The following is a 55393-nucleotide window of genomic DNA, read 5'->3' on the forward strand; positions in this document are numbered from 1 at the left end:
GCATTCCATTTATCGTTATCTGATTGCTGGATCTTATTACAATCAACGTTGGTCATATTACTAGCTGGCCAGTTATGGTTATTCGATCGCTAACCGGAAATGGAAATGATAAGAGCCTTATCACAGAAGCATGGTTTATTCTTTATCGACTGAGAGAAACTTTTTTATATTTTCCTTTGTTTTTTCGTGTTTTGTGTTTCTCTTTCGTGTTATTTCTCCCCGCGTTGTTCTCTTTTTGCTTTCTTTTTAATTTTTTTCTCATTAGCTGTCGGTAACTTGGTTTTTCTTTATCGACTGAAAGAAACTTTTTTTAATTTTCTGTTGTTTTTTTTTCGTGTTATTTCTCTTAGCGTTACTCTCTTTTTGCTTTATTTTTAATTTTTTTCTCGTTACCAGTCGGTTACATTGATTTTTTGTTATCGACTGGGAGATTTCTTTATTTTTATTTTGCAGGAATACTTTGTTTTACAAAACATTATTGCGTATAAATGTTTGTGTATCTTACCCAATTATTAATAATAATTTCAAATATCCCGCCAAAAAGTAATTTAACGTGACGCTATAGTTGCCGTACGATGGAGACACTATTCATGGGCACATTTTTTCCTAGTAAGTTTCCAATATTGATTCTTCATAATTATTTCCCATTTATGAACGATGTGTGAAAGTGACAAATTTAGATATATACATGTACGTTAAATGATTTGGTACGAACAATAAGAAAAAAATGTTGATGCAATTGTCGCAAAGCTCCTTGACAATAGTCGCTTTTACTATAAAGTAATTATTCTAACGGTAATAGTTTCGCAAGTACAAGAATCTCCCACATAACCTATTAATGATTCTTTGTACATTAAATCATTTAAATCATAGTAACAAAGCAACAAGAAGAAAATGTTGATGACATTTAAAACTTTGAATAAATATCCTTTTCTCTCTTTGCATTATTAGACTTGTTTTGTAATATCTTTTTCAGTGTGGTACGAACAAAAATTTTGCACAATGTGCTGTAAGTTTAAAAAACTCTTTCATTTGGATTATTTATTTGCAGTATTACTTGAGTCTGGCCTTTGATATCAAATGCATATCCCCATAGAATCTCACATTTCCTAGAAAAATTGGCGTTTGGAAATTTTTTGTAGTATCACGAAGAACTCAACCTTCAAGGAATAAAAAAAAATTAATAATTTACTTTTACAGTCCACAAAAACTTATAAGAACAAAGACACTAAATAATGCTTGCATTAGAAAAACATGGAGGTATGTGTGATTGTCAAGCATCTAGAAATGCATTTGAGTATGCAGCATCATCATGGTTTGGATACTGTTGTACAAATTCTGGGTTATATTTTTTTGAAGACCAAATTACACAGGAGGAGGTAAAAAGTTGTATATATATCTATCTAACAAAGTTTACATGCACCTTATTTATAACAAAAACTAATAACTTTTATAAATGGTAGTAACTGTGGGTAAATTCTTTTCAATGATATACTTTAGAAAATTTATTACGAGAATTTCTTACTCAAAAATAAATATGATGTTGACAATTACAAGCTATATGTGAAAATTTTTAGATGAATGCTGCAAGACAGAGATTTGAATTGGAGTCTTTACTTACAAGACCAGAAATGGAGCTGATACTTAAGGATATGATTCATGTGGTAAGTAAAAAAAATATGCTTTATTAATAAGATGTATTAAATACTGAGTATGTTTTATTAATTTAATAATGTTTTAAATACTGTTAGTTATGTCAACTGTGTATTTAAAACTTTGAATAATTATCCTTTTCTCTTTATCTTCGATAAAAATAACAGGATAAGCGTCAACAGGATAGGAACCACTAACAGTATCAAGAAGATGCCTGCGAGAATGCCCGCGAGAATGGCGAAGGATTATCAGCATAGAGAGAAGAGCTGCAAGGGTAGCAGAGTGGTGCGATGTGTTTATACTGACGCCGAGATAAGCGTGGAGCGAAATGCTACAGCGAGCCATTCTTCTCAATATGTTTGTTTTTATTTGCAACGATAACAAACTCGCCTAAAGCAAACAAATTAACCAACAAAATGTTCGAACAAAAAATTGTACTAAAGGCAAATTTATTAAATAAACCAAAATTGTGAAAAAGGAACTCCTGGCTCTTTTTTTACATTATTTCAGTAAATATTTCAAATAAAATTTTATTCGAAGAATTTATTCGAAATGTTATTCGAATAATGCCCAAATGTGTGTTCGAATAAAATCGTTATTCGTAAATATCGAATAATTTATTCGAAATTTTATTCGAAGTTTTATTGGAAGATTTATTAGAAGAATTTATTCGAAGTTTTATTCGCCTAACTCTGGCCTAAGAGACTTGAAATAAAATACATATTGCTATAGATAAATTAATCTTAATCATTTCTAATATCGTATCTCATAGTTCATTAAAAAAAGCAATGTCTTTTTCGAATTTTCTTATATTAAGTGTTTATTTTATAATAGGTACAATTAGTTCTTGTTACATTTTATGCATAAAAGATTTGAATGTAATGATTCAATAAATTACTTCCTTAGTGATATCTCTTCATTTTTGTATTTGATAAATTGAGAAAAAAAATGGTCAAATTTAGAATTATTAGAAGTAATAATTCCATAACCATAAGTTTCACGGGTACTCAAAATTTGCAAATTCGTTGCCTGCACAGAGTTAAGCACACATACGTAACATGAAAAATTCAAGTTCTTTCAATGAGATGTATATTATATGATGGTTAAGTTATGAAATTTGTTTTTCAATGTAATCAAATTTTTGTTGTTATCACATACATAATAATATCTGAGAAATAATTAGATTTTTTTTTTTCTAACTTTTTCATTTATCAATTATGGAAGGACAAATTCCAATATTTTATGAGTGACAAAAATACACTTGTATATTTATACATTTTTATATAGTTTATGCAACATTCCAGCAGTTTATTAATGAAAATAAATAATCAATTATGCAATTTTGCAAAAAATATGGCATTATGGACACCAATAGATGGCATCGACTTTGGGAAGAAACGATGATTAAATACAGGAGTAAAACGAAGAAAGTATGAACGGGAATATTTAAGAATTGTCAAGTTTCAGGTAACGGTCTTCAAAAATTACCACGCTAACAAGAGATTTATATGAAATCTAAAAATAGTAACTGAAAATAGTCGTAAGATCTGAATCTAAATAAATCTTCTATGTTTAGTGTCAATAATTAAAATTTATGTTCAACTTGTACAGAATGATCCAAATTTCAAAAGAAACACAAAGACAAGTTGCTCAGTGAGGAAAAGAAAAGAAATGACAAATAACGTTAGACGACTTTGTCAGCAAAAAAACTAAAAATTTCAGAAAAGCCTCAATTTTCGACAGCGAAAAATGAATTTTTTCTTTGTGTATGTACATATTTTTTTCTTTTATTTTCTTTGTACGTATATGTAATATATATGTTTTATAAATGAATATAAAGGTATGTAAAACTTAAAATTAAAATAAATCTTTATTTTCAGTCAAAATTTTCTTCTAGTTTCCCTAAGATGGCCTTCCAATGCTGTTTTGTTTTATGCTTTGTATTCTATCAACGTGTATTGACCATTTAATCGAGATTAAAATATTAAAATATATTTTTGCTAATATCATGAAAACTAAAGCTTGTTGGCTAAAGCCTAAAAAAAGGTTGTTGACCTTGACAAAATATTTCAAGATTATTGAAATAAATTTTTCATCCTCATCGTCTGAAACCATATACTTATATTATTGTATCTCTACCAACTTTTTTTTGTTTTTTGTCTTTATAACACTAAAAATAATTTAAACATTTAACTGAAATGGAACACCCTGTATGTTCTTGACAAAAGTATATGATTGAAGAAATATACAATAATTGAATTGATTATGATGTTAAAATGTACTAATAATAATGGAAATATACCACTTTTTTAGTTAAAATACTTCTTTTAGTATTAAAATACTAAAATAGTTTTATACTAAATAAATTATATATATATATTTGTTATATAATTATCATAATATAATTGTTATATATATTGTTATAATATTACACTAAATAAATAGTACTACTATAAAATAATTGCATTTTAACAATATTTCATGTATGAAGCTTGAATTAATGTGTTCTTACCGCTGTTTACAATTGCAACATCTACAATTCTGTTGGCGAGCATGATTACTCCATTGGCGACGTAACTCACAAAAATTATTGAGCCATTTACAACTTGGTTTAGGTGGTGTAAAGCAATTCCATTCCATTTCTTCAGCACATTGACAAGGTTCTAAGCATGTGCTTATTGAAACATTATTAACTGATTGGAGGGTATTACAACCCATAGGAATGAAACATGCTTCGTTATTTCGACACAAACCAAAGTGACAATCAAATATGCACCCTCTTTTCATGTGAATATTATCATGATTCGCTACATTAAAATTAATTTACTATAAATTTCATCTGTATCAGCTTCGTAACAGAAAATAAAATTATTTTGTTTATTTGATATCATTTTTCTATTGATACTGTTTTTAATTACTGTTAAAATAACATTATATTATTTTCAAATCTAATGTAATAAAAATAAGACGTTTACTATCTGAGTAAATACAAATAATTAATTTAATAAAGAAAATACGAGAACCTCGATTATCGACACTAATTGTAAGACAAATTTGGTATTTGGGTAATAAAACAACAAATTTTTCTATATTAAATTTCATATATTTTAGACTTACAATTAGATTATATATTTTATTTAAATCATATATAGCTCATATATTTTAGACTTAAAATGTTAAAGATTCCATAACTTTGTTAATTATTTAAATTTGCCTTTTGTGCTTCACATCACCTGATCTTTTTCAAAAACTGAGTGAATACACCAGAGTAAGAAAACACATCATTGTTATATAGATAATGTTCAATTAATTGTTCTTCATTTTTTGCACTATTAATTATTGATTTCCTAATGTTTTATTTTTGAACTCCATTTATTGCATACTTGGTACTCTTAAGCTCTTTCATATTTTCTATTATTTTTATATTTCACGTTATTTCATATTTTAATTTAATCAATGGCACTATCTGTTTCATACTAACAACAGTAAAATATTATAAAGACATCTTGTTCTGATAGTTATCTTCAGTGGTTTTCATAGAAGAAAGTGAATACTATATGAATAATATGTGCAAAAGGTAGAAGAAATATTGCTCAGATAATATATATAATCGAGGTTCTATTGTACTAGTGAATTAAGGAAGTTAGCATTAAGGAAATATTACAAATTAATATTTCCAATTTCTTTCTCAAACCAAATAACTTTATAATCGTTTTATAAATTTACGTGCACATATACAATGTAGCTCACTTAAATGAGAACGCTTAAAGTATTAAGGAGAATATAATTTGACATTAGTTTGTTTATAAGTGGAAAAAGTATTAAAGTCAACTTTGTTTTTATAAATGGCATTGCATAATTTTTAATACGCACAAGTAAAACTTTGTACATAAAAAAAACTTATTAACCAATCTACATCAAAACATCATTAATTTAGCAGATATATATTTCAGTTTTAATTTTATAAAGTCTTTTGTATGAAAGATGAAGAAAGGCATAAGTGGTATTTTAGCGTTTACTTTATTCTTGTTTTTTATACAATAAGTTTTACAAAATTAAAACTAAAATGCTAAACTAATTCATTTTTCAACATAAATTTTGAATATCTTTTTTTAGGAAATGCCAAAATGGATCTCGTATGATATATATTAAATATTACGTAATTCCATTTAAAAAAACAAAGTTGATCTTTGTATGTATTCTACACATCTATCTACAAAAAACTATTAACATTTGATTATGTTTAGATTCTCTACGTTGATCAATTCTAATCAACCATTGTAATCAACTTACCATTAGCAATTAAAATATTTAGATATTTCCATTACGTATAATTAATTTTACATACTTGAAATATTACTTAGGAGGCAATAATAATGAATATTTATTACTTATAAACTAACCATAGTTGCTATTGTCGACGCATAATTCTTCCTTTTTATTACAACATAACATATTTGTTCCTGAAATTAGTGGAGAAAACTTAATTTCTTGCTAATAATTGTGATGCTATTTAATCCAAAACATAATTTTAAATTGTTGTTGCACAAATTTAGACTACATTTTCACAACTTATTTAATTTTATAGGAATAAAGATCTTCTATTGTCTTATTAAATGTTTTTCATATAACTATTTTTATTATGAATTTGCTTACAATCATAATGATATTCAATTTATATTATTAAACTATATATAATTTATATGAGAAAAAACACATTAAAAAGTAAAATTTATTTTTAATTTTTTTTATAGTTGGATTTTTAATCTCAAAGAGAAAAGATTATGTTGCTAATTTATAACTCCAATACCAATAATTGATATAAATCAATTATTTGCTGTTAAAAGTGAAAATAGAGTAATAATATCATAAAAGTGTATATGAATAATAATTTTACACGTAATAATGATAATTTTTCATTGAATTGTAATCAATTACTAAACATTATTAAAATTAAATAGCCATATCAAATATTTTTATATTATATGTCTTATATTATGCCTCCCTTATATTTTTCCTCCTGAAATATGTATTAAATGTTAAATATGTATTAACACAAATACGTGTCAATAATGAATTTGGAATTATCAAATAACTAAAGCAATAATCCTAATATCGGTAAAAGTTTAATTAATTTATTAATTAATTCAATTTTTTCAAAAAAGTAAATCTTTAAGATCGGTATTAATAATAACTATTATTATACATATATAGAATAGTCAAACGTTTAATATTTTAGACAATACACACATGAGATTTTATGTGTATTTATTATGTGGTTTGCATATTTTTTATTACGATTTAATTAACTATAATTTTTATTTTTTAATTTTTAACTTCAGTTCTGCCTAAATTTAGGTTGGTTTTTAATTTTTATATTTTAATTTTTTAAGATTGCTTTGAAGACACGAAATTATTTTAATTGTATATTATATATTTATTTACATTTACAACCTATATATTTATTATTATATATTAATTATATTATTTATTTATTTATTTACATATTATTTATATATACAATTTAGTTATATTATAGTAATACTAAGTTACTAAATACTTACATTTCAACAATAAAAATTACTATCTTCAAACTAGAAATTTATTTCATATGTTAATAACTGTATTAAATATTTAATATTGTTTTAATATTGATGCCTATATTTCTACAAATGTACGAATTTTTTAATTATATTAAAATTCACGTTTCTTTGATAGGAAAAATATATTTAATATATTTACATACAATATTACGAAAAATCAGCTGTATCATTAATTTTATGATTGTATTTTAAACTATTGTTTACTTTGTATCCGATACATTTTATATTTTGGCATTTATTTTCACATAATGTAAAAATAATATTACAATATATAATTGTACATTCTATAGTCACTTGCTCAATTGCCTGTACAAATACAAATACGTTCATACTATGTGCAATGTCTATGTATAACTGCATCAGTGCACGCGATAGTCAAACCGGGAGAAATATATATATTGTATGATCACGTGTGACATAATTTTTTTTCATGTAAGTACAAAATTTTAAATGTTTACAGTTCGTAGTTTTTTACAATATGTGATACTAAAGAAATAAAACAAGTATTGTACATACGTGAAAATCTGATTGGTAGACCACGTTGTGTAGAGACACGTTGCAGAACATGTTATTAAGAATGACATTTATAAAACAACTTTGTAGATGATATTACATTTTGTACTGATGAATGAAAAATATATCAGCAATAATTCGGCAAAATTTTGCATTGGTAATTAATAATTTCTCAATAAGTGGGAGGCGTGGCATTTTACGTATCTCCTTATGCTTTTACTCGCGTCTGATACACGTGCGCTCATGATGTGTATGTTTGTGTCTCGTGTGTCGTGTATACGTACGCGCGTGGAGAAGCGTGGTCCGAACCTACAAAGAAATTTGTAACATAATTAAAACAATGATTGTGTAGCATCGGAGACATTACAAATTAAATTTTCATCAAGACATAATACTAGATTAGACAAATAAATTACAGTTTTATAGTATATTTTTAGTGCACGTACTTTAATTATTCGCTTGGAATTCTGTATTATTTCATTTGACAGTTTGATGTCTGCCGAATATTAATGTTTTTTAATTTCGAAGGTAACTAATTGCAAATTTCATATTATCTGTTTTTAATTCTAACCATTGATAATTATCGGTATTTATTTTATAATAAATAGTAACGTTATTGTATACATTGACCATAATACGAGTACAGTAAAATTCGAATCACACTTTGTTCGAATATAACCTCAAATAAACGCGTGGTTGTTTAGACAATGAATGAAATATCTTGTTTACTGTATTTTTTAATATTTTAATATTAATTACAGATTGGTGTTGTACGATAATTTTTTAATGTACTGTTGAAAATTGTGTCATGGAGACTGAATTTTTAAATTTTTATGATGAAGAACAATTTTCTGACTTTCCATTGTCTTCAGAACAGGTAAAATTTAATAACGTGTAACGAACACGTCAAATTTTTATTGAATAATGAATACTGACATAATTTGTTATTTAAGTTTTAAAAAGAAAGAATTATATTTAAGTTTTAAAAAGAAAGAATTATACAGATTTTATATCATAAGAAATATCCATAAAGTATTAATAAATGATAAGTTATGCATATATTACCTGTGTATAAAAGTTAATATATATATTTTATTTTAATTAATTTTTTTTTGTTATATTATATTGGTACATATCGGATAAATTTTGAAAATGATATGTATGAATATCTGATATAGTTAATTTTTAGGTTATAGTTTATATATGAAATTTTGTAATTTTGCAATAATAAAAGTAATACAAGTCTAAATATTAGCTATATAAAATTTCTTAAGCAATTTTATAAATAATTTTTTTTATTTACAATTCTTGTACTTTGATTGTAATTAAACATATTCAAGATTATTTTATTTATTTTTTGTCTTGTTATAATTTCATTCTTTACATATTAAATACAAACAGTGTAGAAATTATAAAATTGACATAAACAAAGTAATAGATTAATTGGATAATATGATAAAAATTTATTCTTTAACGATTTTAAAGGATACAACAATTTTAAATGTATTAAAAGTATTAAAGTACTATATATAAAAAAATAAGTACCAATGTACTGAACTATAGTAGTACTATATATAAAATGAAAACATATTGTCATATTTTAGCAAACCTTTAGGGAAAGTCCTCAAGATTTATTAATGCGTATAGTTGAAAATGATTTCGATTACATGGAAACCCATTTCGATATTGCAAATTCTGATATTTTATGGAACAGAGAACATGAGTAAGTATAATATTTTTATGATAAATATTACAAAATTAAAATTTGATCAATGAATTATGTAATTTCAGACACAATGAGGATGAGGATGAAGTGTCAGTTTCAACAATTGACAGTTTTAAAGAAGATTTTGCAAAAGTTCTTACAGACTGGCAAGAACACATTGGTTACTTGCAGGTTTTGCTAATACTATAGTTAATAAATTTACTATTTTTAATGAATGAAATTTTTATTCATAGTTCTTTCAGGCTTCAGATACGGATGAATACATGGATATCATAGGATTAAGCATGAATGGTACAGATAAAAGAAATTTTTATACTGCAGAAAGTATAGTTCAAGATGAACAAACAATGCATACTGTAGAATCTAATTTCCTTATAATGGAACAAGAAAATATAGGGAAAGAATATTCTCATAGCAATCAGAGTATATTAGATGTAGAAAACACCAATAAAGGCATAGATTAATTTAACGTAATATGTTTTTTACATAATTAGCGACTATTTTTATCATAACATAAAGTTATATTTTATAGAGTATACGACAGAAGATAATTCACATCGTAAAAATGATAACTTTGTGGGAGGTGATAGTATGAAAATGGAAATAAAAAAAAAATCACCATTGATGAAAACCAAACATTCAAGAAACCAAAGTAAATTGAAAAAAGACACAGTTACTAATATGAGTGAAAAGTTGATAGTAAAGCCGAAAAAGAAAAAAAAAAAGAAATATGTACAGCATAATAAGGATATACAAAATAATAATCAAGATAATAATAAACATACAAATCTACCAGGTATATTGAAACAGAAATTTGAATACGAATATTTATTTAAAATAATTATTTATAAATGATTTTTTTTTACTATAGTTCTAGAAGCTGGAGATGTTAAGAGTTTACTTGAGCAGTTTGAAGCTTCTGAAGATGCTTTAGTTTCAACTTGTCCATCTACCGAAATGAATGTAGAATCTGAGCTGAAGTCATCTGTAAAATCTAATGAAACTCAACAGTGCATAGAACAGTCTCAAATTTCAAATTTGCATAAAAATATTAGAGATGGTCTACCCAAAGAAGTTGTTGAAAAGATAAAGGTAACTATGATTAATGAGACAAAATTATACAATTGCAATGGAAAAATTGTCATTTCTTTTTTGCTGTTAACTTTATAAAATTTAGCTGTATAAAGAAAAGTTGTACGATAATCTATTTATAATCATTTCACCATCTTAAAGGATAAAATCTCATTTCACTTTCTTAAATTAATTTTCCTAAATACTATTTTTACGAAAAGTATAGCTGGAAGTTTTTAATCTCTAAAATAGTGATTTATTAATTGTGGAATAAAAATATTTAATCTCGTCTGATTTTTCCAATTTTTGAAAAGAAAATCTGTGTTGAAAATCAAACTGTCACACTTTTGCAATGATCTCTTAGAAATTTATGTTTCTTCGCCATTTTGTTACATCCATATAATTGGATACCTTTTAAAAGAATTTTTTATAAAGAAAGCTTTGATCTTCAAATGCATAATTTTAATCGTAAGCAGAATTTTTTATGAACTATATAAAATTATTTGACTTTATAAAATTTTGGTAAAGGAAAGCTCCATTTCAATCTTTCAGTTTCATTTCGTTTAGCGTACAATTTTTTCTAAAATCAAATTGAAAAGATTTTAAAGAAAAATTTTTTCTAAAAATCAAATTGAAAGAGACTTTACTCTTCAAAGTAACTATAGATGGATTATTGTGTGACTTTTTTTTATACAAGCTATAGAAATCGACCAAAATTTTGTGATATTTGTTTTTGTCACTGAATACATCAAAATCAACATTTGAAATGTAAATAAGGATAAAAGTTACTACATTGTATTATATTATATTAGACATCTGCACGTAAAAAGGTGATTTCAATAATACCAGCAATGCCTAGTAATCAAAATAATGGTGGTAGTAATGGAACACATATGCAAGATGCTGCTACATCACTCTTTCGAAACAAACTTTTAAAAACAGTTAAGTATAGTTCATTCACCTTTATCTCTTTGGTATATGATGCATATAACGAAATACATTTAAATCATTAACTTTTTTAAAATAATAAATAATCAGTATTCCAGTAAAAATATTATGTTGAAACATAAATTAGAGATTTAAAAAGCCCTTAGTGTTGGATTTTGTATAATTGGACTATTTCTTTTTTTTCTTTCTTTTTACAGTTGTAAACAATTTTTTACTTGTTATTATTACTGTTATCATGACAAAAATTTTCTCTGTCATACTTATTATTATTGTTATTATTACTGTCATCAGTATCATTATTACTATTATAGAATAATCATGATATTTAAATAAGTATAAGTAACGTAATGCTTATTTTATTACGTTAGGTCACAAACAATACTAAAAATAAGATCATTGATAGTGGACTGGTTCAACTGGATCATGATTATTGTAGTATTAATTCCTCCATTAGTGGTTTAAAGAGTAATAGTGAGTATGAAAGACTAGTTGATTCTGAGAAAGTGACTTTTATTAAGAATGACAATGTACGTTTATTATGTTATTATACAGCGTGTGAAGAACAATCTTCATCTCCGTCAAATTTAAATAAGAGTTTTATGAAAAAGGAAGATTATTTAACTGATAGTAATTCAAAAAAAGAGAGTGATCTGGAATCTGGTGATGTTAATGAGAACAATGAAAAACAACCAGAAATTACAATAGTTAGTGATATTCAAAATAATAAATCTATGATGCAACTACAAAATGAAACAAAGATTTGCAGAAAAGAAGTAGCAACAAGCGAGGAAAATTGTCAACGTAGTAATATTTCAAACGATATTTCCAACTGTACTTCTACAAGTAATTTAAAGTCACAGATGAAAATACATTCAGCTCTAGCAGCTAATATTTTGCGAATACGACAAGGTATTGTGAATAAACAAGATTCGAAATCTATAAAAGTAGGAACTCAAAGAATAAAACAAATGGTTTCTGTATTAAAAAAACCTCCTAATGTACAAGCATCCGTCGTGAAGACTATTCTTGATGAAAATATAGTAGCTACTACTAGTAATGGTTCACATGATGAAGTAAAGAATACTACTGTTCAAGAGAGTGAAAAAGCATCTACACAGGAGGAAGAAAAAAAGCCTCCCCGAAAGAAATTAAATTTGGCAGAATATAGAAGTCGAATGGAACAAAATCGTAGTGATAATAGTAGAACAAATTCACCATTGCAACCTATGACACTAGTATATGTTCATCATGCTTTCACTACAACTGAACCTATCCAGGACGATCCTAAAAATTTGATTTGGTCAGAGAGAGAAATTGTCTCAGTTTTAAAACCAAAACTAGATACAGATGAAAAGAAAGTTCCAAAGCCAGTTACTTGTGATATAGCAATTCAAACGTATGAAACAGTATTTGAATTTCCTACAAAATCTTTAATTGATGTTGATGAGAGATTCAAGCAACAAAGGTAAAAATATAAAAGTGTAAGCTAGTAAAAATTGCTATCCGAAATAACTCTATTAATTTTATATGTTTTATATGTTCTATATAACTTATTGAATGAATGCAATATAATTGTTTTATATTTCAAATTTTTTGGAATATCGGAAAAATCTCAAATGTTTCTAAATTTAGTTAATAAATAAGGAGCCATTTCACATGACACTTTTCATTAATTAATTCTGCATATTATATTATACAGAATATTATATTATAGTACAGATATTTATACTATAGATATATTATATTATTATATATAGTCTTACAGTTATATTTGGTTTATAAATAAGTAAAATTTTATTGATTTCCTTTTATTATTATTTATCTTTTTATATTTGTTTTATGCAAAGTCGCTTTTTATTTACAATAAAAAAAAATATTTAAAACTACAAATATTTTGAATTTCTTATCTTCATAGTTTAATTAGAGATTTCATTGTTTGAAATATTGTTTAATACCTCAAACATGTTTGAAATCAGTTTAATATTTCCTGCTATTGTTCATATGATGTATAATACAAAAGTTAAAGTGGAAAATGGAAAATGTATATTATTGTTGATATTATTGAAACATATATATAATAAAAAGTAAATAAATAGATATCTCTATTTTCAGATTGAACTGAAAGAACGTGTTCAAATATAAACATTTTATGAATTTAATTAATTAAATTAAATTTTCAAAGAACTCGTTTAAAAAATTAAAAATTAAAATTAAATAAACATTTATTACAGTTAATTCAAATTAGATAAATATTTACGATGAGAGTATAATTGTACTCTTATTTATACATATTTCATAAAAATTTGTAATTTTCAGAGATAATAATGCACGAGATAAAAATCAACAGTCTTGTAGAAAGCACGGAATTGGTTCCAATTCAAACCGATCTAAATCAAGAAGTAAAAGTAAAAGCAAGAGTAGAAGCAGAAGCAGAAGCAGAAGTAGAAACAGAAGCAGAAGCAGAAGCAAAAGCAGAAGCAAAAGCAGAAGCAGAAGCAGAAGCAGAAGCAGTAGTAACCGCAGTAGATCTCGTAAACGCAATAATACACGTCAGCGAAGAATAAGTCATCGACGTAGCTCCGTTAGCTCAAGTAGTAGTTGGTCATCACGTTCGCATTCGCATTCGCGTTCACGTTCACGTTCACGTTTCCGTTCCTGTTCCCGTTCGCATTCGCGATCACATTTTCGTTATCGCTCACGTTCAAGAACAAGATCTTCTTTCAGTTCGGAATCAAGATATTCACGATCGCGTTCCAGATCGTCTAGATCAAGATCACCATCATCTTCTCGTTATTCCAGTTGTTCCAGGTACATAGTTATGAAATTGATTTTTTAATTATTTATTTAAAATCATTTAATGAAATTCCAATAAAAGTGAGTAGATCTGGAAAAATTGTGAGAAATATTTACAGGTCTTCGTCTCGTTCAAATTTCGGAAGAAATAAATGGTCGAAAAGAAGAAAATCAAATAGAAGACATTATACAAGTTATGATAGGCACAAACAGCATTCTACGACAAGGTATCATAGCTACAGAGACTGGAAAAGGTAAGTAACTGATAACTATAGTTACTATAAAAGATCATTAAATTTTTATTTGTAAATTTGAAATTGAAATTTTGAAGTTGCTGTAGCAATTTTTTTATGTGAAATTTTGTTACAATAATTCTACATGTCACAGTTAATTATTAAATAGCCAGTCGAGATGAAATTTGGTAGGTATCACGATCTGAAATATGAAGTTTCAACTTTGTTAATTTACATGATTAAATTCCTTTATATTCGTATCCTTACCGTAATGATGAATATAATGGGAGAATAAAATGGCAGTCTTGCATTATAAAAGATATTTGAAGTTATTTACATTTACGGTGTGATTATATTTGTGCGACGTTTGTACACTTATTTATCTTCAAATTGTTTCATACTTACGTTATCTTTTTGTACGAATCATTATAGAATTCTTTTTCACATTGACATTGTCAAATAAAATTTAAAACTCCCTTTTTACAAGCATTAACAGATTTTTCAGATGGCAAATAATTCAGTTTATGACCGTAAATATGCTTAAATACTTAGCTTTTATTTGTGTTTTCTTTCATAATTTTAATTAACCATATAGTATATTTTTATTCATGTTATCTCAGATGTCATTTTGAAAATGAACAAGAATATTGAATTTGTTATTATTTTATTCTAAATTGTACGTTTTTAAAAATTAAAACATTTATATGTTACATTGCTGAAAAATATATTTAAAATGATGTTAAATAACTATTTAGAAAAGGCTGAGTGAATTTATTAGAAACTATAATTATTTAGAAAGAACATAAAATAGATCATATAAATAATATACATTTTGTCTGTGTATGTTTTCCGTTTTGTAACTTTTACTTGAAATTTTTAACTTTAACATTATAACACTATATATATGTATGTATTTCTACATATAATGAACTATTTTCAAAATTATACAACAAGATTCACTCAATTTGAAATAGGTATATTATCGTTTATAATTCATAACTTTTTTTAACAGTTCGAGTCTTGTATGAAAATGATTTATCAAATTACAATCTTTCGGTATTAATTTATTTATTGACTATTTAGGTCACCATCAACTTCATACCGACGATCCTATGACAATTGGTATGATCGAGAAAAACAAAAACAAGTAGAGGAGCGGAGAGTAATTTATGTTGGACGCTTGGACGAAGGAATCACTAAAGCTGATTTACGTAGAAGATTTGAAACCTTTGGCCCTGTAGTAGATATTAGTATACATTTTCGCGAACACGGGTAACTTTTTTTCATATGTCAAAGTTTTCGTCATATTCATTAAAATGTAACAAATTTACATTACACTTTACATTTCAGCGACAATTATGGTTTTGTAACCTTTGCTTACAAAAATGACGCCTATGAAGCTGTAGAACATGGTAATGACGACCCCGCTTTACCTAGGTACGATTTATGTTTTGGAGGTCGTCGTGCTTTTTGCAAAGTGAAATATGCCGATCTTGGTAAGAAAAAATTACACATTATATAAATATACATATAAAACAACAATTTCTTTCGAGAAATCATAACAATCTCTTCCATTTTAATTAATTAATTTCAAGTATACAACAATACTTGAAAAAAAAATATTTAATATGTATTGTATATACCTCGATTCAATGAAAATTGAAGTTTATGGTTGAAAAATTTACATAGACATTATACTTCATAAAATTAACACATTGACAACTGCACTCGGTGTGCCCAACGCGCTTCTACGCCCGCACATTTTGGAGCGCTGTGATGCTATCTAGTGAAACATTCTCCTCTTTTGTGCAATAGTATTTGACAAATATAGAATATAAAATCAACATATTATTAGTTTCTCGAGTTATCGATATGCAGGTTTAACAAAATATTAAAACGAAATATCTCGTAACCAGGCCTCAAAGCGTGATTTGCTATGTAGATATCTCATGATCCATACGCAATGTGTTAATATAGCTAATGTCAATTTAAAAAAATTGATATAATTATGAATAATATAATATATTTTAATGCAATATTTCTTTAATATAGATGGTATGGCAAGCAGTTCATTTAACAATGGATACATGTTGCAAGGTGGCGAAGATAACACATTTGATCTTTTATTAAAAGAAGCGAAAGCAAAATTACGCAAGAGGAATGTTTGACATAGGTACTATTTGTTAGTTATAAATATAATTTAAAAAATTAGCGCAGAAATGTCGTCATTGATGATATTTAAAGCAAAAACAAGTGGAGAAATCTATACTGATATTTTCCACTAACAGAAATTTAGTAAAAATTATATAATTGTTATAGAATATAAACTGTTACAATATGACATTTGTAATAGAAGTAACAGTTAACAAGTATATCTTTTTGAACTAATATTATAATTGAAAATATCAGTACCATATATATGTGTAAAATATTTCTTTAATCTATTTTGATATTTTCAGTAATAATGAAAGTATTAAATCTTTTCTATATGCTTAATTAAAACTATGTGACTTCTATAAATTTATTTTACTCGTGCTTTTTATAAATAATTTATTAAAACTAATACAAAAATTATTAATTACAAGATCTCCAGTATAGGAGCATTTAAGTTAAACAACAACAATAATTGTAATTTAAGTAATTTTAACCATTAGTTTAAAGTTATTTTTTACATAAAAAAAAAAAACATACATTCATTGTCTTCAAAAATGAATTACGGAAATGTAAGAATATTCTTATTATACCAACTATACAAACTATTTGTATGTTTGCATAGAAAAATGTAGTTACAAAAAATAACCAAGTCTGATAATATTTACTCTACTTTTTAATAGCTATAATTTTTTGGAATGATTAAGATGCGTTCAATGTTATATTTGTAATATGGAATATGTGGATATTTAAATTTGTTTTGCACCTTTTCTTACCTACGATGTAACATTTCCGTATATTTTCGAATTATTAAATGTATTATCACTTTTTACCTTTAAATGTTATAAATTTGCAATAAACTTTTATTGTATGAAAAGTTTTTATTTTCAAGTACAAAGTAATAGAAAATTCGAAAAATAACATTATTTTGTCGCCTATGACATTATTATTTTTGAAAACATTTCTTTCTTTGATAATTTTTCACTGCTACAATATAAAATTTTTAATAATATAATGTAAATCCTGAATACAATTTACACGTTAATTGCAAATGGATATTTAACACGTTTTGAAGGTAAGAAATTAACATACGAATTTTCAAGCAGATATACTTGATTTTAAATGCAAAATGAAAATTTCAAGGAGTAAATATTGTGTTTCATAAATGTAACAATTGTACTAAAAACCAGTTCTTGTTTAAATATGTGACAGCGAATTGAAAATTCATAGAAATAAAATTGAATGTTTATAGTTCCTATTTTGTGAAGAAATATGAAAATATTTATCTTCAGTTTTAAGAAATATAATTTTGTTCATAATAAACTGTCGATCTTTATACATTGCAGTAATTTTTATTTAATGCAGGTATACATTACCTTGGTTAAACATTGACGGTTTTTAAATGGAATCGTAGCGTTAGTTTACGAGATATTGAATAACGAACGTAACATTGAAATGATAAATATTTCCTAAACATTTTTTAATGCGAATAATTTAATACTTTTCTATGTGGATCAGGAGTTGCATTGATAAAGACATTAAAAAATATAATTCCATTTTTAAAAAATTGTAATTGATCTCTACATATCTGTAAAAAAAGCTAATGTTCTCTTCGATACCACCCAATTTTTGTTTGAAACATTTTCTCGTACATTATACAGTGATTGTCAAACAATTTGAAATTATAGAGATGTTTTGCACGAGATGTTTCATTCTATTTAAACTAATAACATCTTATCTACTCAATAATAGTTGTATTAAAAACCAATTCTTGTTTAATTGTTAATAACACGCTATTTCTATTTTATTGTGAAATGTATAAATATTGTAAATAATAGCAATATAATCGTATATAATTGATTTGAATCGATCATAATATTTTTTGCATTTTTCATAAAGATGTGCGAGTACTCGAAAATAAGAATACAAAAATTTTCTTCGGATAGTCATAATTTCAAGATCAATCAAAGCAATTTTTTAGTTTGGGAGCATTTTCATATGTTGTTTGCGTAATCAGATGTAAGAACCTCTATTAATAAAAGGAAACATTACAATATACCAAAATTGTTTCATTTTAAATTAAAATGAAGGAAACATAAATTTATGAATGACGAAGTTCCATTAACTTTTTTGGGAAAAACGTGTGGAAAAATTATGAGAAAAACTGCAGTAGTCAAAAATCAAAAGAAAGCCGTATATTAATTCAAACAGAAGAATATATTTTACATGAAAATTTAACATTTACGACAGTGATAAAGAAGTAGGGATTTGGTTACTTCGTCTGTGGTAGAAGAACAAATATGCCAGAAACAGAAAAGAAATTAAAAGAAGGAGACGAAAGGAAAATGAATGCAAAGACAATTCTACGAGAGAGGGGGGAGAGAGAGAGAATATACAGAATGGTGGGAAGGGAGTGCGAGATAAAAAAAAAGGATAAGAAATATCTGTGAAAAGTGGAAACAAAGAAAGATGACCAGAGAAGAGTATTTGGAAAGAGAGAACTGAAAAATTTTCATCGATTTTATCCAAGTTTCCATAGCATATAACAGTTCTTGTAGTTGTTGTAATTATTACATACTAAAATATAGAGAAAGTTGCCAAAATACAACAAAATAACGAAATATCAATGTGAATTATTATGTGAAAAAATTGAATTGAAACGTTTGGTATTTTAGTTGTTTAATTTTACACAATGACCGAATTGTTTTTCACAAAGTGAGAATTAGATAATCTTCCATTTCTCTTTATTATTTAAACCATCATATGTAAGAAATACAAAATTTTTACATTTTTGTAATCTAGAAATTATACTCTAGCATAGCATGATACATCCTTTTTTTATCAATTGTATTTATTTATTTAAAATACAAAATACACCACTCAAATCTATTCCAGTGTCCAAATATGTTTGTGACAAACTGTATATCGTCAATGACCAATCTCACATGTTAAATCGCTTAAATAAAATAAAAAGTTTGTTCGTGCGTACAATAATGTGCATTGAAAAGTCAAAAGCATCAACACGACGTAATGATAATTATTATTACAAGTAAGACAAAGCTGTTCAATCAAGATTATAAAAGACAACGAGGAGCCATTGTGACCTTACAATTAATAAAGTGTCGAGTCGTTCAAATAAAGTTGTACAATACTCTTGATTTTATGGTTCTGCAAAGTCGATGAGTGATAAACAAATGACTGTCTTATTAAAAGATGCCAAATTATACAACACATACAATGAAATGAAAACGTTTATATCTTGTTCTCTGTTTAAATTTAATTTCATAAGAAATTCTTCAAACGTCGAAGAATAAGGTCAACATTTTAAAAACAAGTAACAATTCTTCGAACTTTGAAATATTTTTTCAACTACAAATTAAAACTTAAGACTGTCCATTAATTTGCCTTGAACTTAAAACAATTCTAAACAATTGTTTAATCGGTAACTCTTTCCTCTCTTGTAATATTTGAAAACGACAACAAATTTATGCTTCGAACGTACACGCGTACACGTACGTGTTTGTGCATATTCTATTCTTGATCCTAGAGCAAAGTATTTTATATATAACTTTTCATACTTGATTATATACTGCTAATAAATTGAAACTAAAATATAACAATTCTTTTAAATACGTAAGCTTTTCCCTAAGATTAATTTATTTTCTCAAAAATATAGTAACGACCGTATCCCAATACAACGTATTGCCTCAAATCTATATACAACATTTAAACCTTTGATGGGAGTTTAAAAAAAAAAAAAAGGGTATTTATAGAGCACTAGCATGTTTGGCTGTTTGATTTTTATTTATAAAGTTACGTAAAATAGTTGATGTATACGCAGAAACTGCATTTGGATGTGAGGGCCACTTTGAACAATTTGTAATACGCGGAAAGAACTATTCGAAAGAATCTGGTTTGATGAACAATAGAATTTTTAGTTAGTTTATAGCGAAAAGAGGGACTAAAGCGTCCATTGTGATATAAAATCTCGTAAAATTACATAAACAGTAACCGTGCGTGGTGACAGTCATATGTTTGTTAACTAGAAATCCTACAGAGTCACAAAATCAACAGTATTAGATATATATAACTTTGCTTAACAGACAACAAATAGTTGATATCTCCCAACTCTTATAAAACATCCTCCGATGTTGAATCTTTTTCATCATGTAATATGTACGTATTATATATATATATATATATATATATATATATATATCTGATCTGTAGCTGAATACTCAATTATCATTTTGGCACTAGTCTTTCGGGACACTCGGAAATAAGTACAAGCGACATTACACGCTGCGCTCGCTCGACTGTTTCACATTTAAATGGTGCATTTCGAAACACTGTATTGTAAAATTATAATCCATTGCGTCAATGGATTATAAAAATAATCTTTTCAATTGTAAAAGAATGAATAAAGTTTCAGTGTTTTCAATTTGTTGCGAGAAATTTGAATTTTTTAATGTGTAATGTCCAATATAAATTTTTGTGCCTATCGTAATGAAACGTTAAGCGTGGTGAAAAGATTAATTATAATTGCCCAAAATGTTTATACCAGAGATCAAAAGATCTACATAGTCGGTTAGATATTTTTCAGTCGCTAACTACTTAGCAAAATCTGCGTCATGGTTTCGCCATGGTGATCACCATCGTAACCACTACGCTTATGGGCGGCATTTCTGAATTTTGAATACACGCGTCTTTCATCGTAACGCGACTTACGTCTTTCTGTACACCGTAATATGCTTCCTCTGTTCTTTTTATTTAAAATAAAACATTTCTTTGCCCCTGCATTTTTTCTGCGGCATGATGAGTTTTCATTTGCCATCGACCGGTGAAATCTTTCGGTCTCTAGCACGATTAAAACAATTTATTCTATACTGTCAACAATAGCAGTATCGTCAAGAGTATGCAGCCAGTTAAAAATCATCATGTTTCTCTCATATTTCGATAATTGATTTCCGCGTTCTCTCTCAACATCTTTGATGGTTAAAGCATGATTTCGCTCCTTTTGTCCCAATAGTGCGGGTCCTCCGGCAGTGGCTGTTGCTCCGGGGACCAGCAATGTAGTTCCAGAAGCACTTTGCGCTGCACTCGCTACCATCTCCAATTGATCTAAATTGAATTCGCTTTGTGAAAGTCGTTCCAAAGCGCGATATGTCGTTAATAATCTACAAATTGTGAAAATTAAACGTTAATATTCAACCAACTGTAATTGTCTATGTATTGTATCATGCTTTCTAATTGTTACAATTGCTAAACGAAAAACGTAAAAATGGACACTTTTATTTTTTATGTTTTAATGCTGGCGTATTGATAAAAAAAAAGATGAAAAAAGATCGAGAATATTAGAATATTTGATGTCATTCTCACTTTAAATAATAATAAGATTATATTTCTTTGTGTAAAATGTATAAAAAATATACGGCAATGATTGAGATTCGTAAGAGCTATTAAAAAATTAATCTTAACCTTCAACCCTAACGTTAAAAAGAAATTGTGTTGCAATTTATCCATCTATCTTGGAAAATGATGTTACAATGTTACAGTTGTTTTACTAATTATATTTAAAAGGATATGTGTGGAAAACCACAAGGGAATTACACAGCTCTCAGCCTGTGAGATTTATGCAGCAATACTAAGTGATTAAAGAATTAAAAAAAGAATATAGATGAGAAGGGATTACTGAACGAGATCTTCAGGCCGATCTTACGAAAAATAGGTGGACGTTGGATAATGTGTATATTTCAGGCAAATTGTTTTGCATTCTTCGTTGACTTGAAGGCCACTTTCGACGAAATGGACAAAGAAGTTGTAGAAACATAAGAGAAAGTACAGAACGTGGTAAGACTGCAAGAAGAGTTTACTGAGGAGTTTTAGACAAATTTTCCATCTGAATCCATTCTTCATCTCCATATCGAATTTGAAAAATACAAGTAAGGAGAACACAAGGTGGAGAAAAAAAGAATAGGTAAGAAGAAATTTGGATTATGGTTGTCTTTAGATTGCGCTCGTATCAGAGGGAAAAAAGGAAATGGGAGAAATGGGAAAGAGTTTAAAAAAAAATATCTAAATAGAAAAGGGACGACGCTGAATACAGAAAAATCGGAAACGCTGATTTTTGGAGGAGACAAGGGCACGAGTAAAAAGTCTAACTAAAGATAGAAGCAAGAATGGAGAAATGAAACAGTTGAAGAGTTTGTGTATTTAAGGATGAGATTCCAAAGAAATGAAAGTTGAAAGGCGTATGTATAAGGAAAAGGGTCAGAAAAGCAAACATATCGATAAAAGAGGCATGGAGAATAAAAGAAAGAATGTTTAGAGACAACTCGAAAAAAGAATGATCCTGTATACATTATGTTGCATGAGGTAGAGTAGTTTGGGTAGACAGGGTTTTCAATCCATAAGTTATCGTTCTAATGCAAGTTCTACTATATTCAATTAGTAAATAAAATCGGTCTTATCATTCGATAAACGTAATGTAACATAACAACGATTGATCAAACTGTTATTCACGTTTAGAGAATAATTAAATATTAAAATGTCAAAATGTTGCAGTCAGATAACAGTGAAAAGGCATGGAAACGTTCTCGCAACGATTCGTACAAGAAATTATCTCTCAGTAGCTAGAATATATAATAGTAATGAATCACAAAAGTGTACTATGCTTAAAAGGAGTTCTAAATTGTCGTAATATTCAACGATTGAATCGATACTTTGGTAATCGTAAGAACGTAACTCCTTGCTGATAAAGAAAGATAAACTATATGTATGTAATATAATTTTGCAAGAGAATGGTTAAATTGCAATATATTCAGGGGGAGCGGAAAGTAATCCATTATTTTTATGCTTAAACTTTGGGCCGGCAGCCTACGCTGGTACGTTGTAATGTAAGGACCACTTTTTGGTATTTGTTCTAATTAAGGGTTCATTAACTTTGTTTTTCTGGACATAACTGGAAAGCCCGTTGTTGACGAAGAGCATATCAGGCATTGCGTGCTGCTTTTTTTTCGATGCGGGAATGAATGCTACTAAAGCAACGAAGAGAATCATTGATATTTACGGCAGTGTCTTAACCGTAAACAGATTTCAACGGTGGTTTAGAAAAATCTGGCGACAGGAACTCCAAGATCCGGAAGATCGTCGAATTTTGATGACGACATTTTGGTCTCGCTGGTCGAAAGTGATCCAAGGTTAACGATTGACGATTGAAATATCAGAAAAGCTCTGTTCTCCTCGGTCAACAGTGCAAGAATATTTAAAACTCATTGGCAAAACAAACAGAATGGGAATTTTGACACCACATGAATTGTCAGCCGGATATAATAAGGAGCAGAGGATAACGATTTGCAATTCTTTGCTGACAAGGTACAGAAATGACCCGTTTTTACACCGTGTTGTAATGGGGGGCGAAAAATGGATCGTCTACGATAACAGAAAGCGAAAACGGCAATGGCTTTCTCCCAGCCAAGCTCCTATTCCATCTGTCAAGCCAGGACTGACATTAAAATGGTTTTACTGTGCGTTTGGTGGAACATCTCTGGTGTTATTTATTATGAGCTATTAAAACCAGGTGAAACTATCACAGCTAATGTTTATTTCCAACAATTGGAAAGATTGAAGGGAAAACTTAAGGAAAAACGACCAGCTATAGTCAATCGAAAGCAAATAATCCTTCACGATAACGCAAAACTCCATAGCAGCATCGATCACCCGTGAAAAAATTCGTAAGTTAAACTGGGAAGTTCTCAGTCATTCCCCTTATTCTCCTGATTTAGCACCTATCGATTACTACTTTTTTAGATCTCTGGAACATAACATTCGTGACAAAAAATTTCAAAATTGAACCAAAGTGCAACACCACATCAAAGATTATTTTAATTCAAAACCCGTAAATTTTTTTAAAAGTAGATTTGAAAAATGGGTTAATAGATGGGAAACAGTCCTGAGAGAAGAAGGAAATTATATTTTGAATTAATATTTAAAAATTTATATGAAATAATAAAAGAAATTTTGTTAAGATCAAATATAATGGATTACTTTAATGTGATTTCGTTGGTGCATCTTAATCTTGCATCTAATAGATAGGCTTTCATTTTTTTTAATAAATAAATCTCCACAGAAAATTGTTGAGATTTACAGTTTTACGTTTACTTTTTCTTACTCTTATTTTATACTTGTGAAGAAGAAACATATGAAATTGACTAGAAATGAATAAATTTTCAAACTAACCTTCGTCGTATGTAATTTTGGCGAACTTTCTTGTTCACAGACCTAACAAAGTCAGCTCCTGTAAAAGGTATAGGTGGATGTGGCGTAGTTGGCGGTTGTTGAGTAGACTGAGAAGCAGACGTTTGTTGTTGGTATTGTTCCTGCATAGCTCCGCCATGAGGACTAGGAAGCTGCGACGTGTTCGCAACTGGTTCGCCGACAGCAACCCACGTACTGCAGGATCTTGAAGCATGATCAAGACGCGCATGTTCCAAAAGTAAAGTATTCCTTTGGGCAGTGTTGAGGGCCAAAGTAGACACAGCTGATCGTAACCCGCTCGGACCCAATATATCTGGGCTTGGCAGTTGAGATACGTCGCTAGTGCTAAAACTTTTGCGAAGACCAAGTGCCGAAGAAAGTACCCCGCAACTACGAATTAATTCGTTTTCCTCCTCAAACCAAAGAATTTCTGGTATATCTGCTGGCCTAAAGAAATGAAAAAAAATATCAGTTGCTTAAATATACATTCTGGATTAAGCTTTTTTTCAAATTGCTACGTTTTATCTCGATTAATCGGATAGTAATAGTAATAATAATAATAATAATAATAATAATAATAATAATAATAATAATAATAATAATAATAATAATATGCAATTTCTTTTCTTTCGAGATCCAAGTGTTTTAAGCTATTTTCACAAGAGTAGATATATAGTCATCCGCGAAAATCTTCATACATGTATTCATATTTGAAAAGATTTTTATTTTTATTAAAACAAAAGTTTACATGTTTAGTATCAAAAAGACTCATTGCGTTTTATTTCAAACGGTTTGTACAATATATAATGTAATATATATAAATATACATACACGACATTATACAGGATGGTTATATTTAGTTTTACGAAAAAACTTTATACTTTAACTACAAAACAAAGTTACGCTATTTCAATGGACGCGAGGCGACACGAGATTCGCCTGTCAGGAACATAGTGCTTGCATCTCACTTTGAGCTGTAGCAACTTCCGTCGCATCACAAGGGCTGAGTTTCCAATGAAAACGAGACATCCTCGTTACGAGCCGTTCTCATCTTTCTGTCATATTCCACACACTGTCTTGCGTTAAGTGAGCCTCTTTCCATAATTACAGTGTCTGCGGTTCATGTCGTCTTGCAGTATCCTCACAGCGTATTGTCGTCAGTTATGCAGTCTGCAACACCAGGCACTGTCATTGAGTTTTGGCATTTGTCTTAACTCCTCGAAAGGACTTCTCCGTCCACAGATCGCGCAGGTGTTTTGTGACTTTGCGCAATTGAAACACGCTGCTCGTGAAACGCACTTTGCGAATCTTTCCGCATCTTTGTCCTTGATGGTTCGGAAGTGGCCATCGGCGAATACTGATCGCGTCAATATCGGTCCCTTTATTAGAGTTGCCGAGGGTATCGACTCTATCCCTCTCACGAGTATTTATAATTTATTTACGTTGCGGTATCGATTCGCGTTCCAATTATCCACTCGATCGCTTGATCTTCAATCAGTTTCCAACGATCATGTCTTCCAGATATTCGAAAATCTTTAATCTTGCCCGTAGCTTTGTCAGCGTTTCGAAACAGAAATCGCTCATGCTTTGACTTGGTTTGGCGTTCCCGAAGAGGCTTAGCCAAAGTTCCAGAATAGGAGTAGCTTCTTGAATTGACGGATAAACTCCACGTGAGCTCGCATCGCTGTTCGTTTTCATTAGCGAGCACGTTCCCACATATTGTCGCATAATGTTACGCAGAATATCATTTGTCCGTGTCTAATGTCGACCCATGTACATCCAGCACCTGTCCGTTCAATATCCACGTTGTCGTACTTTCTCGTTTCAGCTGTTTCATAGTTTCGTGAAGACTCCCTGATGCCGAACTACCCCTAGAGCGTAATCGACTCTTACAATGATCGTTCGAATGCCTTTTAACATATAACATACATTCCGATCTCGCGGTCGGTTTTGCGAATCGTCATGCCGACCGAATGCATTCCGATTTGCACGAATTGTCTCGTGAATCGCCCCGCTGCTCGCTCGAACGACTCGTGTGGCTAAATATGTGCTGTTTCGCAAAAGTCTCGAGCCCAAAAATTATACACCGCACTAACAAACATACAAATACAAAATATCGAGTAAAAAAGTCAAAAGTTACGTAAGTAGATGCTAACACGCTAGACACTGCGCACGGCGTAATTTTACTTCTAACTTGATACGAAATAAATATTTGATAAAATAAAAGAGCGTTCTCTCTTAGGAATAGATTCTTTTAGCTCTAAGACGCTTTATTTCGGTTGTTCGGTGTCTTCTTCACAAAAGCTCCGAAATTAGTATCGAAGTAATCCTCGAATCTTGCAACCGTTTGCCAGGGCATTAAAAATACATGTTAAAATTCTGGTCCAAATCCTTCTCGAGTGGCCTAGTTGTGACATCTTACCACGTGTGGTGTAAATTATTTTTTTGCAGATCGAGTGACGAGTGAAATTTCACATGTGCTATTTTTTTTAATAATATTTCTCTTGTTCTTACGTATTATACTATTAGACTTTGGGATCTGTTCAATCTACAGGCTTTTCTCTGCTCCCGTTATTGAATTATTATGGTCTCAAAGATTTAGTATTTTCTCAAGTGCCAGAGTATAACGACGTTGAGTTCTAATGTACTACAGGCTCAACCTCTAAGTTCATGTTGTGTTATACTATACACCCTATCTATCATACTATATTTATATTACCAATTTGACACTAATACAGTGGTGTTAAAAGGTGTAGAATATAATTACGTAAGAAACTTGTCAAATTATTTTACATACAAAATTTATAAAGAATAATGAAACGAATTAAACATAGTTACATATTATATATATATTTTGCCTAACGAAAGAATAAACTTGGAAAGTCACGCAATAATTGTCTGAAAGTCGTGAAAAACATCTAACATTTCTGTTTTTATTCTAAAATCATATAATCTAATGTAATAATTAAAAAATTTGTAATTTTCACAACCGGATATTGCAGTACAATCATTTAAAGGTCCTTTTGGAAAAGATATTTCAATGTTTCGTAAACGCTGCAGAAATTAAATGATATCACGTATATCGACGTGTACCGTGCAACAACTTGTTTATTAAAATTAATTTACAGAAGGTAAAGGTATATAAATAATTTTGGATTTTCTCTGATAGTCAAATCTGGTAAGACTCAAAATCTCAAATTACATATGTGACAAACTATTCGAGACAATTTAAGATATTACAACTTAAAATCTGGAAATTAATAATTGTCGTGAGTAAATCATTTGGTATTTTTATAATAGTGTAGTTGGTGAAATACAACAGTTAAGCAATAAGCAAATAAAATAAATTTTCAGAATGCAAATATAATGTTTTAAACAAAAATTTTTTGTATAAAAAAAAATATAAACTTGTTGAAATATTCTCTGTTAAAAATTACGTTAAAATTTTTAGATGGGTATTTTCATTATTTAGTCCACATTTTTGTAATGTTAAAATGTTAGTAACGTTTATTATTCATTGCTTCTCGAAAATCAAGTTTCAAATGAAAAAATTTTATCTTTTCTTTTTCGCGTGTAGAATTATCCCTTAATTGGTTGTTCACGATTTGCGGGATACTGTGTATTATTTATATAATTAACTATCATGATTAACTATCATGAAACTTATAAAGTATGTAACATGTTAATCGAATTACTGTACCAGCTACCAGACCACACACTATTGAAAATTCCAAAAATAACTAGGCAAGAATCAGAACCAGTGCCCCGAAAGGCTATAGAAAATTGATAAAAGGATTAAGTGCGAAGAACGCTATTATTATACCTCTTAAGGAGGAAACAATAAAAGATATAGAATAGTGAATAGTTACAAAAGAATTTCATGCCAAACGTATAATTTATAATTTAGAGAAAAAATATTAAATTTAATGAAAAGCAAAATTTCTATTCTTCTTTCATACTTTTGTCTTAAATTTTCCAATGAAGAAAATTTGTATTTTCTTTAGTATTGCATTCTCGATCAATTCAATTGACTTTTAGCCTGAAAACCGAACGTAAAAACGTATTAAAAATAACTACATCGTTTCTACAATGTGTTTACAAGTTACAAATTAAGATTAATTACAAAATAACGAGTTATTTTCGATAACTCATTTTGTACGTGACAATGATGGACTATTATTACTGATTGGACTATTATTACTAAAACTACTAAATCTAAAAAGAATTGAAGTAATACAATCCAAACTGCTGAGAATAATACATTACAATATGTTAATACACAATAGTAAATACTTTAGATAGCAGGTGCTTTCAAATAAAGTCCTAAACGTGCCAACAAAAGTAGTTTCAAAAGTATCAAAGATACTGGAAGAGAATAATCAACAAAATTTGATGATACATATTATGATACACTATAAAAAAAATTGTATAAATGAAATTATATTCACTCAGACAACCATTTAGAGTTCGACAAGAATACGCATTAATGCATAAGAAGAAAGAATGAGCGTAATGATCAAGTAAAATAAACTAATAGTTATAAAATTTAAGTATTCTTACAGATTACACTGGTGGACATTTTACAAAATTACTGGTACAAAGATTTTCATTATATTTGTTGTAAACAATACTACATACAAATCAAAGTTATGTAATCTTGACGTTTCCATAAATTAAACGAATATTTCAACAAATTTTTAATCTAAACAAAAATAATATTATATAATATTATAATCAGTAAAACTAATATATAATTCAAGAGAATTTTAAAAAACGATTGATTCAGATCAGGTTTACATAACTATGCAAATTTATTTGGAATAATGGACACGCACTATTCGTTGTAATTAATGTACACTAATTACAAAAAGTATTTGCACATCATTATATTTATTATAGCAATTTTGTTAATGGCATTTATCAAAATTTATCAATTGGGACTACGTACAATTACGTAAGATAGAAAAGATACTATAAAAATGACAAACGACAAAAAGAAAACTTCGTTGCAAATCGCAACGCCAAAATTTTCAATTCGCCATTAGTGAGTTTGTAGTGAACAATTGAAAAAGCTAGCAGATTAATGTTAAAATTAGCAGAAATTGTGCAAAATGCCACATTTTCTTAGGTTCTAATTCAAGGTTTGGATTAGGTTCTTAATTAACCGGATGAATATTTATTCCAAAAGGACACGATTTACATCCGGAAAGCTCAATTTCGAGGTATATGGCATAACGATTAATAAAAGTAAGTGTTAGCAAGAATGTTCGTATCTTTCGTTCGAGTCATTTTTCCAAAGGGACCCCAAGTCGATACTTTCGGTAGGCTCGTATAATGGTCCGTATAATGAAATAAGACAAACCTGTTAGTTTGAACCTGACGAGAGTCAGGTTTCGGCGACGGGCCACGACCAGCAAGGTGTATATCGGTATAAGATTTAAAATTAGCGAGTCTGTTAACCCCTCGCAGTTCACTTGCTATAGAAGAGACACTAAACAGAGAGAGATCGGTTGTAACGCTCTCGTGGCTCGGCGATCGTAACATTCGTGATGTCACTTGAAGCGCTGGACACTGGACTGTATCTGTTAAGCTATTACAGCATTGTATAGAAGCGGCCGGTGGTAGCGGTGATGCCGGTTTTGCTTTGCTTTCCGACATTTTCGTATCCTTTTATATTTTTTTCAACTGTTTGAGCTTTTTTCATAAAATATGAAAAACTGTATATTACTGTATTTGTTATTTATCGTCATATTTAATTCAACGTGACAATTCCTCATAATTGATCGCTATTTTTTCTTTTTTCTCTTTTTTTCTTTTTCTTTTTGTTAATCTCGATCAGTTAATCTCGATCCAATTCAATAAAATCCTTTGTCGAAGGAAATCAAAGCTCTTAAAATTTCGTCGACAAGTATACATATGTACATATATCTCCATTGCTCAAGAGATACACTATTTCTACAAAATTTGACATTGAGTCTACAATTTTCAAGAGTTTATTGGTATAATTTTTTTGCGCGAAATTATCGCAATAATATTGTATCGTATACACGATACAAGCGAGTTAATTTCAGATTCTTTCAAATTATTAGATTTGAGTAGCAATCAAATCATTGGAAATTTGATCAAAACTTGCTTGCAGCTCGTGGGCTTAACTCGCAGAAACTCAATAAACGAGTAGACAAGTACCTCTTATTGCAAGTACATCAATCATCACTTGTTTTACACAAGACGATAGACACCCGCTTTTGCACGTATTTGTTTTTATTATTTTACATTTCTATTTCTGAATAATGCTGAATAATTTTCTCGTAATTCAAATTCATTAGTGCACGGGGATAATCAATTAGTCGGATCATTTATTACCTTCGATAAATTTAATAAAGATAATTTATTACCTTTCAATTGTCAATCAACTCATTAGAATATTGTGATATTCCCATGATTTATGCCATATTGTTTTATCGTGAATCAAAAATTCTGAAAAAGAAAATATACACATTACTGCTACATAATTATATTCTCCTTAACATATAATTATTGTTGATATAATTATTAATGAAGAGCGTAACTGAGTCAATAACGGTGAAAAATTTTCGATACTTCGAAAACTGTTATAATTTTCTAAAAAAAAAAAAAAAAAAATTATGCAACGACCCAGTTGGTTTTATTTTAAAGTTTTCACAGTCTCGAGTTCGATTTTGTCGGAAATGGTTTTGCATCATGTAACGAATGAGAGAGCGAGGATACTTTTTTCTTGAAAATTATAAAAAGTCATTTGAATTGAAATTTCATAAGTCAAAATTTGAATTAAATAATGATATTTTAGGACGTTCTGAATTTTTGTCATTCAATCCTAATATTCAAAGTTCAACAAAATTCTGAAAAAAAAAAAAAAAAATCGTATAGCAAATTCTAAAGGTTCGTTGGAAAAGAAAATTCATCAAAATGATGGTGGATCTGGTTATGAAAAAAGTTTGTTAATGTTTGAATTTTTCGAGAAAAAAGTAGCCTCAATTTCCCACTAGCTATATCATGAAAAATGATATTCGGAAGAAACAAACTCATAACTGTCAAATAGAGAATAACGCTTTAAGATAATTCCAAGTGGATCGTTACATAATTTGTTTTTACAAAGTTATATCAGTTTAAATTATCGACAATTTTCCATCATCATTGCCATTTCAATTATGCTCTTTACTGTACATTATACTTTATATATATAATACTATGTAGTGATAGTAGTAACCATGTAGTACATATTGTATTGTATTGAATTATATTGTGGGATTGGGAATTCTGGGAAAGGGCCCAGAACTTTCTCCAGTGCCCAACAACCTTTGCCTGAGTGTCATCTGTGTAGCAGAAGAACATGGAGAAAATTAGACCTGGGACCTGGGACCTGGGAATGTTTAGTTAGAATGTAGACCCCTTCCAGGTCTAGCACTACCTAGAAATATTAAGGGTATGGTTGTTTTTGTGTGCATGCATGTTCGAGCCTTTAGTAAGTGAGAATCGGTGAGTGAGTAGCGAGTATATAAAGAGAACATAGCGAGTTCAGCGTGTAAACGTGGCGAGAATATAGTGTTAATCTTAATCTTCCAAATCACCGTAAATAAATTCTTATTTTCATCTTTAATTAAACAATCTTTTATGCCAAAATTCCTACAACATTGTATGTATATCTAATTACCATTTAGAAAAGAACTTGTTCATTAAAATTATCACAAAGAATGATTACAAGTTAATAAGATTGATACATATTACGTAATTATATTGACAATAATAATCATAACATTGAATCAACATTGAATATGATATTTGAAAGAAGAAATTTTTGACTAATTTCCAAATAACGTAGATACAACTTTTGACATTGTATAATAATTCTTTCGAAATCGAGGACTAATTAAAATAATTACTGGTTAAAATAATCATCATATTATTTATACGACTATATTTCAAGTTCATGTTATACGTTACAGTAATAGATTCAAAAGTTTTATTAACTCGAAAGGGTGTGACGCGTGCTTCTTTTTAATACTTCTTTGCAAACTTTTTACAAAAATGCAATAAATGAAATTAACATAAGCTTTGTTGTTACATATTTATTTGTTTTTTGACGAATGACCGCAAATGATTTTTTGCTGAGAAATAATTGGAATTGGCTGACACGGTACACGTAAATTTCTGCGAAAAAAAAGTATATTGATATGGTTCGAGCCGCTCTATTTATCAGAAACAAAAAAGTCCTATTGATTTCTAATTAATGTAAATGTGACCACGGCGGGTAAAAAGAACGGACTTTTGAAAAAAAAGAAAAACATTGAAAATTGAAAATTGAAAAAAGTGGCGGCATCTTGAGTATAAAATTCCAATTTTTCCGAATTTTCTTCTGTCCTTGAAATGTAAAAATTAAAGATATATCTTGGCATGATTGTGGTATCGGAAAACATGGTTTCAAGAAAAATGCGTTTGAAATTATACGTTTTGTACAAGGATGATCTTCCTATCCACGTTTCTAAAGTGTCGTACTTTTGAAAAATGAAAAATTGGTTTCGCCCGTTACGCCAATTAAATATCCATTTAATTATCATACAAAAATGTAGATAAATTATTTTATTGTATCATTATTACTTTTTTTTGCGAGAGCATAAAATAGAATACTAATATACTGCAGTATATTTAACATAAATATAATAAAACAAAGTAATTGATATTTGATAAATAATAGTTTTACTCGGTAGTAATTTTTTAAATCACAGTTTTCTCTCTTTTCTGTTTTCAATGTAATTTCATCCAAATTTTCTAATCTATCCCTATCGAGTCCAAGTTTTTAAAAATAGCTTAAAAAACCAAAGTTTTTAGTAATACAAGATTGACTGACTGATTGATTGATTGATTGACATAGTGAACCTTAAAATTACTTTCCTACAGACTATAGGAAATAGGAAGTGTGTATATGATCTGTCACGTTCTTGTAATTTTCAGTTTTCGATTAACAGATGACAAATTGTACGATAACGATTTGTCATTACTTTTATAATGCAAACTTCACACTTGTATTTATCCTTCGATAATATAAAAGTGTCCGTTTAAAGGAGTTTTGTAGTTACCTTGCTTGTCTAAATATTGTTTTGACTATTGTCAACATTTTCACTATTTGGTATTTTTAAATACCTTCTCGCTCTTCACCGTTTGTTCTTCCAATCGAATTCTTTAAAACAGAGATCAACACTGAGAATCACACGAACATGGATGAACATTCACAAGATGAAAATTCACAATTGTAGAAACAGGTTCGAAAGTAGAGAGGATCGAACGATGATTGCTTCTCCTGGGCTATGGTCGGTGGTCAAGTCCCCGTCGCTCACTGCACAGGCGTCGATCGATACAAACAAGAAAAGCCACCCTTGCAACTTGCGAATCCTACGCCAGGGATACAGGACACACAACATTTTATGCTGTGTTCTTAACACCAGTATATACCTTTTCGTACAAACCGGATTTTGGATTTTCGATTTTGAAAAGACTGATTCCTCGGTAACTGCATTTTCCCACCTTCGCTAAAATTAACATAGCAACTGAACTCGCGTCGAAGCAGGATTGATTTTTGTTAAAAAAGATATGCGTCATCACAATATCATGTAAGTAGAATAGTAATTTTCTCGGTATTTCACGGAAAAATAAATACAATTAACCAAAACGATGATATTTGTCACAAAAATGTGACAATCGTAACTCTAGCAATTATCGTTTGAAATTTTTGAACACATTAGATAGAAAAACGTAAACTCGGTTTTCTTTTACAGTTGTTGTAAATGCAATTGACTTTTTGTACCCCTACAATCTCGCATATCTCATCCGTGTACATTTTTTTCTATTTTTTTACTAAATTGTTCTTCTTTTTAGACGGTAGATAGAGACGAGTGTGTGTCCAGTTTGTTGCTGCTTATGTTACCATTGTTATACAAATATGTTAACGATTGTGACTATAATACAATTACGTGGTGTTACGACTAACCGTTATGCAACAGTTATACCACTTTTTTTTAAATAAAAATATGATAATTTTGATAGTCATTTCATCAACAAAATTGAATTTTTTTTGCTTGCAATTTGAGAATTGAGCAACGACGTTGAGTTTGCCATACGACAATGACACATACGACATACATATATGAATACACCACGATTTCGTGTCATATTTTGTCATACCGATTCAAGTAGGTTTTACATCGCAGCGCTACTAGCGATAGAAATTAACATTAAAAAATATAGAGAGTGTTGCCACATTTGCATCGAGAATTGTTTATTGAACTGAACCTGGTGATACTTCGTCCGACGACTTCAAACAGATGGAAATTGGGACGAAAAATTTATTACACATTTGATTATTTATATTTACTTAAAATTTAATTTATTTATATTTATTTAAAATTATACTAGTAAAAATTGATTAAAATATGATTTTTTTATAAATAATTTGATAGACGTTTTTTTATTTACAAATGTATAAATTCACAGTCTGAATGAATTACCTTTATCCCGCAAAATCGATTTTATAAAAGATTTGACTTATCAAAAAGATGTTTCTATGTATTCTTATGAATATTGTTCGGAATAAAGGGTAATATCGCGTGCTGTAAATTATTTTTTGCAAACCGTCCGTTTCGAAGTTTTTTGAGGCCAAATTTATCTTTTTAAACGATATCGTACATATATTTTTTGTTTCATAGTAAAATTATTATTATTTGTCAAGACCAATTCACTGAGTTGTATTTGTAACGACCGAAATTTATTTATTGTTAATAAAAATGATACGAATGACTTAATGATATATGTATTAAGATTTCACGAATTCGAAATATTGCTCAATTCTATTTTCTATTTTCTAATTATCTCTTTTTAATTGCCAGTGAACTTGTAGATTAATCACTCCACCAATTTCGACGATTCCTAAATACCATTTAGAAATCAATTATAGAAATCGACAATCTCAATAACTCTTTCCTTCAACAAAGTCCGACATCCCCCATTAGAGAAAAAAACTATTCAAAATGTCAACCACCACAACATATTCAAAAATCATCGAAATAGGTAAAGAAATGATCAGTCTATAAATTCAACCGATTGCCTTCTATTAGATCTTATACAATATTAAGAACATTATACACAAAACAAGTATGTCTAATTTCATAAATAAAAAATCAATGCTTCTATTTTATTAAAAATATACTTTTATGTTTGATAATAAAAAAGTTCACAATAAAATCGATAAAAAAAATTTTGTTTCAAATCTTTTAAAAGTTGTAATAAATCTTTTAAATGTTGTAATAAAGTTACAATGTTATATTTAAGCAAGTGGAAAATGGAAATTATATAACATCGTAAATTTATAATTTAATTTTTTTAGTGCATCAGAGGAAAAGACAAGTTATACATATATAATTGTAATAATATAAGTAATTAAAAATTAAATTAGGAAATCCAAATAATTAGACTCAAATACATTTCTCAAATACATATCATATAATTCGTTTAAAAATATTATATGCAAAAAAGTATACAATATGCTTCTTTTTACAAATATTCACAAAGTCATTTTAAAATGGATAATAATTTTCTCTTCTCTCTTTCTAGTCATATTTCACTAATAATAAGGACAATCTTATGTAAGTATGTATGTAAATATTACGTAAACATGCAATAATATTATTCATGACAAATAAAGTAAAAATAGTATTATCATTAGTAAATATGCAATAATATTATTCATGGCCAGGTAAAATTTATTGTTTAAAATTAGATATTAGAAAATTAGATCAATGCTCCTTCAAACGTTTTATTTTTTCTTCCCGATAGTGCATCGCACGAACATCATAACCCCAACGGACATCACTTTGATGTTTATCTCTCTGAAACTCCCACTGTAATCTTTCTAATTCCAAGATTTTACGTTTTAGTTCTAATTCTGCAGCTTTTCTTATGGCCACTCTATGTAATAAAGCTTCTTCCAACATTTTATTTTGCAATTCTTTTTGATTACATGAATTTTTTTTATGTCGTTGAGATGTTGCTGTACAAAATTGATAAAAATATCTTAAAAATTTGATGTAAATAACTATTTTTAAAAACTAGTCGTATAATCTTATTTAATTTAACAATAACTTCAAAATAAATTTTTTTTTTCAAATTACCACATGAAGTAGTTGGAATATCATTTTGACTTATTTCCTTATTCCAATTGTCAGAATTGTTATCTATGACTTCATAATTTCCATGATTTTCTACTCTGATTATATTACTTTGACTTGTGCAGGAATTCTGTTCGTGTACGGCAAAATCCATATTTTGTTGCACTGAATTAAATTTTTCGTTTAAATATAACTGAACCTTCCAATTATCTAAATTTGAATTCCTATATTCCTCTTTCTTATTTTGATCAGCTATTAGCTCACGTACATGTCAAGGTTATAACCTTTTGTTTCTTGTTATGTGGCATTATGTTATGTTATGGCACTTGTTTAAATTGTTGCCTGACATCTTTTGGACACTTTAGGACCCTATCTTTCCATGTGTCTTTGTTTCAAGTTTCACAATATGTTTCCAAACTATATACGTTTCATTTATTTTAAGCACGACCAAAAGAGCCCACGCAACATTTTTATATCAAGAAGTTATCAAATGGAAAGTTTTATCTTGCTCTAATAAAATTCCGTGAAATTGTACAGTAGTCAACAATTAGTGGTCTTTATTTCGCGTGTGAATCTCAACTTCAGGAATCCGGATCTCGGTTTATTATGTGTCATTTTATTACAAATACTATAGCTATCAGACTTAATTAAGATTTAGACTTAGTTAACTAATTTATACGTAATTTTAGATTTTTTTTCAGCAATAAATGATATCATACGTGACTCGAGTTTGTCTCAACAAATATCACGAAGAAAAATATTTTAAAGTTCTATTTCACTTGACTTTAAAATCTTCACTTGAACATCATCTAAGTCGATCAAAAACATTCCTCTAGTCGATTTTGCGAGATAAAGATATATAAGATAAGGATGTATTCTGTATATATATTTCTATTTTTCATTAAATTATATAATTTATGTTAAATAAATAACAATGTTTTGTTATTATTATAATATTGCTAGGTAAAAGTAGTTTATAGAAAAGTTTCAAATAATATTTTAATTAGTGAGTGTAATTTTTAAGTAATGAATGATAGATTTGAGTGTAATTTTTAAATAATGAATGATAGAATGAATTTATATTATTTGTAATATTCAATGCATAATACTGCATAATTGTAATAAAATGGTTAAAAATTTAACATAAATTTGAATATGTAATAAAATAAAAGTAAATGATGAAATACAATAATTTTTATATTTTAATATTAATAATAATTTAAAATAGTTGAAAATTGTTTTTAAGAATGTTTTATAAAGTATAAATCAATCAATTATACCTAAAATCATATATTAGTAATTAAAAAATTTTAATTTATTACATATAAAAATTATACATATTGCATATTTACTATATATATATAAGAAAACCTTATAAATTATAATTTCATAATGGACAGAGAACTTTGTATTAGTTACTAACTTCACGTTTCGGTATTGAAAATTTAACAACACTGTAATCCATTTAGCAACACTGCAATGGATTGTATTTCTAGTACATTCACTATTTGATCAACTTCGAACATTTTGCTTGATGTAAATGAAAAGTTTTTATAGATAATCAGACGTTAATTTGTTAGATATCTACCTATTGTAAATTACATAGGTAAGAATCTCATAGATTCTGTTTACTATTAGTATATAAATACTAAATTTCACATAAATACATTGATTAATATGTCACTCACCAATTTTGCAGAAGTTAAAAAATCCACACTCATCCACAATCGAGCCAACAGCATGCAGCGGAGGATCCTGCATCCACATCCGTTGCATATCCACATAGCCAAGTTAGTCCAGAGATAAAAAGCTTCTTCATGACCTCCAGCAATGTAACTGCTCTGACAGGCAACTAAGGAAATGCATTTATTCAAGTTGTCAGAATGAAAATTTCAAAGAATTATACTGTATAGAATATATAAATAGTATATAGACTGATATACATATGATTAAATATTATATGCAGCATGATATGCTAGTATATTCTAGTATATAGAATAAATATATTTAGAATAATTACTGAAAGAAGTATTAAATTTTTCTTTTTTGGATGATATAATGAAATCATGATTTTTTTTTAATTTCATTATTAATAATATAGAATGTATGGCACATTTAGATGAGAACAATTCTGATTTGAATATCTATGTTATAAGTTGGGATTATATTTACATTAAATATATAAATACATAAACTATATTAATTACTGTTCTTATATATTCTCGTATATTATATTATAGTTATATTATATATATTATTGTTTATATTCAGTTATATTATATTATAGTTATATTCTACATTACAAGTATGATGTAACTTATATAATATATTCTTATATTCACATAATATAAGTTATATTTTTAAGTTAGGATTTTATATTTAATTTTCAATCATTTACGTTACTAATTACACAGTTACTTAATAGTATTCTAATGATTATTTAAATTCAATAAATTCATACTTTCATTTGACATTTAATTTTTAATCATGTTCTATGATAATGTCTAAAGTTTTGCATTGATTTAATTGCTAGTATTTATTTCATATTGCGTTTTATGATTTTATCTTTACTTTAGTTAAAATATTACTAGTGTATGTTTAAAATACTATAACTACAATGTGCTTTTGATTTTTATATCTACTACTTCATGTTTCAAAAAGTGGCATTTCATATTGAACTAAAGTATTACATCTTCATTCCTATGGCAGTTACTTTGTTTTTCTTTCTTTTGGATTTTAGTTTAAGTGTTAATTATTTGACTGTAATGTTTGTATATAATTATTTAGTATGTTATTTAATTCATAATAGTAAACGATGCATTCTATTCTATTATAATGATGCATGATACATTTTATTTCTGCAACCATATGGAAACCGATGAATTGTTTAAGATAGGTTTAAGACATCGGCAATAAAAAATATAGTACCGAGTTTTCATTAAATACTAACATTTGATATTGACTTAGAAAATCTCATTAAATATTTTATTAAATATTAAATATTAAGGATAGAATACTGAATACATACATTCAATATTGAAATAGAATCCAAATTATGCATTTAGAATTTAAAATTTGAAGTACCTATAATTAACTATGATTATATACTATGATGTCTTTAAGTAACTGATACAGATATTGATAATATGAAATATCAGGCTACTTGAATTATGTGTGATGTCCTATTGTATCAGTGAAGATCCTCTTTCTTTTTTATATATTCACAAATGAAATATATAAAATTAAGTTTCACATTGATACGAATATTATCCACATGCTTTTTGTTACAATATATCAAATTCATTTAATTTTATTTTAGGACTATATATAATACTTGCAATCGTGACTATATGTAATACTTGTAGATGTTTGTATTATGCTACGTATGTATTTATTTATGAATTATGTTTAACAGTAAATTTATATACTTTTCACCAATTGTTATTTACTATTTTTATTGTTTATACATTTTCAAATAAATTAATTATACATCATTACCTTTAAGTTGCAATACTTAACATATTTTAAATTATGATAATTATAAAGTTGTGTTTTTAGGTTAGATTTAGGATGATTAGGAATATATTTTCGAAAGAAATATCACGAAAATCAAAGAATGTCACTATCCGCCATAGTTTTACTACACGTTCATTAATATTTTTTGACGTATATATTTTTTGCACTTTCGCATTAAAAGTTACACCAGTGTCTCTGGCTTAAATAAAGGGAGATTCCGCTGATTCCGCGCATTCTTAAGATCGATTTGAATGCGCGGCCACGTAGTAAACATAACCTGCGCGTCCCGTTTGCAACTTGCACGTCTATTTCTCGTTCATAAACAAATTTTCACGTAAAATTTATATATCAACACGATTACAACTGTTAATTCTATATTTTAAAAGCATTTTCGATACAAAAATCAAGGAATTTACCACTAAATTCTAATTAAAAGCGGGACTTGCGTACCCTAACATACGTAAAAAGTTTTCTTTTAAGTTATATTTTAATATATTTCGACATAAAATTATGGAACAATTTTTCAAATTCAACTTATCATTTTTCTATAAACATATTTTTGTAAGTAAGCATAATTTTTATGCATATTTCTATATTTATACAATGAATATAAATTTTATATGTATATTTCCTGAATATTTTACGTGTTGCATCCACAAACTTTACTAATAAGAGAATTTACATTAGTTTGAATTTTATAATAATATTATCTTACTTGAATTTATCCGCGTAATTTGTAACTTATTTGTAGTAGATTAGTGTTTCTTATTCTCTGTAGACTTTCAAAAGACCGGAAGTTCTCGCATACGCATGTCAATAACTTATAATAAGAGAACTTCCTGACAAAACTGTTTTACTCAGATATTCAAAATACTTTCGAAATGAAATTTTAAAATCTTATGACAATATGTTATATTGTTTAGAGTTTCAGTTTATTCGATAGTCATATGTTATGAATTCGGTTCTGTATTTCGACACTTCTGAAAACTCCGATTATTTAGAATTATTTTAATTATCTTTATTCGTACTTATTACAGTCATTATTTGTTTTATTGTATAATATTATTTATTTGAATAAATAATTTGGCTTAAAATAAGAAATAATTTTTCTCCAATTTTTCTTTAAGAGGAATGAAACATCCCACATCCGTATCCGTATCTGTTGTTGATGACTTTAAGTATAAAAGTTCATAGAGTGAAGAAAAGATTATTATTGTACAAATAATATGCAACATTTTTGTGATAAGAGATATTTCTTTTTTCTTTTTTTTATTTTGAAAAGTAGTAATTATAATAATCCCTTCTATTCATTCTACTTAACAGTTCCTGGTCTCTATGATAGGTACATTCGAATAGTCGAATTTGATCGTTCGTCGATTATAACAAAACGACAAGATGAGCACCGCGACCAGATCAAACAACGTAATCCAATATGGCGAGAAGAGCTTTGAGCAGAGCGATGTATAATAGTGCAGCTAAAAACAAAAATGTTTGTTTCTTCCGGTAAAGCCTAACGCGGTCGAGACCTTCGATTCGGGAGCATTGAGTTGGCTTTGTCATATCTGTAATCGTTCATTGAAACTCTCCTTTTTCCTCTAATATCATCGCTCTCCGTGATGTTCTATTACAATGCCGCACTAATTTAGCTATTGTTTATGTAGAGATAAATAGAACGATGGAGCCGGGAACTTTTGAAGAAAATGTTTCCTTGAACATAGTTTCCCGGCAATCGGCAGTAACATACATATGTATATAGGCAAAAATTGTTCACAATAATGATCACTACAACGGATTTCAAGATCATTGAAATCGGTGAGAAGACCTATTTTCTAGATAATTATTCAGTTTTTTTTTTTTATACTACGAATACAATTTAGAAAATTTTGTTTAAACAAACACTTTATTATTAATTTATTTTATAATATCCTTTGTCCGATATAATTATTCCACGTATTTAATAAATAAACGATTCCAATTTGAACAGCCTCTATGATAGTATCTCTTCACAAATATATCACATAATTCACAATCTTTGAATGAAAAGTAGGTAGCAGAGGTAATATTTTCTTATGTGACATTTTGTTTCTCATTATTTTGTGTTTTATGTTTTTTCTATTGTTGTTATTATTATTATGTTTTTTACCAATATTATTGCCAATTCCAAGTCATATACTTCGTTATATTTTATTATACATTTTAAAAATCTTCATATTTTTAACGTTGTAAAAAAATATTATAAGATGTGCATTGTGGTATTAAATAATATTAATACATTTTTTAAGCTAAAGTTTTATTGAATATTTTTAAAATGTTATTCTTTACAATTAAATATGCTATCTATATATACAATATAATTTAATTAAATATTTATCTTGCTTTCATTTTATTGCATTGTTAAACTTGTAACAAAATATTTATAATTAAATGTTAACTTCATTTTTTCGTGTTATAAATTATTTTTAATATATTTTTGAGTATATTAATATTCTTACATGTAACTGATTTTGTAAAGTGAATAATCTTGTAAAATTTATATATCTAATACTAAGATGATAATTATATTAATTAAATTTAATTCGTGGAATGTACAGTAACTTTCTACGATCGACAATGTCATCTAAAGAATTTAAATCTGGTAAAACTGATGGAAGTTTAAGATGAATAGTTGCCTGTAGTATTTGACTGGAATTTCTAACGCGAGGCCATTCTTTCAGATTGTGTGTAGAAGTATAATAAGATTCTGTTGTCGTTGAAAATTTTGGATAGTAAGGATCATATTCTAGTTCACTTGGTATTAAAGGTTTTAATGATAATGTTAAAGCATATACAGGTAATTCTGTAATAGATATACTTGCTGTTATACTACGGGCTGTAGTAGAAGGAATTTTTGTATTTTTTTGTATAGATTTCAGTGTTTCTAAATACGGATAATTTCTATAATTTATAGATGGCAATTTTAAAAGATCAATAGGATTCTTTGTAGCTTGATAGTTTATATTATTCTCTTGAGTTTTGTACGAAGCATCATTTATTTTTTGATATAAATAATCTTTTTGATTTGATCTTGGCTTTTCATTAAGTTTATTTTTTTCATGAAAGTTTTGACTTTGAATAGAATAATTTTCATTTTTTCTTAATGCATTTTCATTGTGCGTAGATTGTATTCTAGTATTTATAGAATAATTAATAGGAATACTTGTAGTAGAAGTAATATAATTAAATGAATAAAATGAACTTCTTATATCCTTTTCAGTGGGTTTTGTCTTATTAAGATCCATAAAAAGATGTGTTGCATTAAAGACAGATCCATGTCTTTCTCCATCATTCATTTTTCTTGGTTGTGTCACGTGAAAGGAATGAGAAAAGGATCGATTCTTATGTACTGAATTTTTCGCATCAGAATTATTGCCCTCTTTTTCTTTAATATATTCTTTTGTATTAGTAAGAGTATTTCCTTGACATTGAACAAGATGAGCATGATCACATATCAAAGCATCTTGTCGAAAAGCAGTTTCCTCAGGACATTGGTAAGTAAATTTATTTCCATATTCATCACAAGTATGATATATTTTACAACTAGCATTAACATCTGCGTAAAAACCAGCAGTTCGGTTTAAACATGAAAAGCTTGCCTTCATAGAGTTTACAGCATTCTGAAAATACAAAAATCAAAATTTCTTGATCAAATTTTGTTTAAAATAATACTAGATTTATATAGATAGTATACATTTACCAGTAGGTAATCTGGGTAAAAAAGGTTTATTGTAGTACTAATAGATACTAATGAGTACTATAATAAACCTATTTTTATTTTTTATTTCTATATATGTTATATATTGTTATTGATATAACAAAATAGATGTATAGACACATATTCATGCATGTATATGCACATATGTTATATAAAATAAAATGTTAACACTAATTTCGACTACTAGTGTTTTACTATAAATTTAAAAATAGGTTTCAATTTTTTAGTGTTTTAATATTGTTATTAAATTTATCTTAACTACTTCATAATGTCATGTAATGATATAACTTGAAAATAAATTATTTATTCATGTAGTATTTATAATTTTTTTAGTATTTTTGTTTCTATTGTATATTCTTGCTACATTATTATTTCATTATTAATTAATTTGTTTACAGTAATTTAAATTGATCAAAATTAATATTTATTACCAGTATGTAATCAAATATTTAAATACGTAAAGCATGATTTATAATCAATTCAACTATATGTGAAAATAAATAATAAAATTTGATTAATATTTTAGAATGTAAGTACATTTATTTTAATAATTTCATTGATCAAAACATACATGTTCTTACGAATTTCAGAAAATCTTAATTTTTTTCAACGTAATACGCAAATTGTCTTAGTTTAATTTAATAACTACTTTGCTGACTATGTATATCATTATTCGAAAATTAAAAATTGTAATTTCATTAAGATTAGTCAAAGAATCAAATGAAATCTTGATATAGGACATATAGATATAGGACACTTTAATAAAATTTATACTACACAATGTATAATTTAATTACTCACAAATATCTCAAACTGAGTATACAGGACAAGCATTGTACATCGAAAAATAATTTTCCAAATCCATCTCAACTGTATCATTTTCGTAATTACAAAGTGAAATTAGAAATACTGTTTTGCAAAACTGTTTAAGTCTTTGCTATATTACTAATGATTACTCGTTACTACTCGTTTACAACAATACTGGTAATGTGAAAGTGAAAACGTCGAGTTTAGAATGTACGTCTGACCTATAGAATTCTTCCCACAATCTTTTTGTCCTTCTTTCTTTGCATCTCCGATATAGTACTACGTCATATAGAAACATTTTATCTACGTTGAAGTAATGTAATCCGAAAAATATTTAAATTTTGTTTCAAAGCAACAAATTGACCGCATCTTAGATTCATCGACAAGTATATCCACCCTGTGTCGAGATTAAATATCATGTAATACTTATTAATAGTAAAAATTTTATATCATGTATGATGAATTTTCTATGATAATAGATAAAACAATCAATAACAATTTTATATTATAATGACTATGTTATTACATCATTAATACCCTTTTTAATGAAATTTGTCAGGTGCCCGAAAGCTTATAAAAAGATCCAAAGTTGGACCAATCTTTTGATTCGGATCTTGAATTTATTATACACTTTTCAAAGTTTAATAGGATAGCGACAAAAAATCGCACATCAACTTCATCAACATCATTTTGAAGTTTAATTTTTAGATTCGTGGTGAATTCGATTGTGAAAAAAATTTTCCAATGTTTGTAAAAGCGTTTGAATTTGAATGGAACGAATTTGCAGCGAAATCGATCTGCATTTTTGGATATAAATTAAAAAGACGTATCTTTTTCGAAGTCTTAATCATTAAATTCTCGATTTATTCGTTGAAAATCTTGTCGATATGTAATTTTTTTCTGGACATGTCACCTACCTTTATTTTTTATTGAATTTCCTCGGACTATTGCATAATTTCCTTTCGCTTCGATAACATGTTATTTACAAGTTTCTTTAATTGGAGTAAATTTTGTTATTTTAGAGATTATATTTAAATAATTAAGTAAAAATAATATTATTTTGTTTCATATACTTTTCTTTGTCACTTTTCATTTTATGTTATACATATATTAAATTCTGCATTATATCCACGTTATAGTACTATTATAATTACAATTATAAATGATTATCAATATAGAAATCATATCATTTTGATTTATTTATATTATTTACATATTATTTTTACATATTCTTCTATTTTACTTTTATTATATTCTAACAAATACAATAGTAACCAATAATAATTTTTAAATTGAATTGGATTTCTGTAGCTTTAGATAAAAGTTGTGATACTAGCGATACAATATAATTTTGTATCTTTTCGAGAGGAACAAATTCAAATTTTTTGTTGTTATCAAAAAATTAACATCTTGAATTCCAAGAAAAAACATGTTTATTTACAGTGGATTTAAATCTTTAATCAATTAAATATCCCAATAAAAAAAATTTAAAGTTCCAGATATTTACTACATGAATTACGATTATTTGAAATAATTTTTTTTCATTGTATTTTGCAAGGAACACAAAAATTTTGAAAATGTCTACTATTTACTATCTACTATTGTTCCGCCAATCATTAATTTGTAAATTTTATCAGATTTCAAGGACTACATCATTGTCAATTTAAGAAATTTTTGAGAAATGTAGAAAGCAAATAGAGAGAGAGAGAGAGAGAGAGAGAGAGAGAGAGAGAGAGAGATATGGCTTTCTAGAAACGTCATTTTTAAATAAAAGGAGAACAATATGTAAATCTAAACTTTAAAATTAATCTTATTTCATGCACGATATATCAAAAATTTAGTGAAATTGAAAAGTTGGACACTAAGTGAAAAAATATGCAAAAATTATATGTAAAATATCAAAATTTATTTGTAATATCAGTTCTATACAAAAGTCAATAATTACATATCAATGCTATTGCGCATAAACATTACTATAAATTAATTATTTAACTTTTTGATATTGAGGTAATTATTAAACTAATACAAACTGTAAACATTGAGAACATTAAAAAAAAATATAAAAAATACAAGTTAAAGAAAATATGACATATGTATTCTTTATATACACAAATTTTGAAGTATTTAGTGATATTTTATTATTTTTGTAACTAACAATTAAAATAACATATTAGCATTATTATTATTATAATAGTAAAGTTTTTATCTTTCTAGTATTCTATAATTCTATTATTTTTATCAATAAATATAATTAATCTGTAGAATTGCAATTAAAATTCTTATTAAATTTTCCTCTAAACTTACACACACATTTATTCTATAGTAAGAAATTTTTTGAAGTAAAATGAAAACCTTTTTTATAATTTCAATATATAATGGGAAACGCTAATTCTCCAAACATAATAATATAATTTTTTAAGCGCAATACATTTCTTACAATTTTAAATGTACCTAGCTGAAAATAAAAATATTACATGGATTACACGGAATAAAAAAATTTCGTGTTTTATTGCAAATGTAAGTAACCATTTTATTCCTACATGTAAGATATTTAACATGTTAGTTAACTGAAATGATACACACAAATCCTAGTAACTTATATTCTAAAGATTGTAGCTTGCTTGATATTTTGGCTGTTTCGTGTACATAAGTACTCGCCTTTAGACGATCGAGAAATACCAATATTTAAATAAATTAAAAAATTTGAATAAACTAAATACATATAAATAATTACATACGGAGAGTTAATTTATGAAACAATGAAAGTTGAATAAATTTTAATAGAAACGCCAATACGAAAAGTTTCTTCTCAATTATTCGCTTTTTAAAAAATCTATTTCAATTTGAAAGTGATTTTGTTGAGATATTATAGATATTTATGAAACAATGGCTTATACAAAAATATCCAAAGTTAAAGAAGACGACGTGCTTGAATGTTTTCTTTATCCAAAAATTTGTTACACAAAATCTTCAGAGACTATAACGGAAGAAATTCTTTTACGAGAAATTGAAAAATTTAATAAAGAAATTACACCGTACGTTGAAGGTTATATCTGGCATAATGATAATTTAATTTTTTATCCTAGAACAAAGCAAGCGTTGTTGTTAGAAAAACTTCTTGAAAATTCTACAATTGTAGAAGGTAAGATGTTCTAACCTTAAACATGTATTACTATGATAAATGTATATTGATTGTTACTTTTTATTGATGTAGAATGTAGCATATTACCTCACATTTATGTACGTCTACGTTTTGATGAGGACATAAGTGACGAATGGTTTGTGGTCTTTCTGATATTTAAACTTACTCAGATTTTTGATGGATTAATTGCTAAAGTTATAGATTCTGACGGTGAATTTCTTTTAATCGAAGCTGCAAATGCTTTGCCTCCATGGGCTAACCCTGAAACATGTGAAAATCATGTATTTGTATATAATGGCGAATTGTACATTGTTCGTGAAAAATACAAAACATTTTTGGATCTGTTAAACAATCTCCAGGAGAGACCATATCTTTTCAAAGCTTCTGAGAAAGTACAAGATATATTAAAAAAACGAATTAATATGTACCCTAATGAAATTGAAAGAAGATGTCACAAAGCACGAGTTTTTTTACCAGAGAAAGCAGTTTCGATACTTCAACAAGAACCAAGACTGATTGCGCTAGTTATTCGAACTATTTGTCACTCTGATCCACTCGAGAGAAAAGTAAAACTTTAATACTGTTATATAATTTTATGCACGATTAAAGTTTGGTTTGTTTCAATGAATTTTTATGTGTTATAGGTTTGTCGTGCCATGAAATATTTTCCTCCTGAACAGCGTATTATGGTTAATGTAAAAATGACTAAATGTTTGTATGCAATGGCAAATCATTGTCGATATACGGGAGATCCAAGAACAGGATGGAATATACCACCGATAACTTATTCAAAGTATAATGCTCATGTACTTGGAATCAAAATAGCATGTGGCTTGGAAATGTTAATTGCTCGTGCAAACGAAGAACGTAGAAAAAAAGAAAAGAGATCACTTAACGATTCGGAGAAATTAAAAACAAATGAAGATATTTTAAATACTTATTTAAGTCGTTTAGAAGTTAATGGCTACTTTAGAAATTTATTAAAAGATACCGAAGAATATGTAAAACTTTTGAATGCAGCAAAAGATTATTACTTCAAATACTTTAATTTGTGTAATTCCATTACTGACATTAATAAAAGCGATGCTGAAAAGATTTTAGAAGCATGGGAAAACATACAATCTAATGACATTGAATTACATGGTAATTTTTTTAAAATAAATATTACTTATGACTTGTCAGCGTTTAATTATTATTTTATGTTATGCTTCGTACATAGCTCAAGATGAAGCTGCTTTAAGTCCTGCGGATAGTGATAGTTGGTTAAATGTAGATCCACTGCAGTTAGAAATATTTCTGAATGAAAAGTGGGGAAATGTTAAAAGCAAGAAACACGAGCAAGAATCGTTAAGTCTTAAAGAAAAAGTGCAGATGTTTTTAAATCAAAATAGTGATATTGATGGTGTACAATTTTTAGAGTACGTTATATCTGTTACAATTTTAATGATAACATCGCAAAAAACGTAATTTATGTATTTCTTTATTTTCAGAGATCTTTCAACAGAGGCTGGCGTAATGCACGACTCAGAAGACAATGGGAAAGTTGAATTCGATGCAGACATATTCGACAGTACGTTACGAGGTATATTAGATTTAGCTGTTCCAGGAAATGAGGGGGAATTTGAAGGAAGTTCAGAAGGATCCTTGGGTGGTGATGATGAAGATAAAAGAAATGAAATGGATAAATATATGCGATTGTTAAATTCAGAATTACAATCACAAATAGAAAAAGAGGAGGATTCTGAAACGAATAAGAGCTCTGATGTTATAGAAGATAATCTGATAAAAAGTATTACAGAAGAAGCAGGCGGTTCAGGTCCAACTGGAAATATAATAGGTAGACGACTTTTGCATTTGCAATTACAATCACCCACCACTGTACCTCCAGATTTACAAAGTTAATAATTCTATCTAGATATTAATGTCTTAATACTCAAATGTATTAGCGATTGTTAATAGATTGAAATTCCTATTAATCGTTTCATGCAAAGTATGTCTTTATTACTTTGAAAAAAGAAAAAAAATGAAATTTAATATCAATAGCACGTTTACTGTTGAAAAAAGAAAGTAACTTTATACATACACGTAATGTTATAAACTCACAATTTAAATATTTTTTTATAAGCTGTTATACAATATTTATATTTTATACTTAATTTTTTTTTTGTTTATATTTAAAGCTTTATTATATAAAAGTATGTTTAATTACAATATTAAATGAAATACATGGATGTATGTGTTTGTGTGTGTGTGTGCGTGTGTGTGTGTGATCGCGTACGCGCGCATTTGTGCGTGCGTTTTATGTATCTACATATTAAAATATCATTATACTTCATTCCAAAATATTATAAAAATTTTACAGTAATAACGAAAATTAATTAGTTATTTAAACGATGGATTTAACCACTTTGGAATTTTACTTTTTTTTTCGTTTAATGATTCGTTACTTGTTTGCATATTCAATTCACTTGTATCGTTATTTACATTTTCGTCTTTACTTGTCATTTCCTGGTTTATCATTAATTTTCTAAAACATAAAAATATAGCATATCAAGCAGTACTTATATAATAACGAAGGGTCAATACAATATAAACTATCGCTTACCTAGTATTAGCTACTTGCAGTTCAACTTTCTTAGGATCAGTAAATTTTTGTTTTACGTCCAATTTAAGAGCTGATGAGCCGGAATAATGAACAATAGCACAAGGAACCAAGTTTTCATCAATTAAGCGAGCATTAGAGTTTAAAATATGTTTTGGTGGCGTAGTAACTATCCGATAAGAAAAATGTGTATTTTTAATTATAATAAAAATGCGTACTTTTAGTATAATATGTTGAATAATTTAAGTCAATTTTAAGATTAGATTATTATATCACGAGATAAATTTAAATATTACTGCATTGATTAATTACTGTAAATTAAATTTTGAACTCGTGATTAAATTTTTTTTTATGAAATATATTTACACTTTGTGGGAAAATTTTACAGCATCACACAATCTATGATACTTTATCTTTAGAAATATCAAGTATGAAGTTGTATTATAAAAATATATTCATATTATTCCACTGAGATAATAAAAATAATTAAATTATTTTTATATATTTTTTAAAAATATTTTTACTTACAGATTATGAAGTCACTATTTACATCATTCAAATAACATTTTACAAAATCTTTGATTGCTTGTACAGTTTCCATTGGTTGAAATAAACCTTGAAGAACAAATTGATCTGGAAACTGTATACGAATTATTGTATAATGATATTTGTTTAATTGATCTGATGTTCTCTTTTCTTTATTGGATTGTCGTTGAACATTTGTTAAAAGTGGTGCTTCCTCTAGTTCTTTTCTATAACGTTTAACATCTCTTAATAATATTTTTGCATCGTCAACTGTTAGATCGTAAAAATCATCTGGTAGTTCATCTCTAAATGTTCCTTGAATTGCAGCTTGATTGAATACTAAAGCATTTCTTTCACCTAACTATAATAAGAAGAGATTTTTTTGTATGTTACATACAAAGAAGTATTTGAATTTAAATATACATTATATAACTTACGAATTCTATATTATTCAAGTCATCTGTTTCATGTTTCTTGCACGGCAAAATTTCACAATTATCTGTACTAATTGATGGTACTATATTAGTTTCTTTTTCCTTTTCTGTTATTACTCCTTTTTCTTTGTCCTGAGAACATATTTCTAATTCTCCTGAGTTTTGTATTTTCTTTTTAGAAATTGCAGAGTCTAATGTTTTATTAGTATCTGTAGCTGTTTCAGAATTTCTTTCATATATATTGAAGTTTTTATTAACTTTACTATCGCCAATTTTCCCTATAACTTACCTACAACTATATTAACATTATCTACGGTTCGGGGTCGTTTTTGTATTAACCGTAATACAGCTTTACCGTTAATGAGTCCTAATGACTTTAAAGTGGTATTTTTTAAAGCTTCTGATCCAGAAATCTGAAAGATCATTACATAATGTAAAATGGTTTTTGTAAATCTTAAATTTTATTTCAACTTCATAATTATTCATGTATGATTGCATAATTAATAAAGCTTGGTACTTTACAATGTGGTAACATTATTACAGATTTAATATTATACAACATAAATCATAAAGTGAAAGAAACCATGATTTTGATATATTAAAATAATTATAAATGAACAATTTTGCTTTGTAATTATTATATATTAATTAATTATAAAACTTAATAACTTACTAATAAAACATATTTAGTAAAAAAATTAATTTAAGTAATATCTTTAAAAAATTTTGATTGGAATCTTTTTATCTAAATCAAAATTTTAATCAATTTTAATAAGTCCTTGTACGTACAGCTACAGGCCATAATTTCAAAAAAGCTGACATTTGTTTATTTAACTTAACAAATCAGCTTTGTCTATTTATAAACAAAATAACGTTCAATGATATTAAAAGATTATTATAATGTAAAAACAGATTCAGAGGAACTATATATTTATATTAAAATAATAATATTATTAGGACAAAATGTATTCTCATACCTCACGATGCATGTAAATCAAGGTAATTTTTTCAAGATCTTCATTGAAATTTACATTCTGCAAAATTTCAGCTAACGTTGTATTAGGTGTAACTTCAGTCATTAATCTTTCCCCATTTTCTAACTGTATACCTATTGTAACAATGGAAATAGAACGTGCTTTCGTACACGGTACCATTTCTAATTGTGCATTATTTGCCAATCCAGTAAATCTTAATATAGCATTAGGATCTAATACACGATTATAATGTCTGTAAAATAAAAAAAAAAAAATTTAACTAAAACATTTTATTCTTATACCTTATAATGATATTTTTATGATAATATTTACTTGAGATCATAATCATCTATGTTATATCCATATTTCTGACACACCTCTTCCAATATCTGGAGAAAATACGTTATTTAATGTAATAACATTTATAAATGTATTTAGTTATTAATGTAATAACATTTATAAAGATAATTTTCTTATACTTTCACTGCTTACTTGTAGTATTGTAGTGTTTGGAGTTACTCCAACATTTTGTCGACGACCATTTGGCACAAGTATTATAACATTTTTATTTGTAGCCATAATATTTTATAATTGCTATTGTTTATAACAGCTAATTATTTATTTTAACTGTTTTAGTCATACACTTGTAATAAAATTTTAAAACATAACACAATATATCAAATCACATATGCAACAATGAGTTAGAAAAATTCAAGTGTTTTATACCTATCTACACCTCAATGTCAAAGAGAATATTAAACTTTTTCAATGTTGTACATTTAAATATTGAAACATAAAAGGTAATGGTAAATTAAATAGTGCAATAGTGTGTTTTCATTTGTTTACATATTTAATTTACAATGTATCTTTCATGAGAATTTGAAATTATATATCTTGTATATAAAATTGTTTATGTATACATACATATGTAGAGCAATGACTTTGTATATTTAATGAGCATTTTAGGTACAGATTCAAACATATATTTTAATATTGAGAATATAATAGTGGTACAATCATTGACTAATCACAAAGTAGACCTGACGTACAATAATCGTGTTTGATAGAATTTCGAAAAACCTATGAGTAGAAATTTATTTGCGAAATATTCATGATAACACAGAGAAATATTCATGATAACATAGCGATTTATTTGCGAAATATTCATGATAACACAGACAAAGTATAGATCTATAAGATGCAACGTATTTTTTTGAAATCCTATTTTCACGTCTCATCCTATCATACCGATTTAAGCAAGTTTTGTCGCAGCGCTACTAACGATGGAAATTAAAATCAAAATATATGGATAGTGTTGCTCCGAATTATTTATTAAATTGAACGTTATGACTTTAACAGCAATTGATGAAAATTGCAATGAAAAATTTATTATATATTTGATTATATATTTATATTTGATTATTTACGTATATTTATATTTAAAGTCAAGAAATTAGAAAAAAATTAATTGAAATATATTTTTTAACAACATAATTAGATGTGAATTAGATATGTTTTTTATTTATTTTAGTGCGTAGCTTCAGAATGAATCCTGAAAACTTAATTTTATAAAAGCTTGGAACTATCGAAGAAATGTTTCTACAAGAGATGTTTCTACAATTTTTTTGGTATAAAGTTACATTGTGCGGTTAAATTATTTTTTGGAGAACATTCGTTTTAGAAATTTCGAAATCATTTGTTAAGATGAATTCAATGACGTGCATACGACGTCATTTTTTAATATAACTCGTCATTTTTTAATATAACTCGTTAAAAATTAATGAATTTTTGTTTAAAGTTTAGTAAAATGGCGAAAACAAATTATACAAGTAGTTTTAAGGGCTCATTATAAAGGGAAGATTTCAATCTAATTATGAAAAAAAGTGGTCGTGATCGAAAAATTGAAGGAATGAATAACAAATTCTAAGATGGGGTCTATATATACATCTCTATCAATAAGTAAACATGGTAATAACATCTCTATAGTAATAATAAAAATAAAATAACAATTAATAAATATTCTTATGTTAAGAGTTTATATAGAGTTGGCGATGTCGATTTACAGGAAACTCACTTTTCGGCGGAACGATTGTTTTAATGTAGATGGCGTTGGTGTTAATTTTGAAGAGGTAACGGTCGCTACATCCCCATAAAACAGACAAATATTTATTTGCAAAAAAAAGTAGTTTAAAAAATTAAATTGCAAACTTTTGTAATTTTATCATCTTAATTGGATCCTCAGCTTCCTTTCTATGGCCCATTAGAAGCGTAAAATGCGTAAATAAAAATTTCTAAAAACAATTAGTACTTATAATTAATCGGTAGATGGCGCCACCATGTCCAAATCTGTAGCGACCTCTACTTCGAAGAATTTAGATCAACGACATCCATGTTCCGTCGAGATGTATATTTAATATAAACAATAGAGTATTTAAAAATAGCTATTAATTTTATTATCACCATGGAAATGTTTACTGCCACTTATATATATTGTAGCCATA

The 55393-nt window shown here is 27.5% G+C and overlaps 8 protein-coding genes and 1 long non-coding RNA gene across 20 annotated transcripts; 4 read left to right on the forward strand and 5 right to left on the reverse strand.

Annotated features, from left to right (window-relative positions):
• Window positions 1–622: 622 nt before the first annotated feature.
• On the forward strand, window positions 623–2134 carry LOC122533200 (mitochondrial-processing peptidase subunit alpha-like). 5 transcript variants are annotated; one of them, XM_043662668.1, is made up of 4 exons: window positions 623–690; window positions 1201–1379; window positions 1578–1664; window positions 1821–2134. In XM_043662668.1, the coding sequence occupies exons 2-4, from the start codon at window positions 1236–1238 to the stop codon at window positions 1848–1850; spliced, it is 261 nt and encodes an 86-aa protein (XP_043518603.1). In that variant the 5' UTR covers window positions 623–690; window positions 1201–1235; the 3' UTR covers window positions 1851–2134. The 5 variants fall into 5 exon arrangements, with proteins under 5 accessions (XP_043518603.1, XP_043518601.1, XP_043518602.1 ...); XM_043662666.1 differs by having other exon boundaries at window positions 625–795; XM_043662667.1 differs by having other exon boundaries at window positions 625–780.
• Window positions 2135–2493: 359 nt separating this feature from the next.
• Window positions 2494–8225, reverse strand: LOC122533198. Its single transcript, XM_043662665.1, has 4 exons — window positions 7773–8225; window positions 6057–6116; window positions 4166–4460; window positions 2494–2682 (listed from the first exon to the last, which is right to left on the reverse strand). Exons 2-4 carry the CDS (start codon window positions 6106–6108, stop codon window positions 2661–2663), a joined length of 369 nt encoding a protein of 122 aa, XP_043518600.1. The 5' UTR covers window positions 6109–6116; window positions 7773–8225; the 3' UTR covers window positions 2494–2660.
• On the forward strand, window positions 2954–3786 carry LOC122533199. Its single transcript, XR_006307656.1, has 3 exons — window positions 2954–3120; window positions 3265–3419; window positions 3534–3786. It is a non-coding gene; the product is annotated as an uncharacterized LOC122533199 (long non-coding RNA).
• Window positions 7601–19536, forward strand: LOC122533193 (NK-tumor recognition protein). 4 transcript variants are annotated; one of them, XM_043662657.1, is made up of 15 exons: window positions 8168–8297; window positions 8531–8646; window positions 9374–9492; window positions 9561–9666; window positions 9738–9948; window positions 10028–10291; window positions 10367–10587; window positions 11379–11507; window positions 11883–11985; window positions 12067–12979; window positions 13831–14322; window positions 14427–14561; window positions 15624–15812; window positions 15891–16036; window positions 16593–19536. In XM_043662657.1, the coding sequence occupies exons 2-15, from the start codon at window positions 8578–8580 to the stop codon at window positions 16706–16708; spliced, it is 3213 nt and encodes a 1070-aa protein (XP_043518592.1). In that variant the 5' UTR covers window positions 8168–8297; window positions 8531–8577; the 3' UTR covers window positions 16709–19536. The 4 variants fall into 4 exon arrangements, with proteins under 4 accessions (XP_043518591.1, XP_043518592.1, XP_043518590.1 ...); XM_043662656.1 differs by lacking the exon at window positions 8168–8297 and adding an exon at window positions 7601–7688 and having other exon boundaries at window positions 11883–12979; XM_043662655.1 differs by having other exon boundaries at window positions 11883–12979.
• On the reverse strand, window positions 19419–30907 carry LOC122533196. 2 transcript variants are annotated; one of them, XM_043662661.1, is made up of 3 exons: window positions 30310–30901; window positions 24930–25394; window positions 19419–21868 (listed from the first exon to the last, which is right to left on the reverse strand). In XM_043662661.1, the coding sequence occupies exons 1-3, from the start codon at window positions 30603–30605 to the stop codon at window positions 21568–21570; spliced, it is 1062 nt and encodes a 353-aa protein (XP_043518596.1). In that variant the 5' UTR covers window positions 30606–30901; the 3' UTR covers window positions 19419–21567. The 2 variants fall into 2 exon arrangements, with proteins under 2 accessions (XP_043518596.1, XP_043518597.1); XM_043662662.1 differs by having other exon boundaries at window positions 21510–21812; window positions 30310–30907.
• Window positions 30908–36726: 5819 nt separating this feature from the next.
• LOC122533197 lies at window positions 36727–38024 on the reverse strand. Its single transcript, XM_043662664.1, has 2 exons — window positions 37145–38024; window positions 36727–37023 (listed from the first exon to the last, which is right to left on the reverse strand). The coding sequence occupies exons 1-2, from the start codon at window positions 37293–37295 to the stop codon at window positions 36770–36772; spliced, it is 405 nt and encodes a 134-aa protein (XP_043518599.1). The 5' UTR covers window positions 37296–38024; the 3' UTR covers window positions 36727–36769.
• A 5071-nt stretch (window positions 38025–43095) lies between these two features.
• Window positions 43096–45608, reverse strand: LOC122533194. 2 transcript variants are annotated; one of them, XM_043662660.1, is made up of 2 exons: window positions 45437–45608; window positions 43096–44310 (listed from the first exon to the last, which is right to left on the reverse strand). In XM_043662660.1, the coding sequence occupies exon 2, from the start codon at window positions 44293–44295 to the stop codon at window positions 43219–43221; it is 1077 nt and encodes a 358-aa protein (XP_043518595.1). In that variant the 5' UTR covers window positions 44296–44310; window positions 45437–45608; the 3' UTR covers window positions 43096–43218. The 2 variants fall into 2 exon arrangements, with proteins under 2 accessions (XP_043518595.1, XP_043518594.1); XM_043662659.1 differs by having other exon boundaries at window positions 45210–45602.
• Window positions 45609–48052: 2444 nt separating this feature from the next.
• LOC122533203 (protein ecdysoneless) lies at window positions 48053–50435 on the forward strand. The gene is made up of 5 exons (XM_043662672.1): window positions 48053–48357; window positions 48430–48923; window positions 49002–49500; window positions 49577–49775; window positions 49848–50435. Exons 1-5 carry the CDS (start codon window positions 48102–48104, stop codon window positions 50257–50259), a joined length of 1860 nt encoding a protein of 619 aa, XP_043518607.1. The 5' UTR covers window positions 48053–48101; the 3' UTR covers window positions 50260–50435.
• A 118-nt stretch (window positions 50436–50553) lies between these two features.
• LOC122533204 (tether containing UBX domain for GLUT4) lies at window positions 50554–54153 on the reverse strand. 3 transcript variants are annotated; one of them, XM_043662675.1, is made up of 8 exons: window positions 53385–54153; window positions 53226–53281; window positions 52896–53145; window positions 52212–52331; window positions 51922–52137; window positions 51488–51845; window positions 50963–51128; window positions 50554–50884 (listed from the first exon to the last, which is right to left on the reverse strand). In XM_043662675.1, the coding sequence occupies exons 1-8, from the start codon at window positions 53469–53471 to the stop codon at window positions 50740–50742; spliced, it is 1398 nt and encodes a 465-aa protein (XP_043518610.1). In that variant the 5' UTR covers window positions 53472–54153; the 3' UTR covers window positions 50554–50739. The 3 variants fall into 3 exon arrangements, with proteins under 3 accessions (XP_043518610.1, XP_043518608.1, XP_043518609.1); XM_043662673.1 differs by having other exon boundaries at window positions 51922–52136; window positions 52208–52331; XM_043662674.1 differs by having other exon boundaries at window positions 51922–52133; window positions 52208–52331; window positions 53385–54152.
• Between the last annotated feature and the right edge of the window lie 1240 nt (window positions 54154–55393).

This window comes from Frieseomelitta varia, unplaced genomic scaffold, assembly GCF_011392965.1.
Source record: "Frieseomelitta varia isolate USP_RPSP 00005682 unplaced genomic scaffold, Fvar_1.2 scaffold_504, whole genome shotgun sequence".
Classification (NCBI taxonomy): Eukaryota; Metazoa; Arthropoda; class Insecta; order Hymenoptera; family Apidae; genus Frieseomelitta; species Frieseomelitta varia.

Excerpts from the sequence above, each read along its gene's own strand:
- LOC122533204 (XM_043662673.1), bottom strand. The coding sequence starts at position 53,471 with ATGGCTACAAATAAAAATGTTATAATACTTGTGCCAAATGGTCGTCGA. Across the intron at positions 53,146-53,225 it reads ATAGATGATTATGATCTCAA|ACATTATAATCGTGTATTAG; the intron begins GTAAATATTATC and ends TTTATTTTACAG. Across the intron at positions 51,846-51,921 it reads ACTTGAATAATATAGAATTC|TTAGGTGAAAGAAATGCTTT; the intron begins GTAAGTTATATA and ends TTCTTATTATAG.
- LOC122533193 (XM_043662656.1), top strand. The coding sequence starts at position 8,578 with ATGGAGACTGAATTTTTAAATTTTTATGATGAAGAACAATTTTCTGAC. Across the intron at positions 14,562-15,623 it reads AGCTACAGAGACTGGAAAAG|GTCACCATCAACTTCATACC; the intron begins GTAAGTAACTGA and ends TTGACTATTTAG. Across the intron at positions 16,037-16,592 it reads AGTGAAATATGCCGATCTTG|ATGGTATGGCAAGCAGTTCA; the intron begins GTAAGAAAAAAT and ends TCTTTAATATAG.
- LOC122533197 (XM_043662664.1), bottom strand. The coding sequence starts at position 37,295 with ATGGATTTTGCCGTACACGAACAGAATTCCTGCACAAGTCAAAGTAAT. Across the intron at positions 37,024-37,144 it reads TATTCCAACTACTTCATGTG|CAACATCTCAACGACATAAA; the intron begins GTAATTTGAAAA and ends AATTTTGTACAG.
- LOC122533196 (XM_043662661.1), bottom strand. The coding sequence starts at position 30,605 with ATGTCGGAAAGCAAAGCAAAACCGGCATCACCGCTACCACCGGCCGCT. Across the intron at positions 25,395-30,309 it reads CGTCAGGTTCAAACTAACAG|GCCAGCAGATATACCAGAAA; the intron begins GTTTGTCTTATT and ends TCATTTCTTTAG. Across the intron at positions 21,869-24,929 it reads CAAAATTACATACGACGAAG|ATTATTAACGACATATCGCG; the intron begins GTTAGTTTGAAA and ends CACAATTTGTAG.
- LOC122533198 (XM_043662665.1), bottom strand. The coding sequence starts at position 6,108 with ATGTTATGTTGTAATAAAAAGGAAGAATTATGCGTCGACAATAGCAAC. Across the intron at positions 4,461-6,056 it reads CGTCGACAATAGCAACTATG|CGAATCATGATAATATTCAC; the intron begins GTTAGTTTATAA and ends ATTTTAATGTAG. Across the intron at positions 2,683-4,165 it reads TGTTGCAATTGTAAACAGCG|GCAACGAATTTGCAAATTTT; the intron begins GTAAGAACACAT and ends AACTCTGTGCAG.
- LOC122533203 (XM_043662672.1), top strand. The coding sequence starts at position 48,102 with ATGGCTTATACAAAAATATCCAAAGTTAAAGAAGACGACGTGCTTGAA. Across the intron at positions 49,501-49,576 it reads TAATGACATTGAATTACATG|CTCAAGATGAAGCTGCTTTA; the intron begins GTAATTTTTTTA and ends CTTCGTACATAG. Across the intron at positions 49,776-49,847 it reads GATGGTGTACAATTTTTAGA|AGATCTTTCAACAGAGGCTG; the intron begins GTACGTTATATC and ends CTTTATTTTCAG.
- LOC122533200 (XM_043662668.1), top strand. The coding sequence starts at position 1,236 with ATGCTTGCATTAGAAAAACATGGAGGTATGTGTGATTGTCAAGCATCT. Across the intron at positions 1,380-1,577 it reads ACCAAATTACACAGGAGGAG|ATGAATGCTGCAAGACAGAG; the intron begins GTAAAAAGTTGT and ends GAAAATTTTTAG. Across the intron at positions 1,665-1,820 it reads TTAAGGATATGATTCATGTG|GATAAGCGTCAACAGGATAG; the intron begins GTAAGTAAAAAA and ends TAAAAATAACAG.
- LOC122533194 (XM_043662659.1), bottom strand. The coding sequence starts at position 45,287 with ATGATACAGTTGAGATGGATTTGGAAAATTATTTTTCGATGTACAATG. Across the intron at positions 44,311-45,209 it reads ATACTCAGTTTGAGATATTT|AATGCTGTAAACTCTATGAA; the intron begins GTGAGTAATTAA and ends TTGTATTTTCAG.